At 35.2% G+C, this 72,089-nt stretch overlaps 1 protein-coding gene across 2 annotated transcripts; it reads right to left on the bottom strand.

Moving 5' to 3' along the window:
• Nucleotides 1-395: 395 nt before the first annotated feature.
• On the bottom strand, nt 396-41,692 carry Syde2 (synapse defective Rho GTPase homolog 2). 2 transcript variants are annotated; one of them, XM_078026632.1, is made up of 8 exons: nt 40,094-41,692; nt 31,786-32,481; nt 24,566-25,668; nt 20,686-20,812; nt 9,092-9,273; nt 6,502-6,733; nt 4,198-4,245; nt 3,496-3,634 (listed from the first exon to the last, which is right to left on the bottom strand). In XM_078026632.1, the coding sequence occupies exons 1-7, from the start codon at nt 41,415-41,417 to the stop codon at nt 4,208-4,210; spliced, it is 3,702 nt and encodes a 1,233-aa protein (XP_077882758.1). In that variant the 5' UTR covers nt 41,418-41,692; the 3' UTR covers nt 3,496-3,634; nt 4,198-4,207. The 2 variants fall into 2 exon arrangements, with proteins under 2 accessions (XP_077882757.1, XP_077882758.1); XM_078026631.1 differs by lacking the exon at nt 4,198-4,245 and having other exon boundaries at nt 396-3,634; nt 40,094-41,688.
• Nucleotides 41,693-72,089: the final 30,397 nt, after the last annotated feature.

Raw genomic sequence — 72,089 nt, forward strand, 5'->3', positions numbered from 1 at the left:
CCAGTAGGCTCAGAAAGGAATTATAGTTGACAGTCTGTATAGGCAGATCCCAGGAAATTACAAAAAGCAGGTATAATCACTGAAAAAAGATTTAAAGTAAAGGCAGTTAAGCTTATTCAGCACTTCTAGAAGCAAAAGAGATAACAATATAAGTCTATAAGTTATGACTCAGAAACACAGACGACAAAAAAATGTTGAGAATTCTCCATTTAAGGTGACAGAGACTAACTTTAAAACTATTCTCATCCAAAGTGAAATAATATCTTAAAGTATTTTAGATTCTAGAAAATTCAATTTTGGATAAATAAATGTCATTATATATAATTATGGATAATACCTTTAAAAATAATATTAAATAAGCTATCATTAAAATCATGATAATTAAAAGAATGATATTAGGGTTATAATCTTTTAATAAAATTTTTACATTCTGAAACTTATTCAGTTCATACAATATATCAGTTCATAAATACACATGACATAGCAAACAAAAGGAAGAAAACAGAGTCTCCCTGGAAAACATTTCAAAGTACTTTCCTCTGTTTACTCATGACATATACCTGCCACATATTATTTTGGTATTCTAAACTGTTATACAAAGCTTTAAAAAATGAAAATTTCATAAAAAAATAATTATCATTTTTAGTGGGATTTCAAAGTAAATAAAAAGGTGTTCTGTTCACCAATGTGTACTGCATAGAGATAGTTAAATACTTTTAATGTTTAGAAAAACATTAGGAAGCCAGTTTTTAATGGCTGCTAAATCTTAAAGCTGAGAATTCAAATTTTATTTATAAATCTAAAATTATACATTCTGTAGGTATAAAAGTTTAAAAAAATACATTGCAATTTAATTTTAAAAAGCCTTCTAAATCAACATTTCAAACACTACTATGATTACTATAAAACTGGTTTGTAGATACACTTAGCCAAAATAAGTTAACTTCTAAAAATCAATAACATGTCGTATAGTGGCAAGACGATTTCATTAGAAACAAAAGGGGGTAATTATAAAGTCAATATTATAAGTTTATTATTACAAATAAATACTTAAAACATTACAGAATACAGAAATGCATAGAATAGGTGAAGATTTTTCTTAATTTGTCACTAATACAGAAATCTGAGCACTTAATCCCTCAAGAAGCTGAAAGACTCAATTGAAAAGGTGACTTCACAAAGGATATTGTGACCATCTATGAATCAAAAGAGGAAAGTCTATTATTTCTATTCAGGTGCTTCAAAAATGTTTTTAATTCAAGTGTTTTTATGTAATCCCTCCTTGAAGAATTTAAATGTCCTTTCCCTGAAAGACATTTTTTAACTAATAATTTTGGCCTCACAACATATATATCTCAAAAAATACATGTGATTCTACTGTCAACCACTTCCCCCAAACTAATACCTACACATATAAGTTCTTATAGGTATATACACATTTTCAGGATTATAAAAATATTTTTGTAAGCTTAAATAATTACTGAATGTTAATACAGATAGATTAATATTTGTATAATTTTATTTATAAAAAGGTTTTATATAGCAGCATTTGCATTGCAAATGAAATGTGAACAAATGATGTTACAGTGTACAAGATTCTTACTGTAAATCAGACTGAGCAGCTGCATGTTCCTCTAAAGGAACATCTGCCCCAACTACAGAGGAGTAATTCCTATATAGTACAAAAACCTTGAGGAGCTAATAACCTACATGATTTTGTAAGTGCATTTGAAAATTACCTCCATATAACTGAAAAGGTTTATTAAAATATCCAAAAAAATCCAAGTTATCTTTATCCCCAGAAATTTTCTAAAGAGATAAAGCAAAAATATATTTCCCCCCAAAATTATACAATCATAATTACATTCAAAATTAATGGAATCTTACAATCAAGTGAAATACAGTCTATGAAATGGTATTTATGAATACAGACAATCAGATAATATTCTTAAATATAATTAAAGATATAATTAAATCTTAAATAAACTGAATGATATTGTTGGCTAAGATTTCTTTCCCTTGTAGCTTTTCAAAAAATTTAAAATGTGGTCCAAGAACATTTAATATGCCTTTTCTTAGTAGTGTAATACTCAATGGGCATCCTTTCAAAGAAAAATCAGTTAAACTGCCAAAGAAAATGCATTTCACAAATTTACCTTCAGAGCTTTACAACAATGATTATTGCTTTAAAATAAACTTCATTGATCAAAATTACTTCAGTAATTTCCTACAGGAATTGGGATATAATCAGTTTTCTTGGATTTGGTTTAATGCTGCAAATGAACTCAGTATGCATTTCATGTTAGGTCATGCCTTTTCACCTTCATGGTCTTAGATTAAATCATGAATAATATTTCCCTTATATCTTTAATTATACTTAAGAATATTATCTGATTGACCTTATTCATAAATATCATTCCATATTCTGTATCTTGCTTGACTGAAAGATTCCATCAATTTTGAATATAATTATGATTGTATAATATTTTGAGGGAAAATAAAACCTACCACATTAGTTAAAACTAAAATGAGAAAACACAGCATATAGAAATGTTGGTCCTTGAGGTTTGATTTCCTTTTTTCCTACAGTTTCATCTTTTAGAGAAATACTGAAATTATAGAATAAAGGGGTATGGTAGAAAGAGCACTAAATGTTAGTTTAGCAACTAGCTCTTATAAATAATGGGAAGATCTGACCAAAAAAAAATGTGAAGAGAGATATATTATAAATAGAGGAAACTCACTTAAAATGCCTTTCAAATTATGCTTGTATGTGTTCTTTTAAAATATTTTGGGAATCAAATAATTAGATATGTGATACATCTAGGTTGATAAAAATGAGTCATAACTACTGCAGTTGTATACAGTGTGATATGGGAGAAAAATGACTGAACTCAATGAAGAAATACTAATCTTATTTAAAATATTATTAAATTCTTACTTCTTCCCCCCCCCCAAAAAAAGATTATATTAATGAAGTATCTTTAATTGAATCACATGAACTTATTAGATATTATTTAAAGGTTTTAAGAGTAAAAAATATTTAAAAAGCAACACTGTGAGGTATAAGAACATGAAAAGAACTCATTTGAAACTTTAAGACATTATTAAAAGCCAAATCAAACCTTTCAATCTTAAACACTCATATTAAGCTTGTTTTTGTTGAGCTCACGCTCCAGATTGCCAATCAAAGTATCAATGCTTTCTTGTAGATCTTTGAGATTAACTTTTCGATCCACTGTAGACTCAATTGTCTGCATTGTCAAGTACGTCTGGAATGTGCACTCTTTGGACATAGGAAGTGGCTGTTCAATCATTATTTCTGGTCCATTCATTTTGCTATAATCTTCTCCATTTTCTCTGTCTTCTGAAGGTACATCATCATAATCCACATCATTTAAATTTTCTTTTGTATTTAAAGAGTAGTTTTCTCCACAGCTGCTCCAGACTCCTGCATAACGATTGCTAAGTGGACTGTCTAATCTGGTCTGCCTTGGTCTAAGTACTCCTGATGAATCAATACTATTCAAATTTAACATGTGAGGTCGTTCTTTCTTCCGCCTCAAATAATTCAGAGAGGACAACTGCTCTGGGAACATATTGTCTGTTGATTCTTTGACAGTTAAACGTTGCACTAGAAATGAACAATAAATTTGTTTTAGTGACAGCAATCCAACTGGTCTTAAAAAAACAGAGCTAAATAAAGATAAGCCATTTAATAATCAACTAAAAACATGCATTAAAACAAAAACATGCACACTATCAAAAGTAAGCATTCCATAATTATTTTTTTCTATCATCAGACATCATCAAGATTAGGAACAGAAGCTTGTGGAATGTTCAATGGTGCTAATTCATGCTATATCATAATGTCCTCAAATAAATTAAATTTCCAATGTTGATTAACTTTTGGTGCAAGTTAATTATTATCTAGCTATAACTCAAACAGTAGCTAAGCTGGTAGCTTCTAAATTAAAGGCTACAGCAAAAAGCAGGCAAGGCAAGTGGGTGTACAAACAAAACAAAACAAAAAGTTCCTTTGTCTGCAAACATAATGAGGCAAGGCATCTAAAGTGATTACTCTAAAAGTCCTGACTTTAGTGGGCTCTTCCGCAATTAGCAACAGTGTCATAATTTACTAAGCAGCCCAAAATTTGCTTTGATAAAATGCAGGAACTAGACTTGACCATTTGTTACCTGAGTTCGATTATACAGCATTAGCTACTAACAGTCTTCCTTTATTGCCTGGAAATAGTACAAATATTTTCATTTTTCCCATTCTGGTTAGATATTTAGCAACCCCAAATAACATTCCTCTTTCTAAGACTATTTTTTTAATATATATATATTTTAGTTGTAGATGGACACAATATCTTTATTTTATTTATTTTTATGTAGTGCTGAGGAGCAAACCCAGTGCCTCACATGCACTAGGCAAGCGCTCTACCCTGAGCCACAACCCCAGCCCCTGATTATTTTCTTTTGAGATAAGATGTATCATATCTTCTGGTATCGTACTGGCCACACAGAAGATCACTACATATACACACATTATTTAATAACAAATCAAGGCTTCGTTGCTTACTCATTTATACTACACAAAATATATGTCTAAGGCTCTTCTGTATATAAAATTGACTTAATTTATAAGACTGAGACATAGCTACTAAAGATTATCCATACTTTCTTTTTTCTGCTTGTTTATTTTATTAATATCTGCTTCTCCTTATATACTTCCTTAAGATAAAGAGCGTGTAAATCAGTGATAACATACCAATCTTACAACATATAATCATGCTTGTTTACTATTGTACAAAATAAGAAAAACTATACAAACATATATGGTTCTAATTTTCCAGACTTATAGTGATATAATATTTTTCAGATAGCACATAATATTTTATTTACATTCTATTAGGATACTTAATTGTGTGTCATGTTTTAAAAATTTCGATGTATTGCAATTTTTTTTTGGCAGAATCCAGAGACTTGCACATGCTAGACAACTACTGTACTACTGAGTTACATCCCCAGTCCTATATACTTCATTTTTATGACAATTATTATCATATATTATTTATAAATAACTAAGTTCTTGATAAAAATTTTCAAGAAAATAAAGGTGAGATATTTACTTTAAGTGATCTTTCATGTAAGTATCAATATAAAATGTTCCATGCCATTAATTGACTCAAATGCAGAAAGGCTATCTAAATTTTTCCACTGTTTAATTATTCATATTCCTTTTTCTCCTCGGGCTGCTTATCTCCACTGTCTCCTTTTTTCCCCTTTCTCTGTGTTCTACCTGTTCTTAGTGTTGAACTGCTATGACTGTTGTTTTTGCCACCAAATTAACAGAACACTGCTAACCTTGGGGTCATCTGGTCTGATCCAACCACACATCTTTTGATTCTTGTGTCTTAAGCTTTCATTATGCCTGTATTTTCTGACATTCACCCGCAAAATCCAGATTTCTTTTGTTGCCAGTCTCTTAAAGCTGTTTTTAGCCAAGATGCTATTCCAACATTATCTTTGCATACTGAATAGTATTTAGGAAACCAATTAAATCAATACTTTATATCTTTTAGACTAAAAATTCAATTTCTAAAAAATCAATGTTGCCTTTTTTAAAGTGATGATGCTAGAATGTTTTCTTTGTTGATACAAAGAAAATGGCTAATTTTAACCCTAAAAGAAAAGTTCTCACTTTCTTATTACTGTTGACTACTCACTTTCAATGGAATGAAATAAGAAATGCAGTCTAATAAGGTTGCTGAAAAAACTTCAAAATGAAATGACTAATTACTTAAGAAACTTAATTTGTTTTTATTCACCATGTTATTCAAAATGAAATGACCAAGTACTTAAGTACTGGGATTGTGGCTCAGTGGCAGAGTACATGCCTCACACATATGAGGCACTGGGTTCAATTCTCAGCACCACACAAAAATAAAAACAATTAAAATAAAGGTATTGAGTCCATCTACAACTAAAAAAATATTTAAAAAAAAAAGATCAAAGATAAATGCCATGTCAACCTGGGATAATCTGAAAAGCAATCATGAATACAGTAAAGATGTCAGGAAGACGAATGAATGGATTTAAGAAGAAAAATAAATTTTGCTTCATAACAGTTGAACTTAAAATGAGAAGAGTAAATAAATTAATATTAAGTATTATGTGCCAAAAGCTGTCCTCATATAAAGTCTATAACAAAAGATGATACTGAAGTTAAGGTCAAAGTGCTAATAAGTGGCACAACCAGGATTCAGATCCAGATCTGACCAAATCCAAAATGTGTATACTGTCCCACATGTTTACAATATTATCAGAAAAGGCACAAAATATACATAGAAAAATCTGAAGGAGAGGTATCAATTTATAAATATATTAAAAAGCAAAGCTAAAAAAAGTATCTTCAATCATACATGGGAATATTTAATGATTAGCTAATTCACCCCCATCATTGAAAAATAAGAATATTTCCATAGAATCATTTACCTGGCCAGAGTTGGAGTAAATAATGAAGAACTTCAATATGTTTTTTAAAATTCAAAGCACTTGCAAGTTCTTCTGAATCAGTAAAGACTCTGTTGTTATGGGTGGAAGTCTCTTGCCTCTGACTTAATAATACTGGTCCGAAGCACACCGCCAAATTCTGGCAGGTCATCTTATTTACTTCATGATGAGAAGCTACCAATTTCAAATGATCCAACAACATCTTTAGGGTTGCCTAAATTAAATCAAATTAAATTTCCCTTAATATATTCATATAGATAGACACAAATCCAAGGATACAATTTACGGCAAAATATAGGTATGCATCTTGTCACTTTTAAAAGTTTGTTTCAAAGGTTTATTCGTAAGTTGGATATCAGGAACCTGAACATGTTTTCTAACAGAAACATTACAAAGGGTCCAGATAATATTCTAACAACATGATTTAATCCATTAAATGATTCTAATAATACTCCATAAAATGCTTATGAATGTATTCCAAATTTCAACTGGAGTCCCTGGGATAATGCATCATCAACTCTTCCTCTCTACTGTGGGAGGCCAACCTTATGGGTGACTGAGTTACACTCAACTCTTCCTCTCCACTGTGGGAGGCCAACCTTATGGGTGACTGAGTTACACTCCCCAGCTGGGTGCTGAGGCGCTCAGTCACAGAAATGGGTGTGTCTTGCTACAGCCCCATGGGTGAAGCTATGCTCACCTGTTCCTTTGTAATATAACCCCTTGCCCTGTTTAGGATAGAATCTTCCATGGAAGTGCCTTGTGTGTGTCTCCTCCTCTTACTGTGCCCTTGGGTGTGGCCTACCCAGGTGTCAGTCAACCTGCTGACAGTGGACATCATGAAGATAGACTCAGCCCCCTGAAACCTGACCCCTTGCCTCATTTGAATAGCTTCTCCTCAATAAAAGGGGTCAGCACGTGCTTGTGCGCCTGCGTGTGCGCGCGTGAGCTCTCTCTCTCTCTCTCTCTCTCTGCAGACCCTTAAGGTTAGAGGAGCCGTCACAGCGACCCCAAAGAAAAAGGTATTTGTGTCTCTTGTGTGGTTATTTCGTGTAGCCCAGTTAGCCCAGTTTAACTAGAGTGACCCCTGAGCCTTTTAGTTGCGAGAACAGAAACCTGGCACTCTACCCTCTCTAAAAGATAACAGCAAAAGGTATAATGGAAAGGAAAGTTCATTTTTAAAGTATAGATAAATCCTATAGTTATAAATACAGGCCTACCATACTTAAGAAGCTTTACTATTTCAGAGCATAGCCAGATTCTACCATGATGCAGATTTTTTAAAGATCAATGTGTTTCTTAACTAATAAATATTAAGCAGATAAAAGATGGAAAAAGGAAAGTTAGAAGTAAAATAAAAATTTATAGGAAATAAATATTTTAATCCTTAAGGAAATGCATAAATAGAACTGGATCAAGAAGTGGAATATTTATTTGAGTTTATGTACTTAGGGAAAGTAATAATGTTTTTGAAGTATTACAAAACCAGTTGTAATTTCTTATAAATTACATTGAAAAAATGACTAGGTTCAAAACATAAACATTATATAAAGTAAATTGTGATAAATTAGGTCACAGCCACTCAATGAGATAGTATGCAGCCTCTTTAGAAAGGATGTTAATAGCATGGGTAAATTCATGCAACAGACTAAAAACAATCACTAAATTATGTAATTTTGGTCATGTGATTTAAATTCCTGACACTCATTTCTTCACTCAAAAGTGGCATTTATAATTTTACCTAACGTTAGGAGGGATTATTTCCACCTATTCAATTGTCTCCTCCTGCTACACCCCAACCTCAGCTTCTGCACTCTTTAGAGGTTCCTCTCCCTCATCCAAAGGAGGAGTGTATTGGAGAGAACACTGGACATTTCTGGGACAAATAACTAGTGAATAAAGTTACTGGGCTCAAAGTTTCTACCCACTCATCTTGCACTTTCTACCCCTATACAATAAGAAATGCAAACAAAGCTGGCCTCCTCTGGTCAAGCCCAACCACATCTTTTTTTCATTTTCCCTTTATTCTCAGTAATAGCCTCTAAAGTCAGGCTTAGGCTGGTTCTGCAGACCAGTCATCCTTCTGTGCCTCCTGCAAGTAAACCTGAAGATGCTGGTGTTGAGATTAGATGTGGGGGAAGAGTAAATGGCAAGAGGCAAGGAGAAAAGAAGCAGAGGTGTGGGCAGGGTGCATAAGTCTTAAGACTAAGCCATATACACAAAAATGGTTGTCAAATTTAAAAAATACTAAAAACACATCAAAATATCAGTTATATTTGCCTTTGGATATTGGTAATTTTACATTTTTCTATATTTTCTCAGATAAGTGTATTATTTTAATAATAAGATAACAATACATTTTAAAAGCTTAAAAGGCATATTCATGCCTAGGTTAAAGTCAAATACAGAAACTGTAAAACTGATTTCCAGATTTATGCTGTTTAAAAAGCAATAAAGACAGAGCTTAAATACTTAACTGCCACAAATATTAAAGATGTGAAAATGTAGTTCTTAGAGCTAAGCACATAATTCATTAGCTGAATTTGGGAAAAATGCATACCAATTACATTACCTTCTCAACACCTGGCAGACAATTCAACAGGTCAACAGTGAACTTAGAATCACCTGGGTCATTTTCACAACCATTTGATGACATTTTCAAAGGACTTTTTACCATTGCATCTAATACAGCCTCATAAAGCTGCTTTGTTATCAGAGGAGAGGGAAGTTCTCTTAAATAATCCTTGAGAACACCTTTAAAAAAACAAATCAGAGAAAGTTGTGATTGGTCTTCAGAGTGAAATAAAGAACTATGTTTTTGTTTTTAAATGTTAAGTATTATCATAGCCAACTTTTAATATTCCAAAAATAAAAGCAACATTAAAAAGCACTATAACAAAACTCTAGCATTTTGTATTTTTTAAGTTATCTTGGTAATTTAGTTTTGAAAACATACTAAAAACGCACACAAATTTCCAACTACCATACATATTAGGTTTATGAATCATAATAAGCTACCTGATACACATGTCCTATTGATTCTGCCCTTCTATAAAAGGCTCCTCAAAGTGAATGTAAAACAGAAGAAAGGCATATTAATTGATGTTAGTTGTAAATAATTATTCCAACTATGTAAATTTTGAGTTTCCAGACTTTTATTAATAATGAAAGAATACCAATGGTCCAAAGTCCTTGCAAATAAATATATAATTGCACTTCTTTTCTAATTCTGGAGATGGGCTTTAAACAGATATACTAGATGGTTGAATAATCTATAATGTTACACTATCATATGAAAGAAAAAAATCACTCCTGAAACCAAACAAATGAAACCAAAAGCCAAGAAAAGAAAACATCAGACATCACTATAGGAGTAAGGGAAGTCAATTTCAAACACACCTCAAGCGGTTTTGAACTACCTATAGTAGAGGAAACAGTAAAGTCATAGTTGTTACATCTAAGCAAAGTAAGACACTAGAAAAAACTGAAATGTCATCAAAAGGGAAAACAAGATATTTCTGATTGCTAAAACCTAAAAATATACAATATTGATTTAGAACATGCTCTCAAATTAGCTGAAAACTTAGTCTAAAAGATTAGCTTGAATTAAAAAGTATCATATAGGAAGCTTTCCATTTCATAATTTAAAACATTTTAATAGTAACATGGTTCATACATTTCTTATGCATCATTCAAATATTTGTTTCTCTCCCTTTATTACATAAAGATAGCATATATCTCCCATTCTGTTTCTTACTTTTTCATTTAATACCATAACCTTGAGATCTTCTCAGTACATAGACAGCTTTCTCAATCATTTTTGTAGCCACATGATAGCACTCCAATGGATGGGTGTACCAGTTTAATCTGTTCACTCCCCTATATATGGGTATTTTGATTCTTCCTAATCTTTTATTTCAAGATATACTGCAATGAAAAATCTTGCACATCACAACTTTGGGTAAATGCAAGTATGTCTATAGCATAAATTGCCTGAAGGGGGAATGTCAAATCAAAAATGCATTTGTAATTATGAGGGAAAGGGAAAAAAGAATGTTTCTTTCCTGTTTGGGGCTTGAGTATACAGCTGGATATGACTTGAAATAGAAAACAAAGGAGGAAAACTATGTTTTCGGAGGTAGAGAGAAGAGTTTTATTTTGAACATACTGAGCTTAAATTATTTATGGGACATTTGAGGTTGCTTAATAGAAAAATGTGAGGCTAAGGAAAGAGATGAATGGAGACACAGATCTGAGAAAGATCATTTTAAAGACGATAATGACTGAGATTATCAAAGAGGCATGGGTGATAAGAGGTAGTGCAGAAAATAACCCTGAAGAACATCAATTTTTCAGGGAACAAGATTTTTGAATGGTAACTAAGGAAGAATGGGAAAGAAGCATGTGTGGTGAGAAGTGGCAGTGATGGGTATGGGAGAAGAATGGGAAATACGCTGCCAAGCAAGTCAAGGAAAAAATGTTTCAAGAAAGAGTTTAAGCCATCAAATGAAACCCAAGAAAAATTAGGTAAATAAAAAACAGCATTAAATTCTGTGAAATATAGTATTCTTAGCCCTACTAAATCATAATCTCCAGGGACCAGGTCTCAAGCACCTGCATTTTTAACAATTTTATCTTATGATTCTATGCAACTAATTTTTTTTTAACTAACTACAGAAAACAATGATCTGGAGATAGGAAGTGAGGCAACCATGGCAATTGGTTTCAGGAGAATAAAGGACTCTGGAGTCAGGCAGTTGGTGAAAAAATAAATGGGCATAAAAGAAACAAATACAGATCACCAGTTTAAGAAGTCTGGCTTTGAGAGAAGGTGATAACCACAGAGGAGAGGAAAGGATAGGGAGAAGCAGGATCAAAGTAGAGATTTTCCTTGAAAGACTAACAACATTTGAATATTTCAACACTAATTGTAAAGAAGACATCAAAAAGGGAGAGAGGGAATGAAATCAATTGAGCAAAGCTCCCAAAGAGGAAAGAAAAGATTACTGACAACAGATGTAGGAATTAAAATTAGTCCAAGATGTAAGGAAGATTATGTCTACACTACTGCAAAAAGGAAACTGGGAAGTAGAAAGTATGTATGCCAAAGAATGCTCACTGATAGACTGGTTCACAAAAGTAGAGGAATTTCCCAGCAGAAGGCTTTTATTTTCTCTGTGAATCAGGAGGCAAGATCATCAACCAAGTGAGATGGGTGAAAGAGGTTTAAGGAGAGTGAGAAGACACTAAGCAGATAGTCTGGAGAATAAGAGAGAAAAGGCTGATAAGAAAACACAATTACTAGCAAGCACCACTAAGGACCAAGTTAATCTTTAAATCTATGGGTTTATTCAAGAACCAAAATATACTCTTGTATAATTCTTTTCTCCTAACAATTAGGAACCCAGATATAGGCTAAAAAAGCATGCAATGACTGAAAACACCAGACAAACATATGGGAGGAGTAGGGGAGAGGGACTATGTCCGAAACATTGGACATGAAGTAAAGAACAGTGAATCATGAGCAATGGGAACTAAATGAGGTAAGCCCTTAAATTCTCCAATTTACTTCCTGAAGGGACTTTTCAGGTTGCAGAAGGGAACAGAAATCTGGCTAAAGTTCAACAGTGAAGCTAAGCTGAGATGAAGCTAGAAATCCAAGGAGGACAACATAGCTAGAGCTTTCAGGACAGAGTACTAGAGGTCTGGAGGCTATCCAGAAAGAACTCTGGAAATTTGCAAGGATCCTTGTGAATCTTCATCTGAGTACTGATAAGCACATACACAGGAGGCAACTATACAAGGCTGGGGAGAGAACCATCCAAAAGGATTAGAGAGAACAATTCAGGGAGAGGACCATCCAAAAGGATTAGAGAGAAGCAATAGCTCCTGTTCTGAGGTGCCAGAGTGAAAAACGTCATCATTTATTGAATTTGGATACAGTACTGTTTGGGATTGAATTGTCCCTCCTCTCCCTACCCCAAATAAAGGTTTACTGAAATATGAACCCCTAGTACCTCAGAATGTGGCCTTACTTGGAATAAATTATTTATAGAAGTAATAAAGTTAAATGAGCTCATTAGACTAGGCCCTAATACAATATATATGTCCTTGTAAAAAGGGAGACAGACACACACAGAGGAAAAATGAAATGACGAAATACAGGAATAATACCATATGAAAATGGAATATTGTTTATACATCAACAAGACAAAGAATCCCAAAGATTGCTAACAAACCACCAGAAACTAAAAGAAACAAGGAAAAATTCCTTTACAGGAATCCAAGAGAGCAGGGTACTACTGATACTTTAATTTTGGATTTCTAATATCCAAAACTGTGAGAAAATAAATTTCTATTGTTTTATTTTATCATCATCATCACCACCACCATCAACATATTTTTGGCACTACTAGGGACCTGAACTCAGAGGTGCTCTACCACTGAGCCACAACCCCCCTCCTATTATTATTATTATTATTATTATTATTATTATTTTTAATCTTGTGAAGTTGCCAAAGCTGGCCGAATATTTGTAATCCCACTTGCCTCTGCCTCCTGAATAGCTGGGATTATAGGTATATGTCATCATATGTGGCAAATTTCTATTGTTTTAGCCACTTTTGTTATAGCAGCCCACAGGAAACTAATACAACCACATAGAAGATTTTTAATTTAATAATGAATCAAAGAAATAGACAAAAAGGAGACTTATTTAGAAGCTACTCTCAGTCTACCTAGAAAAACTGAGAAGATAAAACTCTATGAATAAATTAATTGCATACCAGAACACAGAGTATTTATAGGAATATAAAAATATCCAGCATCCAAGAAGGTAAAATTTGCATCTAACATCCAATAAAAAAATTATCATGCATAGAAAAGAGGCAAATATAACCTATGATTAGGAGAAAAATCAACTTAAACCAATCAGAAAAGACAAAGCTGAAAGAATTAGCAGATAAGTATAATAAAAAGTTATTAAAACTATTCCATATGTTCAAGAAGCTAGAATATTAGAATAAAGATTGAACATGTTAAGTGAAGACTTGGAAAGTTATACACACACACACACACACACACACACACACACACACGTGCATATGTACGCACATCCCAAACAAACTTTTAGTAGTAAAAATTAGATATCTGAGGTTTAAAATGCAATAACATCAGAAGACTAGTGAAAATATAGCAATAGAAACAATCCAAATTAAAATACGAGGGCATGAAAAAGTAAATCATCAGTGAGCTGTGGAATAATTTCAAGTGGCCTTATATATACATAATTGGAATCTTTAAAGAAAAGAAATGGCAGGGAGTGGTAGATAGGAAGGAAAAAATAATTTCAATAATAAACAGATAAAAATCACATTATAGTTGAAGATTTCAGTTCCACTATTAGCAACAGAAAGAAAACAAAGACATAGAAGACTGTGACAAGATTATTAGTCAACTTGACTTTATTGGTAATTACAGCACTCTTCATCCCTAACCACTAGAATACACATCCTTTAGATGAACTCAAAAAGGAACATTTACCACCAAAAAAAAAAAAGAAAAGAAACTCCTCAAAACTAAAAACAAAAAAATAAAAATAAAAATAAAACCACACCAGACTTTAAAATAAATCTCAATAAATATAAAAGCATTTGAGTCTATGAAGTATAGTCTATGATTATAATGGAATTAAATGAGAAATCAATATTAGAAAAATATCTGGAATATTCATCAAGTATTTGGAAACAAACTAACATACTTCTAAATAATCCATGGGTGGGAGGGGGAAAAAAAGGATTTTCAACTGAATGCAAATGAAAATACAACTTATCAAAATTTGTGTGGGATTGTACTAGAGGTTTGGAGGCTATCCAAAGCAACGTTTAGGGGAAAATCTATAGTTAAATGTTATATTAGAAAAGAAGAAAGGTATCAAATCAGTGGCCTTAGCTATATTCAGAAACTAGAAAAAGAGGAGTATGTTATACCCAAAGTAAGTAGAAGAAAGGAAAATACAAAGATCAGAGTAGACCTTAATGAAACAGAGACTAAGAAAACAGAAAAATCAATGGCACCAAAAGTTGATTCTCTAAAACATCAACAAAACTGACAAATCTTTCAGTAGATTAATCAAGCGAAAAAGAGAAGACACAAATTACTTAAGTCAAGAATAAAAGAGGGAATGGGCACATCTACTAACTTTAAAGAAATGAAAAGGATTTTAAGAGCATACTATAAACAACTATACCTAATAAATTAGTTCACACAAAAGTTAGAATGTACAGAACAATAGAAACTATTCATAGTTCAAGAAGAAATAGAAAATCTGATTAAACTTTTAATATTAAGAGATTAAATTAGCCATTTAAAACTTCCCACAAAGAAAATTCAAGTCTAGAGGGCTTCACTGGGGAATACTATCAAATATTTAAAGAATACCAATTCTTCACAGACTCCTCCTCAAAATAGCAAAGAGAACACTTCCTAATTAGTATTATAAAGACAGTATTAACATGATACCAAACCAGACAGAGATATCACAGGAAAATTATAAATCAGTATCTCTTAGAAATGTAGAAAGAAAATTACTCAACAAAATATTATCAGATGAAATCCAGCAATATATATATATATATATATATATATATATATATATATATACACATACACATACACACACACATGTATGTACGTATATGGGTGTATCTTTTTTAAAAATAGAGTATATACCATAACCAAGTGAGAATTGTCACAGGGATGCAAGGTTGGTCTGACATCTGAAAACCAACTGATGTAATGTATCAATCAAATAAAGGACAAAAACCCACATAATCTTCTCCACAGACTCAGAAAAGTCTAGCAAAATATATTTCATGATAAAATATAATCAACAAACTTGGAATAGAAGGGAACTTCCTCAATGTGATAAAAGGAATCTGTGAAGAATTACACTTAGGAAAAAAAGTACCAAATTTTACTTTGAAAACAAAAATTATTTTTGAAAAATATTAAAGGAGATCTAAAATGTAATTTAATCTCACTTTGTGGATCAAAAGACTCAATACTGTGACAAGGTCAACACTCACCAAATTGATTACAGATTCAATGTAAATTCTATTAGAACTCCAGCTAGCTTTGTCACAGAAATTTATCAACTAACCCTAAAATTCATATGTAAATTCAAAGAGACCCAGAATAGCCTAAAAATCCTAAAGAGGAGGAACAGGGAGTTTTAAAACTTACTACAAAACTTCAGTAATCAAAACAGTAGTACTGGCATCAGGATGAATATATACAGCAATGAACTAGTATTAAGAATCCAGAAAAAAAACCTCACATTTGTAGTCAATTGACTCTTGAAAAGGGGAAAGACAATTCAATGAGGAAAGAATACTCTTTCAAAAGAGGTGCCAGGACAAGTGAAAGTCCACTCATAAGAGTTGGAGCCTCTTCCTTACATAATGTACAAAAATTAATTACAAGTGGATAACAGATCTAAATACAAGAACTAAAACTATGAAATGCTCAGAAGAAAACATTATAAATCTTTATGATCTTGGGTTAAACAAAGCTCTAGATATTACAACAAAATTGCAAGTGAAAAATATACTAGAATCATCAAAATCAAAGGACATCATCAAGAGAATAAGTGGGGGGGAATGGCACGTTATATATCAGATTAGAGACTTGTACATAAAGAACTCTTACAAATTATCTGATTTAAAACATGGACAAAGGTTTTGAATAATTTCTCTGAAGAAAATATGCAAGTGGCTAATAAGAAGATGGCATGCCAGTATTTAGGAATAAATCTGATAAAATATGTAAGAATTACACATTGTCAATTTAAAAATATTGCTGACAAATTAAACACAACAGAAATAGATTTATAATGTTCTAAGATCTCAATTCAATATTGTTAACATGTTAATTTTTCTCATATTAATGTATAAATTTAATGCAATAATCGAGATAATGTGATTTAGGCATAAAAGAGATATCTACCCAAAAGAACTGAATAGGACTGGGGGTATAGTTCAGTGGGACCCTGGATTCAATCACCTATAGAAAGGAAGGAAGGGAGGGAGGGAGGAAGGGAAAGAAAGTAAGAAAAAAGGAAAGAAAGGAAGGAAGGGAGGAAAAAAAAGAGAAATAAAGGAAGAAATAAAAGCATATGCCCACTCAACAACTTATAAATGAATGTTCAAAGCAGCTTTATTTATAATAGCCCCAAACTTGAAAAAACCCAAATGTCTGTCAATAGATGAATAGATACACCAGTGACAGTATATCCATACAATGGAATACTATTTGGCAATAAAAAGGAAATAGACCCTCATTACAAACCAGCTAGTGGTGTGGACCTCAGGCAGGCATTTTCTTTGTGTGTGAAAAATATGCCTTACCAATGCCTTCCTAGTGGTTGGGCAGGAACTTGTATGCTAACCTATGTTATTCCCCAGGCAGATGTTGTCCCTGAGGTTCAACCTCTCTAAATATCAGTAGAAGCTCATGGTAGAATCAAAAGAGCTATATAAATTATTCCCCTATTAGTCGTCTTAGGAATTACAGCCAGGAAAGGAGCAAGAGTTAGGGAAATAGCATTTTCTGAGGCCCACTATAACCAACTGTCAACACAGTTTATGGATAACGTGGGGTGAATTCCAGGAATACTTGAAACCTTATAAGACCAAGGAGATTCCCTTGAAGAGGTAGTCCTACAAAACAGATTTAAACCTGCTGACCACTGAAAAGGGAGGACTCCTTGCATTCCTGGATGTGAAATGCTATTTTTACATGTAGGAGAAAATGGCTCATTGTAACTTTCTGTACTCTGCAGAAATGTAGCTGCATCAGTTAATTGTTAGTATGATTTATAGGTTACTATGCCAATAAACTGATGTCTGAACTATAACCTTGTAGATATGGGGGGTTTATACATATAGCTCTTAGGGATGTAAGCTTACAGTTATCTTGAGAAACTGCTGACTATGATGAAGTCCACTTTCTGATATCACTTGCAGGTGTCTCACTGCCTTTGTTCTGCATCTGTGAGCTGCTTATCATAAGAATTCCTGTGCATGGTCTATGGTCATGTGGGTCAAGAATTCAAACCCACCAATGTTGTAAATTTCCTATAAAGACCCATTTAATCTCAACTCAAGGCCCAGAATTTCAGAGTGATAGCTTTTCTGGGTCTGCCAGCATCATAAACCTGAGTTCTCAAAAAAAAAAAAAAAAAAAAAAAAGGAAACAGACCATGAATACTTGCAATAACATGGATGAATCTCAAAATAATTTGGTTAATAAAAGAAGCCAAATTCCCCACCTCTGCAAAAAATAAAACACTACATGAGTTCATTCTGTGTAACTCCATTACATAAATTCTAAAAAATGAATTATAGCAACAGCAAAAAAGATCAATGGTTGCCTCAGGACAGGGAATAAAGAGGCGAAAGGCACAGGCAGGAGAAATTACACAGAAATATGAGGGACCTTTTGGAGACAGTGCTTATATTCATTACATCTGCTGTGGTTATGGTTCTATGGAATATGAACATATGTGAAAACATGCTATTATATGCTTTTTATCATATGGAAATTATACCTCAATAAAGATGTTAAATAAGACTCATTACTGACATTGCAGATCAGAGGTTTTGTCAGATGGGTAGAGCAAAGAACAATGATGAGGTAACAGCATTTAGGACATTTGTATGAAAGTTGCTAAAATGATGAACCATGAAATCTAATATGACCAGAGTGGGAAACGAGAAGAGAACTGACTGAGCAAAAATATTAAAGGATAACTAATGAAGTGAAAAATGGGAAGGAATATAACTGAGTAAGGAAACTTGAGAATAGGAAATTTAGCTCTAGAATGAAATGAATTCAAATTTCAGAGGCAAATTCTAGATGACAAGAACCATGATCTCAGGAGTAGATCATAAAGTAGAGATGATATAAAGGTCAGAGTTGATGACAAAGAACCTAGGGTTCTGAACCATCATTTGTATGTTAAAGTCACTTGGGATGATGGCAGGACTTGAACTGAACATATAACCATTTGCTAAGATATCAAAGTCCTCAGGGAATGAAGAGGACTTCATATCTTAAATTTTGTATTTGCTTTAAAAAAAAAAAATCCTGATTTGTCTGGAGCATTCATTCTGTGCTCCAGACAAACCAACCTCTAAAAATGCATTAAACTGTGAACAACTCCATCACTTATGTCATTAATTTCTTATTTTCTAGACTTACTTATTAACTATATTCTAAAGTTTACTCAGAAGTGTGAGTTCATATGGAACAAATATTTGAGGCAACATTACTACTAGCCAGTTTCCCAAATCAACAACACACTTTGTTTTGAGCCACAATGATTAATCTATTAGAATTTTAATATTCCTCAAACAAATCTTAAATCATTTATTGACTCTATGAAGAAAGAAAATAGTTCTAAATTCTTTTGAAAATGGTCTTACCACCAAGAAACATCCAATTCATGAAATTAGAAACTCTCAATTTTAGGAAAGAATATTTTAATCCCAATATTCACTGACCTATTATCATTCATATTTTCTGCATATGCTGCAAAACTAAAATCCCTTCTTACCCATTAACTAAAAGCACTCTATTTCAACTTTTGAATCATACATGCTTAACATAATTTCCATTTTTACAACAAATCTTCACCAAAATAAAAATCCACTTTCTTTTTTTCAGTGATAGGGATCAAACCCACAACCTTATATATGTTAAGTAAGGGCTCTACAACTGAGCACTCTCCAAAAATCCACTTTTATTTATAGAATCCACTCTCCTAAAAATTGGTATTTATAAAAATTGTCTCTTAATGAATTCATAAAGTGGATATTTTACTTGTTTTGTTAATTACATGTTAACAAGGTAAGAACATTTCATATGTATTTTTTAAATTATCTCATTTTTGTAGTGATAAGCCTCTTCCTTTACAAAAAATAAGTAATCATTATTTCTGATTTGTTAAAATTCCTAAGAAATTTATAAGAAAGAAAAGGGGGGCTGGGGCTGGGGCTGAGCAGTAGAACACTTGCCTTGCATATGTGAGGCACTGGGTTCAATCCTCAGCACCATATAAAAATACAATAACTAAAATAAAGGTATTGTGTTCATTTATAAACTAAACAAAACATTTTTAGAAGGAAGGAAGGAAGGAAGGAAGGAAGGAAGGAAGGAAGGAAGGAAGGAAGGAAGGAAGGAAGGAAAGAAAGAAAGAAAAGGGTATCTTGGTCCTTTTCACAGGTTCTGGAAGTATATTCTTCTCAATGCTACTTGGTGGTTATACTGACTACTTGACTGGACAACTCAAATTCTACTACACCCTTTCTTTAGTGGCAAATGAACACTTTCAACTTCACTTAATATATCCATTTTAGATCTTACTACTACTTCAAATATAATATATCCAAAACCAAACTCATAATCATTCTCAATATTTCCCCACCAAACACAGATCTTCTTACAGCTCTTTTTTCTGCTATAATGGTTAAGTTACCAAATCAACCAGGTTTCAAAATCCTTTTTTTCTGGGGCCCTCTCTTGTAACACATCCTTTCAATTCTATGCTTTTCTATTTCTACTGCTGCAATCCCTCATTACTTCATTGCTAGAACTACTGGCAAAAATTCCTGATTTTCCTTCTTCTGGTATCTTCATTTTCAAGTACATACAGACTTGCCAGATTAATATTCCTAAAAACAAATCCTTAATGACTCTACTTCCCTACTCGAAAGACCCCTTTGCCTAGAAAATATATTAAAATTTTAAAATCAGAAAATCAATGTCCTTTTACATCAACTACGCTTCAGTCAAACTGAACTCCTGTGGAATTTTATTTATCTCTCTATGAAGGTAGATATCTACTAGCTACTACAGTTAATTTAATGTAATTCTTACTCCCCCCTCATCATCTGCTGGCTATTTAAGAGCAGGAACCATATCTTAATATCTCCCCACAAAAAAAATAACACAGTAAGTAAGTAGCGTTTATGAAGGAAGGAAACTAAGACTTAAAAAACAAACAAACCCAAAAAAAGCTCATTAAATTTAGGCTACGATAGTGTTTCAATTCTCGTTTCTACAGTCTTTCCAGAATTGGTACATACAATAAAATCTATTAATTACCTGTTATTACATTTATATCTGGGTACTGGTTTTCACATAGAACAACAGCTTTGCTATCCCTCTCAAAAGCCTCTCGAAGTTCTTTCTTGACTGCTGCTGAACCACATAATCGATACAGGCCTACTACCTAGAAATAAAATTATGGCCACATTATGTTGTATTTAATAAAAAAACAATATAATAGTACAATATAAATCACATAAACTTAGCAATCACATTTGTTCTGATCGCATGTAATTATAATACCTCCAAGACAGCTATTGAAGTCTCACCATAGACAATGTTGTTTAGTTTTAAAAAATCCTATTATTTCATTTCAAACAATATACTATGATTTCTGCATTCTCAGTAATCTTAAGAAAGAGGTGCAATCTCTTCTCTTCATACTGTCCAACCAGTATCTCAATACCAAGCATGTACCATTTCACATCTTTTGCCCTAGACTGATATAATGCAATACCACAATTAAACAATAGTTTTAGAGTTGTAAAGCTCCCCTCTGTCACTCTTTACTGGTAAACTTGGGCAGGTTATTTAATCTCTTTAAGACTCAGTTTCCTTATTCATAAAATAGTTATATAGTTCAAACGAGAAGCCAGTATGCTATTTGTATAAAGTTTTCTAAGGAAAAAAAACAAAAAGATTTTCAGGAAGAAATAAAAGCCAAACTAGGGGGAATTTTACTTATGAAATTGATTATAACGTAACAGAAGAAATTTAATCAATACAGTAAAGATAAAATAAAACCTCTAGTTTAAAATTTATGTAAGTTGCATAAGTACTATTCAATCCAATAACCTACAATAAAAGATTTGTTTTTAAAAAACAGTTCATACAGATTCTGAAATATTAAGTCTTAAGAAGTTCACTATAAATTCACTGAGAAGAAACCAAAATGGTTGCTATAAGGAAAAAAACAGCCTAAATGACCTATAAGAGTTCTTTGAAAGAATAAACTTCAAGAATATTAAGGAAAATAAGTGGTTGTCACCTATACTTCCACATCAAAGACTATTTAGAAATCTCAGTCATCTTGAATTGAAGGAAGAGTTATAGAGAAAGAAATTATTTCAAGACAGAAATAAAGCAAAGCCTCAAGAATTTGAACTAGGAATCACTATAAAATGTTATAAATGATCTACAAGAAGGTATACTCAAATGAAATTTCTGGGTTTACTTGTGACTTAACCTCTTAAGTATGGAAAAACTGATACCACTAATAAAAGCAAAAGAAAAAAGAAAAAAAAAAAAAACCCTGACAGACTATAACAGAGAAGATGGGTTTTAATGTGGGAAAGTATCAATAATGGATGCAGGGAAATGTTGTCCAAAATGTTTGAAATGATAAGCTCTAAGTATTAACTGAAAGACAGTAAAAAAACTAAAACTATTTGTACAAGACAGTAATGCAAAGTGTTGTTACATTCAAAAGGATCAACATATGGGAAACTAAGAAACATGGACTAGGAAAAATATTGAAGTTTTTCCTCTTAACTATATTCCTGATGCATTTATGTTAAGAATAGCATTTGTTAGGCTAGTTGCCTCATCTCAAGAAAGACAAGGTAAAAATTTAGATAGGCTATTAAATAGGCTCAAAGAAAATCCTTCCACAATAGAAGAAACTAACTTGATTATAGCCCTTGTGGTATAGGCACATTTAAGTGTCATAAAATCCTATAATAAGGATATGCCTCCTTGAACTTGAAAAGGAAATGAACTAGAGCAAATTTAAGGAAGTACTACTTAAAACAGTAGACAACAAATTAACATAACATTTTACCTCCCAAAACTGAACTACAACATAGCCTTTAAATGGATGAATAAAGAAATTAAGATCGAATATAGGTATTTCAAGGATAGGGCATTTTAGGATATATTCCTAAATTTAGAATGCTGACTTCTTGAATCAAATTCATGAAGTACATGCTCAATTTCTCTATCAGAGCCAGAATCTATACTGGATGAACCATAAGTATCAGTAATTTTTCCCACTGGAATCAGAAGACATAATATAGCTGCATTCAAAGTATTTAAATGATGTAAAAGCCCACGCCGCAAACTATTTTTATATGAATATAAAAACTTTATTTTCACAGTGAAAAAACAAGAATAATAACTGACAAAAAGGTAAATAAACTTTAAGAAACATGGTAGCCTGTAAAATGTAGAACAAGAAGCCTACTTGTATGTGCGAATGCACGCAAGCGAGCATACACACATATGTGGAAAAGTAGCAAGGGAAAGAAATCAAAAAATATTTTAAAAAATACAGTTTCAAGGGGCTGGGACTGTAGCTCAATGGTAGAGCACTTGCCTCGAACATGTGAGGCCCTGGATTCGATCCTCAGCACCACATAATAATAAATAAATAAAGATATTGTGTTCATCTACAATTTAAAAAAAAAATTTTAAAGTATAGTTTCAAATGCCCAACTGTAAAACATTTTAGTTTGCAGGAAATCTTTAAAATAAACCTTTTTAGAATTTTTCAGTAAAGAAATAAAAAGCATTGCTAGAAATGTTTTCTTAGTGCTCAAAAAAGTAATTAACAGTCTTCACATACCTGCTCTTTATATCTCAAAAAATAAACTGTAAAATACAATGTCACTTGAGTTACTTATTATAATATTCAATTGTAAAATTTTCTGCTTAATAACTAGCTTTAAAGTCTGCCCCATCTCTGAACTTTCTGCATACTAACTGAGGTGGGGGGGGCAGGGGGAATGGAGGAAAAAAAAGAGAAGCTTAAGAAAGAAAAGTAATTAAGAGAAAAAAAATGGACTGTAAAGTCAAGTCCTCACTCTCACATCAACAACACATACTAGAGACAGAATTATGTATAAAATTTAGATGACCTCCCTCTTATCATTAGAAATGACTGGATCCATTTTTATAAATGTAAGCAAATAAGACCCATAAGGATTAACTGATTTGCCCAACATCACACAGTTAAGTAATAACAGTAGAGAAACCAGAATCCAGGTCCTCTGGATCTTAAGACAATACTCCACAAATGTATAGTTTCCACATTAAGTTCAAGGTGAGATGTTTTAAATGAACACATAATATTTCAGATTTCATGATATTTACCCTTATTGTCTTTTGAGTCAATGTAAATTTGGGTGACTAAAGCAGAATTATCTCAGAACATTATGATTCTTATTATATCACAAGAATTTATGTGTCAAAAATTAATATAAATACTTTTTATATCTCAATAATATCCTCAGTCATATACTGTTTTTCATTGTCATACTCCATACCTATAAATGAACATAAAGAAAGACAAGGTATATTAACTGGCTAAGATTGTTACATACTTTGTTGCAAATAATGCCAGAGTTTTGTTTGTTTGTTTGTTTCTTTTAATAGGTTGCCTTTCCTTTCTTATTTAAAAGGAAATGAGAGGTGTTCTTATAAGTAAGAACTCTCCTCATCCTACATGCTATATGACTTTCTAAGAACGGGACTATTAAGAGTAGGGAAAAAGTGGATAGAGTTAATGTGAGGAGTGAACAAGTTTATAGGATTCAGTATTAGAACCTTCTGTCATAAACTGTCAAACCATGTTATCAGCTTTAGCTTTTCCTAGCATTGCACTTACAAAGCAATCGTGATGCCTAGTTATAAAACCCATGTAGTTCTGTAACACAACATAAGCTCTGATCTAGTAAGCTCTGAAATCACTGATAACATAGGTTAAGGTAATGAATTATACTCTAAACAGTGATGTAATAAAATAAACAACAGAAATAGGAAAATGTCTAAACTATTTTTTTACCTTACCTTCAATTCCTTCCCCCAAGACTCAAAATCAGACTTATAATCAATTCATCAATCAATAAAGGAGATAGTAGAAAAATGCAGTGAAATATACCTGACAGCCTCTCTTTTCAATTTCCATAATACATTTCTGTATCAGGAGTGGCACCATCAATCCTACATTTTCTTTTTCTACAACTTTTTGAATGTCAACACCAAACATTACCGATTCTCGATTTTTATCTAGTCCATGAAGAGAATTTTCCCACTGTTCCATAAGAGTCATTTTCACATAGATAAGACCTCTAGGTTCAAGTTTGACAGCCAATTGATGTGTCTTTGTCACTCTGAATAAGGTGGGAAGAACAACAGTTCCATGACAGCACACTCGATTTTTTCTTGGAGTGGGTTCCCAACTAAATACTACTAGTTTTAAATGTTGTGCATTTTCAATTTCTATATTGAAAGTGTGATCCATGTCTAAAAATGTGGTTCGACATGTGAGCAAAGCTGTTCTTGCTTTGTTTACTGAATCTACCTGAATTGCACAAAAGACATCTTTTGAATCTATTCGTGGTGGTTTTAAATCCTCAGCACCATAGAAATGCACACTCATGAGCCCAGATATGTACTGTGAACACTTGGGTTGATCAGAAAAGTTATAATGTCTAAAAGCATCTATGTCTATTTCATTTTTACTACAACTGTTTGGAATTATTTCTTTTCCTTTTCCAAATTTGCTTTCAGATCCATGTTTGTTAGATTTAGTTATAAGTTCAGGTGAGTCTCCATCACTGAGGTAACCACCTTTGCAGGAATACTTCAAACTCATGGAGGTTTTCTTCTGGTAGCTATGCTGAGAAGATACAGTGGTATCAAGATGGTACCGGCTTATGACATTCCTCTTGGCAGCTGTGGTAGTGTTTCCAGAAGGTAAAATAACAGTATGATGAATTTCTTGACAGTTATATTTAGACAAGGAAGGAGAATTATCTGGACTATTTACATAATTCAGGGTTCCCTTAACACCTAGCTTTCGGCTAAATTCTGGCAATCTTTTCATTTTCATGGAAAGTTTCCTCACAGTTCGTGGAGATTTTATTTTATCTGGTAAAGACCAATTAATTGAACTGCCTTTTTTCACAGGGCTAGGGCTTGGAGAGGATGGTTCCATAACTCCCAATTCAGTCCTACTTGTAGCAGCTAAGATTCCAGGACCTTTAAAAAAGAAAGAAAAAAAATTATTATAGAAAGATATGTTTTGATTTTTCTTACTCCTATTTTATAAACCATCAACTAAACAAGGTCTCACATGGATAGGAATACTTCCCTGTTTCATCTCAATGGGGAGATTAGTTTGAAGTTCAGATCAGTCTTCATCTTCATGTTCAAAGCAGAATATCAAGATCTCCAGATGGTATACAGTACAAAGAAGCATCTCCCTCTCCATCTGCTATTCTGAAGACTTGGAGGAAGGGTAATGCAGATTCCTTTTTAACATTTCCCACTACAATATACTCCAGTGAGCATATTATATATTAGAAACTAGGAAAGCTTCTTATTTTAAAATGTTAGAAATGCTATGCTAATAAGAACGTTTCTTCTATATTTATAATCTTATAAAGCTAAATGTTACCACTTAGTAGAGCTAGTTTTTTAAAAAGCTAAAAACAAAATAAATTTGTAATTTTGATAGCTGAGATGCTCCTTGTTCTAAAATTCTATTAGAATGTGTCACCAAAGTTTATGTAGAGCTATCTAGTCAATCAAGAATAACAGAATATTGAATATCATAAATGTAACTGAATAATTTTAAAAACTGTTAAGAAATCTTCCTTACTGTGTTATTTGTATACAATAATTCCACAACTTCAAATGTTAGTTATGGTCTTTAACTGCAACAGAGTTATAAGTTTTCTTGCAATTTTTAGTTTTCATAGACAGTAAAACCAAGAAATGCTTTTGAATTTTTCTCCATACAAAAATGGCTTTATTCTTCTTTGAATGTCAAAATTATTCAGGTTTATGGTAAAAAGTTTTTTTAAAATACTAAGAAGTATTTTACAAGTACAAATAAAGTAAATATCAGCCTAAACTACATAATTACAGATTAGCCACTACAAATATTTTGGTGGAAATAATACTAAAAGTAGTTTAATATTAATAAATTATTAATATTTCATTATGATTAAGCAATGCCAACTGACATTTATTGAGCTACTTAATATGTGTAGTCACTTATTTAATTTTCATAGTAACCCTGTGAGTTAAAACCATTAGCACCACATTCTCCAGATAAGGACTCTCAGGCACAGAGCTGAGTAATTTAAGATCACAAAGTTGGCAGGTGGTAGAACCAGGATCCAAGCCACAACATTGGTTTTCAGAGTCTATGCTTTTAAATATTATACTTTTAGCTCCTCCATTCTTCTACACACTTTTTTGTCCAGCCATACATATTAAACAGATTTTAAAGACTTTTTCTCAACTATTATTAAAATTTTCCATAACTTCCCCAGCTTAAAAAATACATTTAATTTTTAAATTTGTACTTGTTCCTAGTAAATTTTCAAACTAATAATACAGATTAAAAATATCTTCTAAAGCTGAGGTTGTGGCTCAGTGGTAGAGTGCTTTCCTTGGCATGAGTGAGGTACTGGGTTCAATTTTCAACACCACATATAAATAAATAAAGAAAGTTTTTTAAAATCTTCTAAAACCTGATACATAAATTCTAACTTTTCCTGTAAAGAAGCAATCTAATCCCAATTATATAAATTTTTTCAACTTTTTTTCATATAACCATTCTTATAGAGGAAGATCTAATAACTTCAAAATCAGAAGTTAATCTATAAAAAAAATCAACAAATTAAATGACCTTTCTTTAAAGTATTAATATAATATTCTCCCTCCACTCACTCTGTGGGTCCACACAGAGAATTAGTTTCTTTATAGACAGAGTACTATTTTAAGTATGCCTCCTGGGCCTTTCTGGTAAACAGCTATTAAGAAATAAAGTGTGTGATAAACTGGACAAAGCATCCTCTATGTTGCAAATCACAGCACAATTCTACTGGCTTACTTGTTTAAAACATTCTACAGAAATCAGGGTCCTGCTTTACAAACATTAATCTATTTTGTCACAGCCTAGGAAAACCAACCAGTATATTAAACTGTTGTAGATTTTATTAAATTGCTAAGGAATTTAACATACTGACTCCTTTTACATATTGTAAATAAATAATTCCAACTGAAGTCTTTAATTGTTAAAATGAAATACTGTACATGTTAGCAACTTCTATTATAGACAAAAGTGTATTTATTAAAACAAAGGCTTTTTGTTTTAATAAAATCCAACAGCTGAAATATTACCAAATTCCACAATCCTTTAAAATTAAACTAGAGCTACACTAATCAAATCACAGAATGGCTATATACAGCAAGCGCGCGCACACACACACACACAAAAAAAAAAAAAAAAAAAAAAAATCCTTAAACAGAAATTTATGTACCAGGCTTGAGTCAAGAGAAAATGATGCACTCCTTCAACACCTGGAACAGTAACGGCACAAAGCATGAACTCAACATTTGTTGAATAAATGAAGGCATCAATCAACCAATTATTATTTGCCCTGTAAATTTGTAAACCTTTTTGAAAATACAATACAGAAATTAACAATAGCAAATACCAGCCATAAACACCCAATAATGATACTAGTAAATAAATCCAAAAGAAGCAAAAATGATCATGATGAAAGGTTACTGCAATAGCTGTGGGCACAATCTATTAACACCAAATACCAGAAAAACAGTCAAATGAATTAGGGCCCATCAACTCAATTAAACTCAGTAAAACTTGAGAAACAATAATATTAATCTACATATAACAATGCAAGATGAATATATAAAGAAAAAAGCACAAAATCAATCAATCCATCTATACCAATCTGATTGCAATATTTACCTGGAAGTTAATAAGCATAAAACAAGTCACAGTTATGTTAGGATGATTTTTTAAATTGCTGTTCATATTTAAAATATTTACAAATTAGCTACCAACTTCTCAACATCATTCTGCCAATATTGCTAAGGAAAGCGGATCGCATTAGGTAACCTTGCTACCAAACTAAAAAAAAAAAAAAAAAAAAAAAAAGACATATACTAAACTGTATTCTTTTGATCAGTTTAGGATTGTGCTTATTAGATATGAATTACATGTTTAAAAGAATGATGGTAAGAAAGGAGACATAAATATTAGTCATTCCATACTTTTAAAAAAAAATTATGTCTATTAGTCTAAGATCATAATATGCCACAAACATTTTAAAAAATTAGTTTTAGTATAAGAAATAAAATCAAGAATTAATAAACGTGATGGACTCAAACTAAAAAGCTTCTTCTCAAAAGAAACAATGAGGTGAAGGGAGAGCCTACATTTTGGGAGCAAATTTTTGCCACATGCATGTCAGATAGAGCACTAACCTCCAAGATATAATAAAGATCTCAAAAAACTTAACAGCAAAAAAACAAATAACTGAATCAATAAATGGGCTAAGGAGCTAAACAGACACTTCTCAGAAGAAGGTATACACTCAGTCAACAAATATATGAAAAAAATGTTCAAAATCTCTAATAATTAGAGAAATGCAAATCAAAACTAAGATTTCATCTCATGCTAGTCAGAATGGCAGTTATCAAGAATACAAATAACAGCAAGTGTTGGTGAGGATGTGGGGGAAAAGGCACACTCATACACTGCTGGTGGGACTGCAAATTGGTGCAACCAATCTAGAAAGCAGTATGGAGATTTCTTAGAAAACTTGGAATGGAACTACCCTTTGACCCAGCTATCCCACTCCTTGGTCTATATCCAAAGGACTTAAAATTAGCATACTATAATAGCACACACAGCCACATCAATGTTTATAGCAGCTCAATTCACAGTAGCTAAACTGTGGAACCAACTTAGATGCCCTTCAATAGATGAATGGATAAAGAAACTAGTATACATACACAATGGAATACTATTCAGCATTAAAAGAGAATAAAATTATGGTATTTGCAGGTACATAAATGGAGTTGGAGAATATCATGCTAAGCGAAGTAAGCCAATCAGTTTACTTCACTTTAAACTGTTTTTTCCCAAAAAGCCAAAGGCCAAATGTTCTCTCTGATAAGTGGATGCTGATCCACAAGAGAGCAGGGGATGGGAAAAATGGAGGAATTTTGATTGGACAAAGAGGAGGGAGAGGAGGGTAGGCATGGAGGCAGGAAATATGGTAGAATGAGATGGACACCATTGCCCTAGGCACACGTATAACTGCACATATGATATGTCACACATTGTGTACAATCAGAGAAATGAAAAGTTGTGCTGCAATTACGTACAATGAATCAAAATGCATTCTGCTGTCTTATATACCCGATTAGAATTAATTAATTAATTGATTTTTAAAAAGGATGGCATGTAGAAGGTGGGCTGGATGTAGTTAAAAGCATAGACAAAGCATCCATAGTAATAAGAAAGAAAATATATCATAAGATTACAAATTTCAGTGAGGGCAGTCAATGTTATGGTGAGAGAAGTGGGAGTTTTCTATTTATTTGCATTTTTCTCAATGAAATATAAAGTAAGATCTTAAACTGAGAATAAGAATTGGAAAGAAGGTAATAGGAGGGGAATGCTGAAATAAAAATTAGTTTCAGGGGAATTATATTAAAGTGTATGTCACTTTATAGATGCTACCTTTCTAACTTAGCTCTTGTCCTTATTATCTTCTTGCCTTCTCAATAACATTCCACATCCATCCCTATCTGTGATACTATAGCCTTTTCTCACACTCTACCCTGATCATAATCTGTATTCCAAATTACTATTTTATTTAGTATTTATTTCTCTTTCCATCATACTACAAAAGACACATATTTACTATAGAATTGAGTCTACAATTAGAAATGCACAAAGAAGAATGTTTTTGATTACCTTCAATCACAATACCCAGAAACAAAAACTAACCACAACGAAAACTCCATTAACATTTTCAGTATGGCTTTCAATGTTTCTTTCAAAATTGTCAACATATAGTACACAGTTTCATAATTCACTTTTTCTCTTAATATAACATTTACTGGGCCTCCCCAAGTCGCTGAGAAAAGGATTCAAATTCAAACACTTAATTTGCAAAGTTCAGAAATCCCATCAAAGAAGTGAGAAAATTCAGGGGGAAATTCAAGATGAACATCAAGCTTGCTATCACTATGAGCAACTGGAGCTTAATCTCAAGAGAAAACTCTAGGAAGATTAATCTGCTCATAATTACCCACCCAAGAGAAAAGAGAGCTGGGGTAGTCCTATACCAACTTGTCAGTAACTGGTTGAGGAATACTCCAAGGCTGCCCTGCAGAGAGCTTCCTTGACTTCAAAGAAAGTCCTTAGGTAGAGATGCAAATACTGTGCAGAGTAGAAAAAGGCTTCCTTCATTCAAGTAGTAAGTAATAAAACCCAATACATATGCACCGACAGCATCTACTACACCACACATCTTCAAATACTATGCATCATTTGAAATTCTATAAATTAAAATGACTTGATATAAAACATAACTAATTTCTATCCAACACTTGATATTTGCAACCAAAGGTGACTCATGCTGTTTCTTGGGGAGTATGTCTAGAACAGAAGCATATCATAAAACTGAAGGCAAACAAGGAAGAGCAAAACCATTAAGTTCAACTATATAAAATGCTTTTTTTTAATAGATCAAAAACTGTTGAATATCAGCAATTTCTTATGGTTCAACCTAATATATATTAAACTTCAATTATTTCCTTTTGGGGTTCTATAACTATTGTAGCACCTTTTTAATCTCTCTCTTTTTTTTTCCTTCCTTTCCTTTGCTCATGAGAAATCTTAGGCATAAGAACACAATCTAATGACTACTGGTACACTGAAAAGACAACTTTTCAGCTTTGGCCAGGCCATGTATGGGAAATGAATGAATGAAGCAAAAAATTAGACTTACATAAAGAATATATCTTTTTCTTCTATTCCCCATGACTTCACTCTTTTCAACGAAGAGAAAAGCAATCATAAGTCTCAAAGGATAAATATACTAAATCATATCACATACTACATTACAAAATCAAGTCTGTGATAAAAATAATTAAAACACCATGTATATAAAGTATTTATAAACCTCTTTGATTTTCTTTATTTTTTAAATATATTCACTTTATACAGAAAGTACATGAATATAATATGCTTTCTTCTATAGTTAGCAACTGTGAAAGAATTGAAAAAGAAGAAAGAAAAGGTAGATCTATGATCATCTTTACCTGCAAAAGGAGATTTCAATATCGGACTATCCTCCACCATTAAACCTTCTTGTGTCTTGTGTCTTAACCTTTGTGTGTACTGCTGCATACATTCTGTGGAATGGATGGAATCTATAGGATTCACTTCATTTGACTGAGTGGTCTGAGTATCACCTTTGTGTTCAGAAGAGCACAACGGATCTTCAATGGGCTGCTCTGCTTTTGTAGGGTCACTCCTAGACAATATGCTCAAACTGACAGCAGGAAACTTCAGAAGAGCAGGGTTTGGCTCATGGAAACTCAAGGCACTTGATACCCCAAGGTCATCATCCTCAGGAATGGGATTGTACCATATTTCTCCTTCATCATCTGCATCATTTTCCTCATTAAAATCTGAAGAGCAGTTTCTTGATAATGAAGAGTTTGTAGCATTACACACCATATATGTACAGTATTCTTCAGATGATTTGAGGAAAGGATGTGATAGCTGATGTTTAGGAAGAGATACAGGTGAGATAGATAAATGACTCCTATCTTGGCATTTCCTATTTTCTTCTTCCAGATTAAAAGATCTCAGAGGACTTTGATATAACCAATTTCGTTTTTTTGAAACAGTGATACTGTTAAGTGACTTATGACCTCTGAATTCAATATTATCCTTCAGATCTTCAGATTCTCTTCTTTTCATTGAAGACCCATAGACATTTTCAAATAAATCTGTTTCAAAGAAGAAAAAAAAGATAGAATATAATGCCTAATATACCAGGAAATATATGTCACTTCAAACCAGTAGTTAAAATTTTTTAAAAATAGAAAAGTAATATTAATCACAAAAAAAACAAAATCAAACCAGAAAAATTTTGGATTTTCCACCAAAACATGGTTTCCATTATCTAGAAATCAGACTGCTAGTATAGGTGTCATAAAATTCTAGGAAATAGAATATGCAAATTCTGATACTGCTTTTATTAAAAAACTACAGGATTAACAAAGCCTTACCCTAAGCAAAACAAATTTTATAAAAAGCTTATATAGAATGCTTTGTACACAGTATGACTAATCAATATTTGAATAATTTCCAACTCACTATTACTAGACCAAAGTCATTAGAAAGAATAAGTAATATTCCTAAATTTTCACACAGAGATTTACTTTCACTAACCTAACAAAAAAGTATACCTTACCTATTAAAATTTCAACATAACATTGGTTCCCTAACCATACAGCTCAGTAGTATCTTACGCAAAGTTTGAGTTCTATATAGCTGGAGCAAAAATTGAAATTAAGATCTCTTAAAGAGGCTGATTACAACCAACCATGCTGTCTCACAGTAAGCACAACAGCTATTATTACTACTGGCCAGATGCAAATTTAGGCAGCAGATAAATAATGAACAAAATAATCCCTGCCCCATAAGAAATTTATAGTCTACTCAAATACTCAAGATAATATACAGGTTAATCCAATGTGAAAATACCCTAAAAATATACATATAACACTATTTTCATCTAAAAAGGAAAAATTTTATGCCTCCAAAGAGGGGTGTGAAGCAACTTCACTTACCCTTCACTGATAGTGAATAATCTAAATATAATAATAATAATTCACTACACATATGTAATAAAAACCACATCTGTATAAATCTAAGACCATGTTAGGTTTTTAAGTTATGGAATTATGGCCTTATGCTATTCTGGTTGTGTACATGGTTGATTCATCTTACTGTTACCACAAATAAAAAATGATGTGGGGGGCCACGGTTGTAGCTCAATGGTAGAGCACTTGCCTATCATGCATGAGGCACTGGGTTTGATACCTGGCACCACATGAAAATTAAAATAAAAATAAAAACAAATAAAATAAAGGTATTGTGTCCATTTACAACTAAATAAAATTTTTTTAAAAGATGTAATAACAGTGATAAGCACATTAAGCTATGAGAATCTTAATAACAAAATTAGTTTCACACATAACAAGATGTTTAGTAACCTCTCTTCGACTGAAAGAAAAATCTTTAATAATGCAAAAAAAAAAGCCCTTGTCTTTTTTAAACTCCTAAACATCTACCTAACCAAGCAGATTAATTAAAACATAACAATCTTAAACACTAATTGGGGTTCAAGTTCAATTAGTTACAGAAGGGAAAGAAGCTCCATGAACTCCTACTATGTCTGCAATTTACTCACTCATCAAATAAGTAACTATTATGTTCTAGAAATAAAGCAATAAGAAAGTCCCTAACCTCATTTTACCTCTACAACAATCTAATAAGTATAATTATCATATTATTGAAAAATATGAGGAATATGGTCAAGTCCCTAGTATTCAAAATTAAACCTAACCCTAAAACCCACGTTTACCCCTTTCTCTATATCATGCTACCCATTAAGAACAGGGAAGCAGGTGACCCTCTTTCAACATGGGATAGCATCACATTTACAATACAAAATGACTGCTGATAGAGACAGGAGGATTGCAAGTTCAAAGCCAGCCTCAGCAATTTATTGAGGCGCTAAGCAACTTGGTGAGACCCTATCTCAAAATAAAATACAAAAAGGGCTGGGGAGGTGGCTTAGTGGTTAAGTGCCCCTAAGTTCAATCCCCAGTAACAACAACAATATGGCTGCTGATAAATATTCGGAAATCTATAAAATAATAGGGAAAAAAAAGTCAAAACCACCAAATTGGTAAAAGGAAGGGGCAGTACTGAAATTCTGACTTTAAACTTCATAGAAGTATACCTGGGCTGCTATCACTAAGGGATACCCATCTCCATCCCCCAGGATTGAATAAGCAAACATAACAAATACTCAACGAACATCATGAACTGATTATTTAATTTAATTAATGAAAAGGTGAAGATTTTCTAGAGTCTTTCTTTGGTTCTATTTCCTTTACACTTTATACTTAACAACTAAAAATCAAACACATGCTCAGGAATCACTTAAGCTTCTGGATTCTCAGTTATTACATGCTTTTGCCAAGTGTACTGAATCTAGATCAATTTTACATTTAAGCCCAAATCTCAAGCTATTATTCAATAGCTTTCAGACCTATACAGGATGTTATTTATAAGTAAATGTATATATATAATTTTGACACTAAGTATAAATTTGAAGCAAAAGCTATAAAATTAAATAACTCACTGACTAAAAATAAAATAAGCAACAGTTTATTTTATCTTATTCTCAGACAGCTCTTTAGCCCTGAAAATTTTATAGAACTAGATACATTACTTTGAGTCACAGCAGAGTTTTTTGATGTATTATACATTGTGAATGATCCTTAAACATATGTCTACTTGTACTACACTTCAAAGAACTGCAATAAGAAAATAAAGCTACTAGCATCCCATATTCAAGCAAGGTGATACTTCTATTGATACAAGTATTTAACTGGAGTATAATACTAAAAGTAATAATTATAAGCCAGACATGGTGGTATATGACAGTGACTCAGGAGGCTGAGGCAGTATGTTTGCAAGTTCAAAGTCAGCCTCAGAAACTTATTGAGATCCTGTCTCACAATAAAAAATATAAAGAGATGGTGCTAGGGTTGGGGATGTGGCACAAGCCACAGCGCACTCGCATGGCATGCGTGTGGCCCGGGTTCGATCCTCAGCACCACATACAAACAAAGATGTTGTGTCTGCCGAAAACTAAAAAATAAATATTAAAAAAAATCTAAATAAAAGTATTCTTATGAACATTGTATCAGATATTTGAATCTAGGCCTAAAATTCTCTCTCTTTCAAGATAAATCTAAAAGAAAGTAAGGCATTAAATGAAAACGATTGGAGCACTTTTTCTTTTTTGTCCCTTGTAACTTGCAATAAAAAACTTTAAGCAAGTTGTGTTGCTTGCTTTTGAGACAAGAAAATAGAGAAGAAAACTGTGAGACTGTTTTTAGTTTCACTAAAGAAACTGAGAAAAGCCAGAGAAGCAAGAAAAAGATGCACAAAAGAAAAAATGAGCAGAATAAATAAGTACCCCTAAAGGGGATAATCTAGCTCAATTCCCAATGCTCAAGGCAGTCCTCCTAAACTTCCATTCTCACTCTCCATCCAGAATCCTAATGATCTGGTGCAAAAACAATATTCCACAAACCCTGCTTGCCTTCCTCTGGATAATAACAGCTAAATGCCAGGGGAAATACCAAATGGATTATCTTTATTCTTCCCCTCAACCTAAAGACTGAGACCACAGAAAATTGAATAACTTGCCCAAGGTCACAAGACTGTAAAAGGGGCAGAGTCTGACCAGAAACTCAGAATCTCTATTATGTTAACCCTCTACTATATGGCCTCCTCTTTTGCAGATTCCAAAATCTAATATTTATTAATGCAAAATGAGACCAATATGAAGGGAACTGCAAAATCACCACATACCGTAAGCAGTGTTAAGACTGAAGCAGAAAGAACTCAAGTGCTTTAGTCTAAAGAGGTTGGTGTAAGTATGAAGTACTAGAATAAGGTAGAATGCTTTTTCAAAACTTTGCGGAGGCTGGGAGCAGTGGTGCACTCCTGTAATCCCAGCAGCTGGGGAGGCTGAGGCAGGCAGGATTGTGAGTTCAAATCCAGCCTCAGCAAAAACGAGGCACTAAGCAACTCAGTAAGACTCTGTCTCTAAATAAAATACAAAAAGATAGGACTGGGATTGTGGCTCAGTAGTCAGGTGACCCTGGGTTCAATCTCCAGTACTAAAAAATAAAAATAAAAATAAAAACTTTGGAGGACATGAAAACTCTAGAATCTCACTACTAAAAAGTGTGGTCTGGGGGGTGCGCAAGTGTGAGGCACCGGGTTCAATCATCAGCACCATATAAAAATAAAGACATTGTGTCCATCTACAACTAAAAAATATTTTTTTTAAAAAAAGTGTGGCCTGCCTAACAGCGTCATATACCTACACTGGAACTTTGTAAAAATGTAAAGTATCAAGTCCCAGACTACACTTATTCAAATCAGCATTTTAACAAGATTTAGGGAATCCATATGCACTTTAAGTTTGAAAAGCACTGCTCTCAAATCGTAAACTATACTTTGAACACTAAGAGTCTAGAAAATAGCTTTGGTGGTTCCCAAAAAATAAACAGGCATCTCTTGGGAATCATGGATCTAGAAACACAGGATTTTCAAATCAACACAACACTACTTTCTGCTGAATTTGTAATTCTAAAAGTTTTCCAGCCACCAGCAACTCCAACGTTCCATGGCACACTTCCAAAAAAAGGCAACTTGCCTCTAGAGTCACAATGGCAGACTCATATAGAGATTTAAAGGTAGAAGACTGTCAAGTAATATATGTCTTTCAGAGATTATATAGCAGGAAAAGTGGAGTCAAAGTATGCTAATCATTTTTAAAAGAAAAAAAGAGTTGAAAAAACTCAACCTGATGCTTCTGAATATATTTCTGTGAACTATATGCTAATCAAAACTTATTTATAAATGTTTATATTAATAAAGAACTGTTAGCAAATAAATTAAGATACCTTCATAACTTTAAGGCTTGCAGAAACTTGACAATATTTACTATGTGTAATGACTTTAGATTTCTTAAATAACCATCTCAATTAAGAACAAATTGGCCAATCTGTGAACACAACATACTTAACTGCATCAAATCATTAGCATTATTATACCATCAAAAGTTTTAATGGTTCTTGGTAGGAGACAGAAATTAAAATAGAAAATCACTTTTGACTTCTATTTGTCATATGGTCTCAAAAATTTCAAAATAACTAATAGATTAGATATCTCTAACCCATTATATACTGTTATAAATCCCAAATATATTTATTTTGGGAGAAAAATATCCTCATGAGTAATATTACATAAAAAATATGATACAAACGTTTTAGAATACTTAACATCTTTTATATAACCAAGAATGTACTCCCTCATCTGGACTGTCCAAATTGTTTTTTTAAAAACATGATTTTTTTTAATCCCTTGTGGTGAGACTGGGGATGGAACCTAGGACTGAGCATACTAAGCACATGCTCTACCACTTAACTACATCATCAATTCAAAAACATGATTCAAAACAGAATCTAAGCAATATCAATTTGAAGTAAGCAAATATTTGAAGGTAAAGATTTAAAATGAATATAGTAATTAATTTTTCAAGAAGTCTTAAAACCTATTCTAGGATTCCCCCATCTTTGCAATTTTGAAGAAGTTATTTATCCCTCTACACCTTGTCAAAATTCCATCCATCTCCTCAATTCAAGCAATTTGATGGTAATACAACAAACCTCTAAAGAACTCTGGAGTCTTTTTTACCTTACATAAATAGGGGTTGTTCAGTCATTAGACCTGAGGTTTAACTCACATAAGAGTCTGATTCCATATGCCAGGAGAAACATCTCAGAAAAACTACTTAACCTTTATGATCCTTTTGTTGTTCTCAAGTAATAGTTGTCAAATCTCCATATTTGGGGGTGGAAAGGTTTAAAATTTATAGAAGAATCATATAAACTACCCAGAATGGCTATAGTAAAACCAACTAACCTTCATTAAAAAAAAATTTTTTTTACAAATACTCTCCAAATCTACATTAGATAAAAAAAACACTACACAAATTATTTTCATGTTTCCTAAAAGATGAATTCATGATGTGAAAGGAAGTTGTTTAAATCAAAGATTATGATAGCTTTTGCTTAGAGTTCTTATAAAATAAAATACTATCACAAAGAAATTCTAATATTTCATTTTAATTTCTTTTAAAGTTGTTAGCATTTTCATAATTACAGTCTTAATAAAAAATTCACTGCATTCATTCTTAAAGGAAATATTTTCATTTGTTAACTCCTTTATTAGTGAAGGCATTAAAAGCCTTCATTAAAATATTTTACCTCTGCAACAAAAGGGTAAAAGCATTTGACTAAAGATACAGGTTTCTGATTATGGCTGAAATTTAACTATCATACAAAGAGTTAATGAACCAAGTTCAAAAGAAGTAAAACTAATGTGGTAATAAAGTATAATAAGTGATTACAAATATTTTATTCCTGGAAATGCACATTTTAATGTGAATGTAGTATAAAGTAAACCTGTCTTCACAAAGACATTCTACTATTTATTTTATTTAAGTGAAACAGAATATTTAAACTTGAGGATAAAGTTTGACAGGCATTAGACTTAAAGATCCAAAAAACATTTAACTTTGCATATAATTTAAATGAATTATTTGATTTATCATCATTGCTTGATTAAAAGTTGTTAAATTTTTGTTTCTTCTCATTGTTGTCTGTACAATGGTTAATGTGTATTAACCCAATCCTGGGCACTTGTAATTCTTACCACAAATACTAAGACTACATTTTACATTTCAATACTTAATGTTTTTAAAAATATTACTAACACGTAGGTTTTTATGTTCACTGAGATTTTTATATTTTAAATGTAGTTCAAAAAGCCATGTTGTTTTGTTCTTTTGTAAATAACAAAAGAATATTTGTTATTTATAACATAATTAAGAGATTCCTAGAATTGATAACCTAAACCTCCAGAGATAATTGAAAACCATGCACATTCAAAATAGGGAGCATAATGATATAAGAACATTATACATTTCAAAAAACTAATTTACTTCTAATATGAATAGTTTATAAGTTTACAAATAATTTTAAGTGCCTGAAATTTTTTTTAAAGTACCTTATGGACATTTTTCTTTTGATTACTATACCACTATCCTTGATTTTCCAATTTTCCACAATAAAAACATCACTCACCTCATTGGAGTTTATTGGTGTGAAGAAGATGTGAAATGCTACCTGACTAAAAAGAAACATTACTCATACCTTTAGTTTGTTTGGGTTGTGGTTGTGTGTGTGTCTGGTGTAAGCGTCTGAGAGAGAGAAGAAAAAAGGGAGTAATGAGTAAAATGACAGTTCCTGAAGCCTGTAAAATCTACCTTGGATCAAATTCAAATTCACAAACTCCACAAAAGTCTCCGGATTTGCCTGGAGCTACAGAGAAAAAAAATCAAGGCAGCGCCGCCCCTCTCTCAACCTACGAAAAGCTTGTGGCGAACTTAACCTTTACTCATTGTACTAAGGGAGTGGGCGCACCAGTTTTAGGAGAAGAAATTAAAAAAAAAAAAATCTGCATGCCATGGTCTAAAAAAAAGAAAGCAAAAGAGTAAATGTGAATGCATCACACTAAATAACCTCGAAATCGCTCTAAATTGCCACTTACATGACACTTATTTTAGCACAGTCACGTATCTGTCTGCAAAAACACACTTTATTCTTGGCTCTAAAGACAGGCGCGGTGGGTAAACACTAAGGCTTGCGGTGCTAGCAAACAGACTGCAAAGTATCCTACCTGTCAATGTAATTCTTTGATCCGGAGGCACCGAGAGGATGGGGTTTTCATGCACTTTCAAAGTGCCCAGGTTAGGAGAAGTAGACTGCGCCACCGGGACTTTAGAAGGTGTCCCACGAACGCGACCCTTCATTCCCAGGGACAGCAGGCGACCTTTGTACATCCACTTCTGCAGCTTCTTGACTGTGACTGAGGACGGCTTCAGGGTGGGGGAGCCCTCCTGGCAGTCTTCTTGACCACTGCGGATCACAGAGGGCCCCGCAGGATGCCTGAAAGGACTTCTCGAGGAGCTGCCGAGGTCCTTGGAGCCCGGAGACGAGAGGCCAGTGGATGCTGCGGCCCGGGTGCTGCCCCCGCTCCAGCCTTCCATCCCGCCTCCACGTGGCGGGGACTCGTTTGGGTCCCAGCGCTCGCCGCACCTGATCCAGCTGTCGCTCGGCCACCGCTGTAAAGGAAGAGGCTTGGAGCCCACCCGGAGGCTCTCAAGGCTTCTGCTGCAGGACAGCCTCATTCGAGGAGTCCGAGGCCGGACTCCCTCAGGCTCCCTCGGAGGCGACCAGGGCGGGGACACCTGCTGCGGAGGGCAGTCGCCGCCTCCCAACTCCCAATCTCCGGGGCAGGCTCTGCAGTCCGCAGCGCCGCGGGGGAAAGGTAGCTGGCCAGGAGCCCCGGCTCCCGCGAGGCAACTGCGATCCGCCAACCCTCCGCCGCTCCGCCGCGTGCCTGAGTCAGGGGGTAGGTCGTGCATGGCCTGGATCAGCAGATAATAGGCCTCTCGCAACTGGGTTTGCAGCCTGCCGGTCTCCAGGCGGCCGCCCTCCGCCCCCGAGGAGGAGCCCGCCTCAGGGGGAGGCGGGGGCCGCAGCTCCGCCTCCGCCCCCTCAGGCGCTGGCGCGGCCACGGATTGTGAGCCGCCGGGCAGGTTCTCGTAGTAGTCGGCATTGTAGTCGGCGTCGTCATCCTCCTCCTCCTCTCCACTGCCTTCGAAGCTCAGCGCGGCGTGCAGAGTGGCGTGACCGAGCCCGCGACCCGGGAGAGGGACCGCCTGCCCGCTGCGCGGCCGAGGGGCGAGCGCCCCCGACCGCGCCGAGGACCCTCTAGCGCCGCGCGCTTCAGGTGACGGCGTGGGCTGCTTCCAGCTTGGCCCAGCTGCGCCGGCGTGCTCGCATGGGGGGCAGTCCTGGGCACACCAGGTGTCTCCTAGGGTTGCGGAGGAGGCCGCCACCGCAGCTGCAGCGGTTGCCCGGAATCCGAGCCCCCCGGCGCTGCGGGGACCCTTCCTCTCCCGGAGTTTGGACAGAGTCCTCCTCAGAGGGTCCGCCATCCCCTTCTCCTCAGCAACTGGGCTCGCCCGGGTCGCGGGGAGAGGTCGGAGCCCCGTTGTGGAGAAAGTAGCGCTCACAGAGGCGGCGGCGGCAGCGGCAGTTCCCCATGACCGGCGCTGGCCCTTGCCGGCTCCTCACATACTTGGCATAACTCTGCCGCGGGAAGGCGTGGGGGAGGGCGGTAGCGCCGCAGCGCGCATGCCCCGGAGGGACTGGCCGCAATGGGGCGCGGGCCCGGGGCGCAGAGCTGCGTTCCCGAGGTGGGCGCGCGGCAGGTAGATTCCGGGGGCGCGCGGAGGGCGGTGGGTTGGGGTTGAGCTAAAGACCGCGGAGGGAAGCGGGAGTTACCGCACGCGACGCTTGGAGAGCTGTGAGTGGAAGTTGGGGTAAAAAAAAGTTCCAGCCGGAAGGTGCATCTGGGCTTGGCAGCTCCAAAGTTTTAACCAAAGAAAGGGAAAGTGCTCTCCCAGCTGCTACCCCGCCACCTTCACCAGCCCCTCCCCATTGCCACCACTGCTCGAGGAGTGTCTTAGATACTGCAAGTCCTAGCTTGAGAGAAAACAAAAAGATTGTTTTGACGGACAAAGTAAGAGTGCAGGTGTATCTCACTTAGTGCAGTGTGTTCTAGAAATGATCCTATCATGTTAACCGCACAGAGGTCTTGATATTGAAAGGAAATTTGCAGCGATTCCTTTTCAATAATTCCTTTTGTTTCCGAACACGTTGGTGCACACTTGTAATCATAGCAACTTGGGAAGTTGGCAGAAGGATCGCAAATTCTAGGCCAACCTCAGCAACTTAGCTAAGCCATAAGCAGTTTAACAAAATCCTGTCTCAAGATGTGACTCAGTAGTAGAGCACCGCTGGATTTAATCCCCAGTATTTAAAAAAAAAAAAAAATTGTCCAAAAAATCACCACAGGTTTCTTAAGTCTACCTTTTTTTTTAATTAGTGCATGCTGCAGCATTAATTATTAGATAATCAAAACTGGCAAAATGGACCAACAAATTTAATGGTGTCCCCCATCAGCCCGCCTCCAAGCCTACCAAATTAAAAATACAAGTTTGCAGCTTTCAATTATTTTTTAATTACCTTTATTTTAATTCATATGTTGGGCTGAAACACAATTGAAGTGAAATCGAGAAACAATGTAATTTGGAAATACCAGCTCCCCCAAATATCAAATCCCATGATCAGTATAACACTATTAAACTAAAGAAGTTCTTGTTGCCACATATTAATTAATTGATCCATCAGTGATAGAAAAATCAGTCACCACCAAATAAGATTTCAGACCTCTTAATTTTTATGTATTGGAAAGAGCTCTTGTCTAAACTACTCATAAATGTACCTAACACCTTGCACAGTACCTGCACTTAGTAGGTACTCAAGAATAAATAAATGCTAATGTTACTGAGTGAAAGAAAATAACTTGGCCCTAATTTACCTTACTTCATAACTATTTATTTCCCTGTGTAAGTTGTATTATTGTTTGCATCAGAGGCTCTGCCCTCTAAATTTGCTTTGATTTATACTACCTTTAATACCAAGTCTGTCTGTCATCTGGAATAATTTTATCTGCATCTGTATTTACAAAAATCTTACTGATCCTTTACATTCCAGTTTCCTTCACTATGAGGTCATCTTTGATCTCCCAGATGGACATGATCTCAAGTTCTTCCAAACTCCAATAGTGTTTTATTCCTACCCAGCACCACAACCCTCTGGTATATTTATAGCAGGGGAGGAAGGATATGTGTTTGTTGTTTTATATAATTTGTGTGCATTTCTTACCTCCCTTAAAAGAAAATCCATAAATTCCCTAAGGGCAGAGACTATAGTTGATCAGTGTATTCTCCACAAACTACAACATCTTAAATACTGTATTAATAATTACTTAGTACTTAAATACTGTAAAAAAGTTTTGTTTTTCCTGTGGTGCTGGGGATCATACCCAGGGCCTCAAGCTTGATAGGCAAACACTGAACTGCATCTGTAGCCCTACCGTCTGTGATGAATAAATATTTTCAAATTACTATCAATTTTAATTTAAAGAAAACAAACGACTTTAATTTCCAGTCTATTGCCTAACTCTCCACTAGACCATACTTCATTGGTGTTGTTTTAAAAATTAGTGATGGATAAGAAACACAGTTTGTTAAATAATCTTAATTCTTATCTAGGAAAATACTATGAAATGTTACACTGTAATGTGTATACATTCATATTTATTATTCTACAATATTTTCATCTCATGGACCTAAGGTTATTTAATGAATACTCAAAGCATAAAATTGTTTCCCAGTAAAATATTCCCACAGGAAATGACTGATAACAAAGCTGCCAGTAAGGGTGTCTATAAACACAATTTGATCTCTATCTCAGAAATTGTTTCCATTCCAACTCTGTTGCAAAATCTTTTCATTCTTTGTAGTTAATAGAGTTTTTTAAAACATTATAAGCTGCATATGTATATTTACATATATAAATAGGTCTAGGTTAAACGTCATCCTTAATTCAACTTGTCAACTTGTTCAGGAGTTATAAAATATTAGTCAGTATAGTATACTATTCATTTTTCTAGGTATTACTCAAAACCAAGTCTGATGCAACACACCACACCTAAACTGGATATTACTTTAAAATTGAGAATGTTCCATCACATGAATTCACAATTTTAACATTTTGAGTCACAACAAATTAACAAGGCACTTGTGGTCATGGATACTAATTTTAAAAATATAAATCCCACTTTTCTATGTGTGCATTAATTTCAATAAAAAGTTTGTGGAAGTATAATTCTAAGGAAATAGTACCCACAGAACTTACATTATACATAATTCAGAAAGTAACAAAATATGAACATAAGCTATACTTTCAAGATCTTTCATTTTAGCAATTTATGCCCTGTTCTCTCACATATCAATTTTCTTTCTAATCATCAGATTACTATGAAAATTAGGGGATAAGTATACATCTTCCTGTGTTTATACTTGTTTTTCAATGACTTGGAAATAATTTTGATGCCCCACAAATTAACAACTGTGTGTTGGCACTGTCACAAAAGATATAACAACTATGGGATAGTAGGGATTCAGTAAGGCAGGGAGCCAAACTAGGGAGGGGGTAATACTGACTCAGTCTGGGAGAAGGGGGAAAAAAGCAGGGCAGGTTGAGGCAGAAGGCTAAGTTTAACAGCAATGGAAGGGAAGCGTCTATGTATGTTACAGTTATTTTTTAGGTCATTTAGAGTGTGTTTGTCTCACTGGTGTCAGTCTTCCATTATACTCTTACTGGAACCAAAAGCAAGTTTCACTATGGCATTTGCCCAATTCTTTCTTCCTAAACTATCTCACAAGCAGTTCCATCAGTAAGGAGTAAAAGGTACATTAGCCTAAACCATGTACTAAACTGCACTGAGAGTCATGACATATATGGCATGTTCTTCATACAGCAATTTTTACTGTTTCATAATTAACAATATGTGGCAATTTATAACTTATTACTATCTCCAGTCAAAGAGACTTTTCCTATATGTATGCATGTGAGTGCTCTAACATTTATAAATGTACACTTTTTTAGAATATTCACAGATATTTCAGATTCCCTATCATATACATGTAATATGTAGAGTAACTTGCTCAAGTTAACCATAATAAGGGAAGAAGAATTCAATCCTTTCTGTCTGATACCAAAATTACTACACCCCTGCAGCATTTCCTTAAACATAAATAGAGACAAGGCATTTGCTGTAATAGTACTTGCACTGACTTGAACCTTTGTTTTTATAAATTATTTAGTTGATCACCTTCCCAGAAGTTTAATATTTTATGAGCTTTTTGTCAAATGTATCTGAACATTGGAAAGCTGCTTGTTGAACATTTTAATTTTTTCTCAATGCAGTCCTCTTCAAGGCTATTAGAACTAAATTCTTTATTTCCACTTAATTGTAAATCTATTTTCATTGAACCACAATGTGGAATTTCATCCTGATTGTAAGATAAGCTATAACTAAATACTTCAAAGGGAATATAAAGGGATCCTTTTGACCTAAAGCTCTCAGATAAACCTTTTTCAAGACCAGAATATATGGGCTGGGTGCAGTGGCACATACCTATAATCTTAGCAACATGGGAGGCTAAGACAGGAGGATTATAAATTCAAGGCCAGCCTCAGCAATTTAGTGAGACCCTATCTCAAAATAAAAATAAAAATGACTAGGGATGTAGCTCAGTGGTAAAGTACCCTAGGTTCACTCGCCAGTACCAAAAAAAAAAAAAAAGTAAATGGAAATTCAGCTCATCTTTAACTTACATGATTAAACCACCAGGTAACCAAAGATGATGAAAGGAAGTTGTTCTGTTTCAAAGTCATTAATCTAATAAATTAAGATTTGGAATGTCATCATTTTGCACTGTAATGAAGTAATGGACCTAATAATGAATCCAGACAAAAATTGCCAGTGGCCAATGTTAAAAGAGAGAGGCAACCTGACATATGCCTCTAATCAATACCAGCTACGATTTTATTCATTTTAGTGTTATTACCAAAAATGAAACTGATCAGCTTCAAGTTCTGAAGACCAATTTCCAGGAATTGCAAGGAACAGAAGAGCATGATAACACTATGGGCATACCATCAACAAAATCCAACTGTAGGAAACTATATGAAAAATACTCATTTCTTCAACAGATTAACTAGTTGCAATTTATAGACTTTATTTAAAGCCTGATCTGAACAAAACATCTGTTAAAAAATAATCAGCCAATCAGGAAGATTTGAACACTGGCTAGCTATTTAATGATATTGAAAATTGTTACAATTTTAGATTTTTTTAAATGTCTTTTTAAAAAATGCTCTCACTTTTCTTCTCATTACACTGAGATAATAGAAAACACTCAGGAGAGAACTTTCTCATCCTCCATTACTGTACCTACTAACCATCATTACCTGTGAATTGATAATCCACTGTGACCTTCCTTCCCCATTAAAAGAGATGAGCTACCCCATCCCTGAGGCCAAATCTCAAATTGCCATCCAATCCTACCGACTCCCTTGTTCCTCTAACACACCAAATTCATTTCTGCCTCACAGTCTATGCATTTGCTGTTCCATCTGCCTGAAATGATTTCCTCATGACCATCCTCCCTCCATCCAGGTCTTACCTCAAATGTTACCTTCTCAGAGAGCCCCTCTCTGATCACCCTCACTAAAATAATACTTGTGACTCTTCTTGTTCATGTGTTTTTCTTTATTGAATTTATTTATGTTACACATTGTATTTATTTTCATAAATGTACTATTTAACATTACATTGGATGTCTGTTTGCTTGTTTATGTGACACCATTGCCTCAGCTTATAGAACACTTTTTTTTCTCATGTAGACGCTCCATATACATTAATTGAATGAAAATGTGACTCTCATGCCCAAGACAAGTTATCACATGTTTCCATTTCCCCCATAGTGAAATTGGTTTGTCATTGTTTCACAGGGTGTTCAGAGGATCAAAAGAGGGAACAGTCAATACAGTCAAATCTTGAAAACATGTGAAAGAGGTCAGACACAAAAGACCACATGCTGTATGATTTCGTTTTTATGAAGGATCCAGAACAGGCAGACACACAGAGATAGAAAGTTGATTAGTGGTTGCCAGCAGCCGTGGGAAAGGAAAATGAAGAGTGATTGCTAAAGAGCTTGTGGCTTATTTCTAGGTGATAAAAATATTCTGGAATTAGATGTGGGTGATGATTGTAAATATACTAGAATCTACTGAGTTTTATAGTATGTATATTATATCTCAATACAAAAAAAAGATGTATTTTCTTGTCCTGTTGTCTTTTGCTATACTCTCAACTAATATTAATGGAAAGTCTTGACAAATTAAGAAAACGTGTTAAGGGAACCTTTAAGGGAGTATTGGTAATGCGATTAAGAACAGCTGAAAAGCGACTTCATTGGGCATTTGCTGTTGGAAATGCTTTTGTATCCTAAATCCAAGTTTTTCCATAGAGACTTCAATTCCATCTGTTCAAGAAATAAATACAAGTGGCTTCTTAAAGTTTACCAAATGCTATGGTTTGGATCTAAAATGTCCCACTGAAAACTCATGTCTTAAAGGCTTGGTCCACAAAGCAAAAATGTTCAGAGATGTAGACTTTGGAAGGTGATTGAGTCATGACAGCTCTGGCCTCATCAATGGGTTAAACCATTGATGGGTTTATAATTTAATGGGCTATTAGGGAATGGTAGAAACTTAGGAGGTATGGTCAATTTAGAGGAAGTAGGTGCTTGGGAGGTGTGCTCTTTAAGACTATATCTTACTATAGTGGCACACGCCTATAATCCCAGCAGCTCAGGAGGCTGAGGCAGGAGGATTTCAAGTTTAAAACCAGCATCAGCAACAGCGAGGCGCTAAGCAATTTAGTGAGATCCTGTCTCTAAATAAGGTACAAAATAGGGCTGGGGATGTGGCTCAGTGAGTGTCCCTGAGTTCAATCTGCTGTACCTCCTCCACCGACCACCAAAAAAAGACTATATTCTATCCCCTGGCATATTTCTCTCTCTCTCTCTCTCTCTCTCTCTCTCTCTCTCTCTCTCTCTCTCTCTCTCTCTCTCTCTCTCTCATCCCCCTCTCCCTTCTCCTACTCCCATCTCTCCCTCCCCCATCCCAGCTTCCAGAGCTGCTATATTCCCACTGACCCTCCCCACCATGATATTTTGCCTCGGCCCAGGCCCAGGAACAGTGGAACCAATTGACATGGACTAAACAGTTAACCAAAAATAAATCTTTCCTCCTTGAAGTCATCTCAGGTATTTTGTCACAGAGGTGGAAAGCTGACTAACACACCAAAGAATTCAAATTGAGGTTTACAAAATTAGGTCAACAGTAAGACTTTTCTGACCCCTCAATCTCTCGTTTCCACCAAACAAAAACAAAAATATTTTTCAGTATTTGGATATAACAATGTTTTGCTTCCTGTTAGAAACTCTCGGTTCTTTCATATAAAAAAATGATTATGTGATCAAGAACATCACTTACCCTTATAAGCAAGAAACTACTGAGAAAACCCATAATTATCCTGAAAGAGATATGTAAGTAAACACATCTTTAGTTTTTTTTTTTTTATTATTTTACTGGAGGATTTTCTCTAAGGTGGAGGGTAAGGAGCTACATATTAAATTATCTAACATTTTAGAATAGCAAAGTATAAATTTGGAGAGAAGACACAAACCAAAAACTACCTGACAACTTCTTTCCTGATTAGAATCATCTGGTTATTCAATTATATTATATTATATTATAAGAGAGACCTATGGGTAAGCACTTATTTATTAACCATTTCAGTTATTACAGAAGGAAGCTAGATTTTGGGGGGTGGGAGAGTACCAGGAATTGAACTCAGGGGCACTCAATCACTGAGCCACACCCCAAGCCCTATTTTGTATTTCATTTAGAGATAAGATCTCACAGAGTTGCTTAACCCCTTGCTGTTGCTGAGGCTGGCTTTGAACTTTCAGTCCTCCTGCCTCAGCCTGCTGGGATTACAGATGTGTGCATCTGTGTTACACAAAATCAGTTACTTTCCTCTCAAGCTTACTTTTGCAAGAGCACCTATAACCATTAATGACTATAGTTTTACTATAGAAAAAAACTCAATTTTTCTATTTCAGTTTCTATTTTAAATTGTGCATGCATGAAATTATGCACATACAAGAAAGTGGGACACAGTATATACAGAGCCAGAAATATCAATTCAGTGTAGAAATAGTAGATTCCAAGAAATACATTACAAGTGGATTCTTTCAAAACAGGAGAATTTTATCATAACATGTTTTTAAAAGGTTATAGATAAGTAAATAAAAGTAAAACTTCTGTTTTCATGTACATGGCAGGTAAAAACACTGATAAGTCAGGCCAAGCAGATAGAGCAATTTCTTGACTGAAAAGTTCTGCCTCTAGTTACCAATCACATGACAAGGCAGTCATCACCAAAGCAATTCTTTCCTGGAATATACATTTTTGAAGGCTGAGATCATGTGTAACTCTTTGAATCATAGGGCCTAGTATTCCAATTTTCTACCCATCTTTTGTACTATGGATACCAGTCTCAAGTCGCATTCTTGTTCACAAAATACACCAACATTTTTACCATTTTAGTTCATCAAGAAACAAATGAAATTCTTTCACATATTATTAGTGAATATGAAATGAAGAATAGAACCATCTATTTTGTCATCAAGATAGACAATATCACCATCTCTATTGACTCATCAAAGATGAAGCATGATGACAGTTTTCCAGGATGTACATAGAGACACAGAGAAGAATAACTTAAATCACTGTCGGACTTGTTCTCACATACTACGTCCTAGTTTTTCAGTAGAATCCTTTATTCTACTTACTTGTTGAATTCTACATCTTCAACAAATAAATGCAGGTGACTTCTTAATTAAGAGTCAATAAGGGCCTACAGAGTCATTAGCAACACTACAATGGCCCATGAGAAAAAGACCACAACCCATGCAAAAACAGCAATTGCTCTGAAAAAAACTAAAGCTGAGTTCCTGCAAAGACAACTTGACCTTATATGTCTACAACAGGGTTCCAAGCCCAATCCCTATTGGGGCCAGACAAGTCCTGCCAATGAATGTACAAGTCCAGGTACAGCAACCAGAGAGCTTAGTAAAAGGGAACAGCTACTTCCTCAGTTTAACAATGGACAGCTACAAAGAACCACTCCCCCACCCCATCCCCTCATCCTTGTCCTCTGTTTGTTTTCCCCTTTGGATGAGGAAATACATTTCACATTCTCAAAAATGCTATATAGGGTACTCATGGGTTTGTCAACCAAACCTATGTGCTGGTTGCATTTTTGACCTCTGATCTTCAGAGACTAAGAGGCTAACACATAAAAGTTGTTTCCAAACAAAGGAACACTAAATACCATAATTTAAAATAATCTGTCAGCCTTATGACCAAATAGCTAATAATCTGTGGTGATGATCAAATTTCTTTTTTCTTGTCTTATTTTTCATTACTATAATAATTTCAATGTCAGCATGAGGTTTATGTATGTGAAGATTTTGTAATCTTAGTCTGATTTTCACCAAAATATTCTGGGAGTAATAAGTGAACAAAGTTGATCGTAACCACATTAAAATGAGAGAGATGAAACCCAGGAGGAGAAAACCTTTAAATGATGGTTATTGAGGCCTGAGGAGGATTCAACCCCAGTTTGCCAAATTTCTAGTACAAATTCTAGTACATTTTTAAGTTCATAGTATATTTTTAAAAGCACTGCTTATCTGATAAAAATGATACTTTTCATTAAAGTCATGATAACTTGTAAATATAAAAAATGAAGACAATTTTTAAAATATCACCCCCCCACCAATACACAAGTATTAAAATGGATTCAGTTTTTAACTTCTCATAAAACTAGTTACTGCTGGTAAACCATATTTTTCAATATTTCAACATCATTAGTAGCACTATAGTTTATTCTGGTAATAAACAGAACAATTAACTTAGAGCATAATGTTTATTATATCAGCATTCATATTTTCTAGTGTATTTGATGTAACTGTCTGAGCAAGGAAAAAGTAAAAAAAAAAAACCAACAACTTATTTTACAACAAGAATTTCAAATGGCCCAATAGGAATGTCATTTCTACCAAGAGCTCTGTGAAATTGCATTGGGAAATAAAAATGTGTCTCTTGGGGCTGGGGGTGGGGCTCAGCACTCCCATGTGTGAGGCCCTGGGTTCAATCCTCAGCCCCACATAAAAATAAGTAAATATAATAAAGCTATTGTGTCCAACTACAACTAAAAAATAAATATTTTTTAAAGTGTGTCTCTTTAAATGCAGAAGTTCACAAATCTGAAAATTTTTTTAACTATGTACAATAGTCAGCAACCTTATAATTACATAACCAAAGATTGTTAAAATAAAAAGGGAACAAAGCTTCTAACAAAGTTCAATGCATAAGTCAAGAGTGCCTGGAGGTATGAGAAGTTTTATGTCTCTGTTTACCCTAGAATAAATTAAATGAATGAGTATTTAGTACATGAATCATGGTTATATTTAGTCCACAGGAGAAGCAGAAGAAATTTTTTTTAGGTAAAATGTATTAATAAAAACTTAACATATACCCACAGGTCAGGATACATCCCCCTCCTTGAGAATGCAGTCATGACAAGTAAAATATTAAATAATTGTGAAGGAAAAAGGCAAATTAGGGTTTGGGTGTTCTGATTCTGGATAAAAGGCACACCCTCTCATTTATGAAATGTGGACAGACTTATAAAGCACCTATTGGAGAAATCTGAAGCAAAAAGAGCAAAAAGTGAATTGGGGAAAGATTGGAGTTCATAGAACGGATACAAGTAGTGCTTTCTTTAAGGTCATAGATAACTTGGAAATAAAAAAAAATCAAAGATAATTTTTCAAAAATCTCAATGTAATCCTCCCCTCCAACCCAGAAGTATTATAGTAGATTCAGTTTTCAGCTTCCCATGAAGCAGTTGTTACTGGGAAACCATATTCTTCAATATTTCAATAGCATCATTAGCAGCACTAAAATAATAATCTGCTAATACAAAATAATTATCTTAGAGCACTATCGAAGATAAGTTTACATTTTATTATAAACATCAGCATAGTACTTGCTAGTGTATTTGATCTAACATGTCTGAAGAAGGAAAAAGAAAAAAAAAATGATGGCAAGCTGGGCGCTGTGGCACAGCCTGTAATCCAGATGACTTGAGAGGCTGAGGCAGAAGAATTTGCAAATTTAAGGACAACTTGACCAATTTAGTGAGACCCTGTCTTGAAATAAATAAAAAGGGATGGGGATATAGCTCAAGGGTAAAACACCCCTCGGTTCTATCCTGAGTAGTTGGGGGGGGGAGGGCAATGAAAGGGAAACATCTCTCCCCCTCTTCTTTTCTTCTTCCTCTAGTAATCTTTGACCTGAATGCAATATAATCTCAAATCTGGAAATGGGCACTGGGGCCCAAAAAGAAAAATCTCCCAGAGAAGCTCTCTAGTTTTCTCTTACAGAGCTGGATGCAAGCACCGAATGCTCAGAGAAAGTACAGAAATAGAAATCACCAGGATTTTCTTCACAGAAAGCAGGTCTTTTGTGTTCCTGCTTCTAAACAGTCCTGTGGTGATAGTGGAGGCCACAGTGGGAGAATACAAGAGGCAACACTCTAAGAGGGGAGAATCTTTCTTGCTGAATGGTAGAGGTGGGGCACCAAGATAGTGGCATGAACCCTCACTGCCTCTTTCTAAGCATCTAGCTTCTTGCTGCTTGGTGTTGAATGCAAGCACAATTTTAGAAGTGTACAGCATAGCCAGGTAAAACCTCAACTTGGTGGCCAGAGAGCCAAAAATGAGAGCGCCAGGGACTTGGAAAAGATTAGAGTGGGCGCACCACTAAGCTATGCATAAATAGATCTGATCTTAATTAGCATACCAAAAACTTTAAAAACCAAGCTAACAGCTATAACATACCCCCTCCACCCTGACCCAAACTGACCACCAGATGACCCATATGTGGATTAGTTCAGAATAGTGCAGCAAAGTTTTGAAATACTGAGCTGATGTTGAGAACCACAGCTTGCACTGAATTTTGCAGCCTTAACCTGACCAGGTGGATTGCCTACTAAAACTAACAAACAGGGCTGGGAATGTGGCTCAGAGGTAGAGTGCTTAACATGCGTGAGGCCTGGGTTTGATTCTCTGTACCACAAAAACAAACAAAAATCAACATTCTGTGTAGGACTTAAAATCCAGAATTTCAGAACATAATGTCCAATATGTCCAGAAGATAATGCAAAATTACTCAAGTTACAAAGAATCAAGAAAATCTTAACTTGCATGGTAAAAGATAATCAGATACTAGTACTAACATAACACAGATGTTGAAATTATCTCACAGACTTCAAAAGAGCTATTGTACAAATGCCTCAGCAAAAATTGTAAAGACTCTTAAAAACAAGTAGAAAAATTCAGAGTTTAAGTAAAAGTAAAGATTTAAAAAAGAAAAAAAAATTAGAATTGAAAAATGCAGCAACCAGAATAAAACAACAACAACAAAAAAAAAAACCAGGAAAACAATTTGTTTTGTTTTGTTGTTGTTGTTGTTGCTGCTGTTTTGTTTTTTAGTGAACAGAACCTCTGGAACATTTGTGTTAAAGGTTTAACATCCAAGTCATCAGTTCCAGAAAGAGAAAAAATAAGGTGCTAAAAAAGAATTTAAAGATGTAATGACTGAAAACTTTCTGATTTTGGCTAAACACATAAACATAGATATTTTTAAAATTCATTGAATTCAAATAGGATAAAGACAAAGAAATCCATGCCCAGAAATCATAATTAACCTACTGAAAACTAAAGACTAAAAAAAAAAAATCTTAAAAGTAGATGAGTAAAAATGATGCATTACCTACAAGGGGGACAGTGATTCAAGTAACTGCAGATTTCTTATCAGGCCATGGAGATCAGTGCACATTTGTCAAGTATCAAAAGAAAAGAACTGTCAACTTGAAATTGTATACCCACCTAACTATACTTCAGCAATAAAGTGAAATAAAAATATTTTCAGATGAAGGGAAACATGATAATTCACTCTCAGTAGACCTTCTCTAAAAGAATCATTAAATAAAGTTCTTCAGACAGAAATGGTACCAGAAAGAATTTGACTGGAGTGTTCAATACACTTGCATTTATTTGAGGGTGTGTATTTAGGGCTACTATTTTATTATTTGCTTTCTGAATGTTCCCTCTGTCATTGTTTTCCATTTTTTCCTCTTCTTTGGGGTTTTTGAATATTTTTTATGTTACATTTTAGTTCATCTATGTCGATCTTGACTCTTTGTACAGTTTTTGTTGTTGTCTGTCTGTTCATTTAGTTCAAAGGATTGAACCCAAGGCCTCACACATGCTGGACAAGTGACCTACCACTGAGCCACCTCTCCAGCCCATTTTATATTTTATTTTGAGACAGGGTCTCATTAAATTGCCCAGGATGGACTCAAACTTGGGATTCTCCTACTTCAAATCTCCTGAATTGCTGGGATTTTAGGTATGTGCCACCACACCAGGCTTTTATCTTTTTAAATTGGTTCATCTGGAGGAATAATATATATATATATACTTTGTGTAGACCATGTAAAATCAATATTTTACCACTTCAAGTGAAATGTAGAAAGCTACCAACATAGGGGTCCTTCCACCCTCTGTGTTAGCCAGCTCTTTGTCCCTTTGACAAAAACCCCTAATAAGAACAATTTAGAGGAGGAAAAGTTTATTTTAGGCTCACAGTTTTAGAGGTGCAGTCTCTGGTGGGTGGACTCCATTGCCCTGAGCCCACGGTAAGGTAGAACATGGTGGTAGAAGGGTGTGGTGGTGAAAAACTGTTGAGCTCATGGCAATCAGGAAGCAGAGAGAGAGAGAGAGATCAAGACACTAGGACAATATATAAACCCCAAAGTCACATCCACAGTGACCTACTTTCTCAGCCAGACCCTATCTTCCTATAGCTACCACTGAGGACAGTAGTCCTTTCAAATTGTCAATCCATCAAGTGGATTAATCCACTGATTAGATTATAGCTCGTATAATCTAATCATTTCACCTCTGACATTCTTGTATTGTCTCACATATGATCTTTGAGGGGACACCTTATATCCAAACCATGACACCCTCCCTCCCCACTTTATAATTATCTACTTTTTGCTTTCAAGCATTAAATATATTTTGAAGAACTGACAAATAAAATGGACCAGTCTATTAAATGTACCTATATATTTACCATTTCTATTGTTCCTCCTTCATTCTGTTGATGAAATTATTTGGTAAAATAAAGTGCATGCTTTTTCTCCCTGCAGGATGACCTGGTCCCCAAATTCTGGGCATCTGATCTGCCATCAAGCTAGCCCACACTCAGTCTATAGTACAGCAACATTCTTATAGGTGAACTGTGCAGTACCTTGGTAGTAGTTTGATTATGATGGACTCTTTCCTCCCTGGAACAGAAACATCTTCAGTCTTCGTTTATTTTCTATTGCTATAATACTTGAGTCTGGGTAATTTATTTTAAAGTAGAGTTTATTTTGGCTCATAGTACTGGAAGTCCTAGAGCATGACACTGTCATCTTCTCAGCTTCTGATAAGAGTCTCATGGTGGAAAATGGAAGGACAAGAGAAAGAGAAGCAAGAAGAAGCCAAGGAAGCAGAATTTTATAACAACCTGCTCTTTTGAGAACTAATCCAGACCCATGAAAATGATAATTCATTCACTCCTGCAAGAGAGCTCCACCTCATGACTCAAAACACCTCTCAATATGTTCCATCTCCCAACATGGCTGTATTGAGGAATTAAGCCTTAACATGAGTTTCAGTGGACAAACCACATTCAAACCATGGTTATATTACCCTCTTTCTTTTCCTTCTTCTTCTCCCACCTCTCCCCATTCTCCATCATCTCATTGTGGGTTTTTTGTTTTTGTTTTTGTTTTGGCAGTCCTAGGGATTGAACCCAGTGCCTTGTTCATGTTAAGCAAGCACTTTTACCTCTAAGCTATATCCCAAGCTGTTTTGTTTTTCTTTTCTTTTCTTTTAATACAGGGTCTTTCTAAGTGCCCAGGCTGTCCTCAAACCTGTGTTCCTCCTACCTCAACTTCACAAGTCGCTGGGATTGTAGGTGAGCGCCACCAGTCTCAGCATAGCAATATTCTTGATATGAATTTGCCTTCCCTCCACACAACACTTCTTTCAGTGCCATGTCCATCCATGGACTTACCAAATGCTTTATCCTTGATCATAACTTTGGTTCTACACAAAGAATTTATTTTACAACAAAAGACATCTGGTGTAGAATATGTGCTCTGAGTTCATCAGCTCTATATTTATCCCACAACTCAGAAGCAATTACCTGCCAGAATGGTGGAGAGGTCACCTAAAGGCCAAATTTTGGTGCCCCTGAGGGACAACACCTTATGAAAAGAGGATGTATTGTCACAGGACACAATGTATGCTCTGTATCAGCAACCAGTATATGATATTGTTTATACAATAGCAAGATACAGAAGTCCCAGAATAAAGGAATATAATTATGAGGAAGGGCATTCCTCTCACAATTATAACTCACAACCCTCTCACAGAATTTTTACTTCTTGCCCTGAAACTTTGAACTTGATTGGATCTGAGATTTTAGTTCAAATGAGAAAAATGCATTAACCAAGAGACACAAAAATATCTCCATTGAATTGTAATTTTAAAGAAAAACACCCAACAGTTTTTGGCTTCTCCAGCCACAGATCTAACAGATAAGAAGAGAGGTGTATCAAAAAGTTGTTGCTGAAATAATGCTGCTTAACAAACAACCACAAAAATCTCAGGGGCTTGGGCTGGGGATGTGGCTCAAGCGGTAGTGCGATCGCCTGGCATGTGTGCGGCCTAGGTTCGATCCTCAGCACCACATACAAACAAAGATGTTATGTCCACCGAGAACTAAAAAATAAATATTTAAAATATTTAAAAAATCTCAGGGGCATACAACAATGAATACTTCTTATCATGGGTCTGCAGATCAGTTGGGGGAGCTCTGCCAATAAGACATGCATATACATGTCTTATTCTGCTGCTTGGCAGAAGGAGCAGTGGCTGCCTGCAGCATGCCTCTTCAGGCCTAGACTTGAATCTAGTATGTATCTCTGCTCACGTTCCATTGGCCAAAGGAAATCACAAGGCCAAGGCCAAGGATACATATATTCAACTTTTCTAATTTTTATGCTTTGATTTTTTTTATTGGTTTTTATGGGCCATCTTGGTTTTAACCTTCCTCAAACTCCATTGTTCATATTTACTATTTCCCTTAGACTACTGCCAATCCACTTTCTTCCCTGACCTATAACTTGCAAATATTCTAACGCTTTTCTAATCTGCTGATCTACCTTATTCCCAACCTTATGCACACTGGAACCTTACCTGAGTTTCTATGTTCCTGTAGGAAATCTAAACCAATCCCTCGTTTCTTTTCCAATTTAGAACATAACAGAGGAGAACTAACCTTTTTGGAGACCCTACTTTGTGCCAAGCACTAACTCATATACCATCTCATTCATCTTCATAGCTCTGAGAAACTTTCAATCCCCGTGACACAGATGAGAAACCTGAGGCTCAGAGAGGGAAAGAACTCACACAGAATTACAGAACTGGTAAGTGATTCTTAGAATTCACACCAAAAAATACAACGGATTTCAAAACCTAGTCTTTCTCTCTTTATCTGATTGTCTTCATCCCACCTGACTTTTCTCTAGTCACAGGCTTAACCCTTTGTTAATCAAATCTGGGTTCTTGCTGTTGCCTTTGGGAAACCTGAGCAAGTGACTTCATTGTCTTAGGGACAGGAACAAGTCAAAGACTGCTGAGTGCGGTGGCACATGCATGTAATCCCAGCAGCTAGGGAGAATGAGGCAGAAGATTTCAAGTGCAAGGCCTGCCTCAGCAACTTAGGGAGTTCCTAAGAAACTTGGTGAGAGGCTATCTCAAAAAAAAAAAAAAAAAAGAAAGAAAGAAAGAAATGAAGGATGAAGGAAAAAAGTAAAAAGGGCTAAAGATGTGACTCAGTGATTAAGCACCCTGGGTTCAACCCCCCAGGAGGAAAGAAAAAAAAAAAAGGTCAAAGACTTATGATTGAAGGAAATTACCTACTCTGTGCCAAGACCATGGATAAGACCTGGTGAAGGAGGCAGAAATGTTGGCTGGGTAGAGATGAGGGCACTCACTCAGTGTGAGCCTAAATGCACAGGGGTAAGAAAACACAGAACAACTACGCTTGGGAATAGCAAGAGGGTCTGCTTCCATAAGAATGGGGGATGACTGCTGGGTTCCAGGAAGAGAAAAGAGGCTTAACATCCAATTGGGAGGCATATTTGAGCTAGACAGTGTATGAAAAGAAGAGTGAGTGCTTTTTTCCTCTAATGGAAATCACAGAGAAGTAAGTAGTAATTACTGCCAAGACCTGTCAAGGCTGAAGGAAAGCAAGGATTTCATTCCATCCTCTTATATTAACAAAAGAATGAACCAAACTATAAACTAATTCTCTGTGTAAACATTCCAAAACTGAAATTGGAGAAACAAAGAGATCATGGTATGCTTAAGGACCCAAGAATATGTGTGAATGAGGTCAATTACAGGCCATAGACAGAGAGAGGTAAAGAAGAATTAGGAAGGTGAGTTATAATCAGAAATGCTACCAAAGGAAGAGTCTATCAGAAATCTCTCTGTGGGAAGAAGTGGAGCAGATATTCATCAGTATCACCAGTCAGATGATTAACACCAAGAACAATTGAAATTAAACCATAATTTAATGAAAGTTTTCAGGAATATATAATGATTTCTCTCTAAATACTTAAAAACCCTAGAAACACAAAATTTCACCTGTAGATGTAATTTTCTTACATGGAAATTAACACTTTCACTATAAATTATCTTCCTGCATTCAGTAATTTCTTAACCCATAAACATAAGCATTATTGGTGAATTCCAATTACCTGTGGCTAAAGAAAAGGAAGAGAATGATACTTTTTGTGTCATTTGAAGAACAAGCAATGGATCAAAGTTATTCACTTGGCTTATTAAATATGTCCTCCAAGTGTGATAAATCCATTCTGAAAATATGTGTTTGTTTTCATTGGCATAGAGTCATATTTCAAAGCTTTGGACTCAAGGGGCTGTCATTTAATTTTTGATTAGTGACCGAATTTTAGTGCAAAAAAAATGCTTGGATTAGTCATCATAACCATTTGCATACAAGATTCTAAACATGGGGCTCTTCTCTGAATTTTAACAATTTTACCACAATTTGATTTATACATCTTCCCATGTGGCATCACTTGATCCTGAATATCTCTCCTCTCCAAGTACCCTCTCTCCTTCCCTGCTCAACAGTCTTTCAGGGTCTTATTATTTGTAAGAATGCATTCTGCCTGTCATTTCTTCCTCACTGCTTTAATCTCTTCTGGTGCTGTTACAAAATGGCATAAACTGGTGGTTTATACACAATAAAAGTTTCTTTGTGGCAGTTTTGGAGGCTGGGAAGTCCAAGATCAAGGTGGCAGCAGATTTGGTAGCTCATGAGAGACCGCTTTCTTACTCACATATGGTGCCTTCTCCCTGTATACTCACATCCTCTCTCTCCAACCTTGCTGGCTACCATTATGTTTCTCAGACCTGCCCAAACTTTTACCACTAGGGAACTTCACACAAAAATTTCTCTTTGCAGAGCATTTAGGGTCAGCTGTTGTTTGTCCTTCAGGTTGCAGCTCTGGTGTTACTGCATCAAAGAGTTTCTGGTCATAAAACATCACAAACTGTAATTAACTTCTTTATTGATATATATTTATTTGTTTAGTGTCTGTTTCCCCCACTAAGATGTAAGCTTCTAGGCGGAAGGAACCAAGCACAGGTAGAACCCAGTTATCTTACCCAGGGCCTTGGCACTCTACCAACTGAGCTATATCCCCAACCCTAGATATGTTTTAAATAACTGTATTTATAACTTCTACTTTGTTTCAGTTCAACTATTGTTCTTTGTATCCTTAGCACATAGTCAACAGCTGATGAATGAATGAATGGAAAATAAGTGAGGCCAAAGACAATGGCCTTAACACAGAAACATAAATCAGTGTAAGACTATGAGAAACAGAGGAATTTTTTTTCTTTTTTAATTTTTTTTTTTTAGTTGTTGACAGACCTTTATTTTATTTATTTTTATGTGGTGCTGAGAAACAAACCCAATGCCTCACACATGCCAGGCAAGTGCGCTTCCGCTGAGCCCCAGCCCCAGCCCCAGGAATTTTTTTTCAATGCTGGGGATGGAACTGAAGATCTTGCACATGCTAAAAAAGTTCTCTACCACTGAGGGTCCCCAGAACCCTCCAAAGAGATTTCTGAAATGGAAGTACCCCACAAAATCCATGGTGTTGATAATATAGTATCATCTATAAACTTAACAGTTATTTGCTCTAGGATAGATAAAAGTATCAATGGATTCAGGTGTTCACAAAATAAATTGATTCAAAGTAGTTCAGTTAATATTAAAATTGTGGCAATTTTTTAAATCTCATAAGTTGGCAGTAATTGCCACCACCTTCCATCACAAAGCTAATGAGAGGAGCAAGTAAGAAGTTTTTCCAACTTGAGTACATGCCATTAATGTCTTCAAACATTATAATTATCTGTTTTAATAAAAGGAGAGGTAAGTTACTATTTAAATTTGGATATTTAACTATCATCCACTATAATAGATACATTTCTATTAAAGTATAACATTCAAGAGCTTGACATGTATATTAAATACTAGATTTTTTTTTTTTTTTTTTTTGGTGGTGCTAAGGATTGAACCCAGGGCCTTGGAACTGCAGGTCAAAGCCTGCAGGCCTTGAAAGAGAAAGCAGGAGTTCACTGGCTGGCCTCTAGCTTTCAGGCAGCTGTGTAATTCCATGGAACCTGTCTGGCAGCTCAGAGTAACCAACTGAGCTATATCCCCAGTCCTAGACACATTTTAAATAACTGGTATTTATAACTTCTACTTTGTTTTATAGAATATTAACATTGATAAATTAATTATTGAAATGCCATTAAGGAAGGTAATATTTTAATGGTTCATATCATTCACAATTTTAAGCTGTGTCTTGCTACCCGGAGACAGAATGACCAATTGTTATTCTTCTCCTTTTCAAAAGTAGAATGCTATTCTGATAAGGTTTTGTATTATTAGAAAATACTAACTGCTGGGGATGATAATATTTATCTTGTCTTAATCTCTCTTCTAATGACTTTTTTTCCCCAAAACAACCTGCCATATTGCCCTCAATATAATAACTTTTATTTAAATAGCACTTTTCATTTCTTACCCAATCTGTTTATTTTGGGGAAAAAAAAAAAAAACAGGGCAAAGCTTGCCTAGGAATTCACTTTCCAATGGTGAATGTCAAAGATTACTCCAATTTCAGGGAGTTTTTGTTTTGTTTTAAACATTTCACAAATAGGAAACAGTTCTTTGAACTATCAACAACAAACTAGAAACTGAAATCTTTGTGTGTGTGTGTGTGTGTGTGTGTGTGTGTGTGCGTGCGCGCGTGCATGCTGGGGATTGAACACAAGGCCTTGTACATTCGAGGCAAGCACTTTTTTAAAAATATTCATCTTTTGTTGTAGTTGAACACTATACCTTTATTTTATTTATTTCTATGTGGTGCCCAGGATCAAACCCAGGGCCTCGCATGATCTAGGCAAGCATTCTTACTGCTAAACCTCTACCCCAGCCCCTGAAATCTGTTTTTTAATGGAAGCATTGAGATCATATGTCATGTTAGGCAGAGGGGAGAAACGTCATCTCAAATGAGTAAAATACAATCCTTCAATAACCAGAACTCTTGAGCTCAGACCAAAAGGGTATCATCAAATGCACGTGTACATTTGTTATCTTAGAGCTGCTCTTGAAAGCTGGGGGCTAGTGGAAGGGCCTTATTTCCATTGGCTTCTATAAATAAAATTTGAATCATTATATCATGTCTTAAAAGGGTTTATAGAAATACCAGGCATAGCTTTGAGTATAGCAATTTATACAACTACCTCTCTAAATATATGTCTTGGAATCCTTATTAAGCCAAGTAATAAGGGGCATTACCACTTCTACTGAGGCATATTTGTGTGACAGATTAGACCCTGTTTAGGCACCTATTTACAGGTCAAAGCCTGCAGGCCTTGAAAGGAGAAAGCAGGGAGTTCACTGCCTGTGTAATCCCACGGAACCTGTCTGGCAGCTCACAGAGTAACTGCTGCTGCTTGCAGATAAGACCCTCTTGGAAAGCCCGATAGCCCTGGTCAATAAGGAAACTGCAGAGAGCAGCTGGAATTTTCCAAAGCATCAAAACAAAATCTCTGATTTGAAAATGTGCTCATACCAGGCATTACAGAGAAACAGCTGTTGAATATGATTTTTGTTAAGATAGATAGCAAATCTTTGCTTCTCAAAAATTAGTCATACACAAATCTGTAATCTTATCTTGATCATAAGAAACCATTGTTTGGTAATCTGTTACATCATTGAAGCAAAATAAGCCACCATAGCCGTAAAAACAGGCTAACACTGGATTTCCACAGTTCTTTCAGCCAGGGTTAGAAAGTGCTATTAAAACATGTCAAATGTTTCATGATTTCTCCAGTGGAGAGGCATAGCCAATCCCATTTTTTAATTAGCCTGAATTTTCTTGCTTCTAGAAAAGGAGAATTGGCTTGGTCAGGGAGCAAATGAGTGTCCAACCCACAACCCACCACAGAGTGAGACTTCCAACCAGAGGAGGACTGGAGTCAATCCTAGCATCCTACAGCCATATTGCCCTCAATATAATAACTTTTATTTAAATAGCACTTTTCATTATCACGCAGCTGACCTGATCCACAGTTCCACACTGACCCAACTCAGGGACCAGAGAAAGCCACTGAAATGATGCTTCTGTGTCTATATCTTTTGCTTTTAAAAAATTCTGGTCACTACAGAGAACATTTGTTAATGAAAGCCAGATACCAATAAGCCTCTCATTGTGAAAGAAATGTTATCAGAACATAATACACAAAAAGACCATGGTGATGTTTCAGTCAAAGAAGAAAGAAAAAGACTGTGTGGGTAGACAGCAGCGAGAGGGCTGGAAGGTAGAAATCCCGGGTACATTTTGTGGTTGAGCTGTTTGGAGCAGTGCCCCCTCCCTCTAGGTCTCTCTCAGCCATTGGTTATTCTGATTCTGCACCAATTGTCCTCTCCTGTTTACACCACTGTTTAGTGTAACAGGTAGAGTTTCCACCAGGATTATGACTTCACATTCTCTTCACCTGTTGGCTCAGGAGGATGAGGCAGGAGGATTGTGTGTTCAAAGTCAGCCTCAGCAATTTAATGAGGCCCTAAGCAACTCAGTGAGGCCCTGTCTTTAAATAAAATATAAAAAAGGGGCTGGGGATATGGCTCAGTGGGTTCAATCCCTGGTACCAGAAAAAAAAAAAAAAGAAAAGAAAAAGAAAAAGAAAAAAGAAACAACAACAACAACAAAACCCTCTTCTTCACCTGTTTAAAACAAGCTACATGTTCATATGAATGAGTTCACCATGAGAAAATCACCTAAAAAGCTATACATTCTGTGTTGAAGTCACAGACGAATTACTCTCATGTATTCGTTATAGCAAGTCGATAGCCATAGATGTCATTTAAAATTAAAGAAGCAGAGTGGAGGAACAAAACCACTAAGCAGCAGTTCTCTAGATAATGTGGGCCATGGAAGAAAGAGAATTAAAGATTGTTGAAAGAATGAAGAGAAAATGAATCTTTTAGCAGAATTTGTTCTTTTGTATCACAGTGAAAATTTTCCTAATAACAAAAACTCAGGCCAAAATAATTGAGATTTACTACATTTCATTATCTAGGGTGGAATACTAGATAAAACAAAATTGGATTGTGACAGGCAATATACCTGTGCTATATACCTGTAATCCCAGTGGTTCCTGAGGCTGAGGCAGGCAGATCTCCAGTTCAAAGCCAGCCTCAGCAAAAAAGCAAGGTGCTAAGCAACTCAGTGAGACCTTGTCTCTAAATAAACTACAAATTAGGGCTGGGTGACTGAGTGGCTTAGTGATCAAATGCCCCTGAGTTCAATCCCTGGTACAAAAAAAAAAAAGAAGAAGAAGAAAAAAAGAAAAATGTTGGTTTACTTTTTTCTCTTACAAGAAGGGGTTTAAAACCAGGGCTTCTTACAAGTTAGGCAAGAACTCTACTATTGAGGTACATCCCACCCCTTTTTATTTTTATTTTGAGACAGGGTCTTGCTAAGTTGCCCAGACCGGCCTGGAACTTGCAATCCTCCTGACTCAGTCTCTCCAGTAGCAGGGATTACAGATGTGAACTACCATACCTGGTGACAAAAGCAAATTTTAAAATCCTTAAATATTTTTATTGCTTTAAATCAAATTTAAATAAAGTAGGAGACTATTCAATGTTATATTTTAGGTATTTTCATGACAACATTTCAAGTTTCTCCCTAAATTAATATCTGATTTCACTAGAAGTTTATTGAAGATTTTCGCTTGTTTCCCCAAAATGAAAATAGTTTTGTATTTTTCTGATTACATAAATAAAATATTTTTTAAAAATTGAAACCAATTTTACATGTTTTATTTATATTTATTTTTAGATATGTATGTGTGCATATCTACATATGAAAGTAAAAATGACCTGATACCTTGTCATCCTGAAAGGTATCACTCTACCCTATAAACATTTTGGTAAGTGCTTTCATGCATCTCCCATATCTACATACAAATTTATATGGATAGAATAATATACATGCTGTTTTTATTATGGCACTTAATTTTTAAATAATATTGCTTGATTGGTTGTCCCCATGCTCATAGTCAGATACATACACTCTCTGTTCAAGTGTGTGTGTGCACTCTATGTTTTGCCTGTCTCATCTAAACTAAAAAAACTGGATAATGTTAACTCATTCTTTTTAATGGCTGCAAAATTTTTCCATTGGTCCACAGGAGGAACCATAATTTAATCACTTTCTACCTAATGTCTAATTTTTGTATTTTTTTCCCCAATGGTAAAGATGCAATAAACATTTTTATATGTATATCCTTTCATACATACTATTTCTTTTACTTAAGTAGGAAAATGCTTACAAACAGAATTACTAAGAAGAAGACATATATACTTAACATATGTGTGTATGTGTGTGTGTGTGTGTGTATTTAATTTTAAGTTTAGTTTCCAGAGTACTGTAACAATTCACATTCCCACTAGCATTGTGTGAGGATGCCCTTTTCCATAAGTTCCTGAAAGCAGTAGCTGTTGTCCCAGTTTTTTTTGTTTGTTTGTTTGTTTTTGCCAATCTGATATCTATAAAGGGATATCTTGTTGTTACTTTAATTTGCAATTCCCTGATTCCTCATGAAGTTAGCCATTTGGGCATCTTTTTCTTTTTTCTGGTCATCTTGGATTTGCTCTTACATGACTTGCCTATTTACATCCTTTTTCTATTTTCTATTTTTACCATTTCCTTCATTTTTTGTATTGTAAAATTCTTAGCCCTTTATTTTTCATAGGGGCTAGAAATATTTTAACTAATTTGTCATTATCTACCGAATTTGCTTGTGGTATTTTTTCCTCGATAATATTTTTTATCTTTGAATAGTTATTGACATTTGTATTTACAGCTCTTGCTTAAAAATCCCTTCCATATCTAGGACTAAACTTTTTTTTATTTTATCTTGTTAATTAACAAATAAACTTACATATTTTAATTGGATTTTATCTTATTAATTAACAAATAAACTTACATATTTTCATTGGGTACTGCATGTGGTGTTTTGAATTATGTTTACATTGGAGAGTCGCTTGATTGAGCTAACAAATGAGAAACCTCACATACTCTTTTTTTTTGTGGCTAGAATGCATAAAATCTACTATCTCAATGATTTTGAAGGATACAATGCATTGTTTCTATAGTCACCACTTTGTACAATAGATCTCTTAAACTTATTTTTTCTATCTAACTGAAATTTTATAGGCCTAAATTTCCATTGTTACACTTTTTACATTTATATCTCAAATCCATCAGAAATTTGTTGTTAGACTATTAGGCCAACAGTCTCACTTTTATTCTCCCATTTGTATGGTGTGGTATTTATCAGTGAACTAAGTCATCCTTAACCACTGAATTGACAGAACATTTTGCACATACTAAATTGCCATATGTCCTAGGATCAGGGGTGTCTTTAAAATATGTACAATTAAAATAGCACGGGCACAGACCAGCAAGAACACAGTCTGTAACCACATCCACAGGAATACTGTGCAAAACAAGTGGATAACAGCTCTGCCTTGAAGCTATTTCTAGGTTCTCTATTCTGTTTCAATGACTTGTTTGTCTATTCCTGTGCCAGGATCATATTGTTCTAATTTGCAGTATTTTAATATGTGATCAAGCATATCCTTCACAGATATTTTTTTAAAAATAACTTTCTTGACTCTTCTTGGATATTTATTCTTACATATGATAAAAGTTCTGTTTATCCAGCTCTAAAGCATAAATTATTTTTGTATAAATAAATTGTGATAAAGTTATATCAGTTTTGAGACAAATTAAAGAAACTACTATTTTTCTTTTAGTATTTATTCTCCCCTTCTTTAGTGATAAAAGTTTTGACTGGGCACATAGTTCTTCAGAACAAACACTTTATTTCCCAGCCTGCTTTGCAGCTGTGGCCATGTGACTAAATTTTAGCCAATGAGATGTTAGCAGAAGAGATATCTGCAACTTCCAGATCTTACCCTGCAGTAATGCTATATAGGGCTCTGCCTGGATGCCTCTTCAGAAGGGCTGAACTCTTTCCCTCAGCTGTTGGCTCTCAGCTGCACCCAGCTCCAAGAACTGCCATCAATCAGCTGCAGACAGCTACCTCACCTAAGATTGTTTCCTTTTCCCAAGGGCAGCTCATATCCAATCACTGGTTTGTTCATCTCTCTTGTTTTAAGAGGAAACCTATAGGACCCTCATAGCTCCAGATATTTTAGTAGAGTTGGCTGAGACTTTTATTGTAACCAAATCACAGTTCTCTCTTTGCCTGATATCTCTTCCTCCAGATATTTATCTCAACACCACTCCCCAATAAGTTTCCTGCTGTCATTTACTATCTTAGAGACTATTTCCCAGAGAACTGACCTTAGACAAGTCCTTAAAAGAAAAAGCTGGATGCAAACAGGGCAAAGTATCAAGGGGAAAAAAAGCCTGGGTCTCTGGCTTTGTGGAGCACTTTATCAGCCCTGAAAAGCCCACCCAGACTTTCACATAGAGAAAAATAAGCTTCTAGGTTGCTTAAACCACTTTTAATACTGATATGTCCCAATACCAAATTACTAACATTTTTGCCATATTAAATTCTCCCATTCAAGAACATGTCGAATTTTTATTTTGTACCCCTCAAAATGATTTATCATTTTCTTCATATAGATCTCATACCTTTCTTATTATATTTATTAACAAATAATTCATAATTATTTTACTACTGAGAATAAAATTTTTTCCCATTTCCATTTTTTTAATGGAGAAAAAATAGATTATGCTCTTTTACAAAGTTTACAGAAATTACTTTCTATCTATCTATCTATCTATATTTATGTGGTGCTGAGGATCAAACCCAGGGTCTCATACCTCCAAGGCAAGAGCTCTACCAATGAGCTACAGCCCTGGAGATGACTTTTTAATGCTTAAGAATATTGTAAATGTTGCCAAGTGGGTTGGCATACACCTGTAATCCCAACTGTTTAGGAGGCTGAGACAGTTGAATCGGGAGGTCAAAGCCAGCCTCAGCAAAAACAAGGTACTAAGCAACTCAGTGAGACCCTGTCTCTGAATAAAATCAAAATAGGGCTGAGGATGTGGCTCATGTGATTGAGTGCCCCTGAGTTCAATCCTCGGTACCAAAATAAAGAATATTGTAACGGACTGTGTGTGGTGGTGCATACCCATAATCCCAGAGATTTGGGAGGCCAAAGTAGGAGGATCCCTGGTTCAAATCCAGCCTTAGCAATTTAGCAAGGCCCTAAAGTGACTTACAGAAACACTATCTCAAAATAAAATAAAAGGGGCTAGGGATGTAGCTCAGTGGCTAAGTGTCCCTGAGTTCAATCTCTGGTACAAAAAAAAAAAAAACCTGAAAATACTGTAACTGATGATAAAGTCAGAATTAGGGTTCAATTCCTGACTTCACTTCTTACTTCCAGTATGTTACTTAATTTCTCTGGCTCCCAGTTTCCTTGCTTATGAAATTCTTTTGATGTACCATATTTATAGGATTTTTATAAGCTATGAAAGATAAACTTAGTTAGATACATCACAATTTTAAGAGGTATTTGAGCATTCCATAACTCGTAAATAGGGGAGTGTTATCCCACAAGCAGTTTGCACTCTACTATGGGGCAGAGGAGACGAAACTTTAGTTTATATTTTATAAGATTTTCAAGACAGCAAGACAAAGAAAATATATTTGATTAAAGTGGAAAGTCCCTAGTGAGAGATTAGTTGGAAGTTTCTTGTTGGTTACATTTGTGTTTTATTTTACTCTGTGTTGGGCTTTGGTTTGCATACATAGGAACCCAATCTATGGAAGTCATCTTAGCCTAAAGTGAGCACTTAGGCCTTTCAATATGACCCAAATGATTACATATTCTGAATATTATGGTAATGTGGTCATTACCCATTATAGCAGAAAAGGACAGGGAGGGGGCTGGGGATGTGGCTCAAGCGGTAGCACGCTCGTCTGGCATGCGTGCCACCCGGGTTCGATCCTCAGCACCACATACAAACAAAGATGTTGTGTCCGCCAATAACTAAAAAAATAAATGTTAAAAATTCTCTCTCTCCCCCTCAAAGAAAAGGACAGGGAGTATGATTGTATACTTAATGTCAATACAACAAGGGTTTATTTCTCATTTAACATGTCCAGTGTGCTCCATATAGTTGTTCAAAGACCCAGCTCAAGGGGGTTCCCAGAGGCTTCAGCAGGGAGGGAGATCAGGGAGATTAAAATGAACTAATGAACTCTTGAAATGTCCTGCACTGGATGCCATGTACTTTGACTGACTGTTCCTTGATGAGTTATGAGACCTGAGTTTATTGCAACAATGCTGAAAAGTATGGTTCTTTACTATTCCCAGCAGAGAGGAGAAGCAGATGCAAACAGTAGATATATCCTCATACATTCACCTCACTCTTCACAGTGATTTCAATCTGTTGTGATGCTTTTCATCCATTATTTTTTTAAATGATGCTACAAAGCGTATAATGGGAAAGTTGTCCATACAAAAAGTTATTACAGTTGGAGTTTATAATCTTGACAAAAGTCAGAACACAATAACCACATTGATTTTAAAAGAAAAACACAACTATGATTTATTGACCATTTGTTTATAATTAGCCAAGAACAACGCCTGAGATACACATAAAGACATAGGAAGAGAAGAACATCTCCTAGACTCTTTCATAGTGCAAAATAGTTTCTAGTATTTTCTGAATTTTCTAGATAAGTGAGACTCAGATAGCTTAAGTCATTGGTCCAAAGTCACAGGTAGCAAGGAACAGTGCCAGGAATTGGACTTAAGAGGGCTAAATCTCCAGTCCAGATCTTCTTCATGCTCTGTGGGACAGAGTAGGAAATGCCTCATAGCTGTGATCATTGACATGCCCTATAAACAAAGCTAACATTTGAAGTCTCCATAGTCCTTTTATAGTGGAAGAATTATTCTTGATTCACATGTCAGAACTAGAAAGCATCTTAAAGATTATCTTGTACAACTCTTTCTGCTTTCTTGAAAAGGACCATGTTTGTAGGACATAGTTAAGCCATACAGGTTTAGGAAAGAAGCGTCTTTTTTTTTTTTTTTTTTTTTTTTCACATATCACAGTCTCAATGTGAATTGTCCACATCTTCAGGATTGATTTGCTTCTCAGGTTCACTCAGGGATCCTGTTTCCTTTTAGAGAATTTCTGAATCCTCCTAGGGCTTGCCATCAAAGTAGGGTTACAACATTCCAGTTCTAGCCAGCAAGAGGGGAAGCTGCACACACAAGGTATAGCTAGACTCAGATTTCTAAAACATTAAATGAAAACAAAAGAGGGGAAGAGAAAAGGATCAAAGACTATGGGAGACCAACCTTGCACGTGACTGAGTCACACTCCCTGGCTGGGTTCTGAGGCGCTCAGTCACAGAAATGTGGCAGAGCTTTCCCCACCCTTCTTGGGTTCGAGGGTTGATATCTTGTGCATGGGTGTGTCTTGCTGCAGCCCCATGGGTGAAGCTATGCTCACCTGTTCCTTTGTAATATAACCCCCTGCCCTGTTTAGGATAGAATCTTCCATGGAAGTGCCTTGTGTGTGTGTGTGTGTGTGTGTCCCCTTCTCTTACTGTGCCCTTGGGTGTGACCTACCCAGGTGTCAGTCAACCTGCTGACAGTGGACATCATGAAGATAGACTCAGCCCCCTGAAACCTGACCCCTTGCCTCATTTGAATAGCTTCTCCTCAATAAAAGGGGTCAGTGCGTGCTCTCCCTCTCTCTCTTCCTGTGGGCCCTTAAAGTCAGAGGAGCCATCACAGTGACCCCAAAGAAAAAGGTATTTGTGTCTCTTGTGTGGTTATTTTGTACAGCCCAGTTAGCCTAGTTCAAGTGGAGTGACCCTTGAGCTTTTTAGTCACGAGAACAGAAACCCAGCAGAAGACCTGTGGAGGAAGAAAGAAAAATGACATTCTTATGCTTTTATGGTAGGAGGAGATACTATGGAGCTGAAAAGACATACATCTGTATTAGTCAGCAGTCTGTTGTTGTGACAAAATACCTGAGAAAATCAACTTTAAAAAGAAACTGTTTATTTTGGTTTATGGTTTCAGAAATTTTCATCCATGGTCACTTGTTCCCATCACTTTGGGTGTGTGGTGAGGTAGACCACGATAGCAGGGGGTGCATTGTGGAGCAAAATTGCTTTCCTGGTGGTTGCTGGGAAGCAAAAAAGAAAGGAAAAGGCCAGGGTCCCCATATTCCCTTCAATGGCTCACCCCCAATGACCTAACTTCCTCCCACTAGTCCCCACCTCCCAATAGGGCCACAGGCTAGCAACCAAATCTTCAATACCTGATTCTTTGGGGGACATTTAAGATCCAAACCATAAAACATCAGAGGGCAGAACTTCTTACCATTTCTCTCTCTCTCTCTCTCTCTCTCTCTCTCTCTTTTCCCATTATAAGTATACCTTTGAGTGAGGAAAACTGGAAGATGTCAGTGAGCTAGTACCTCATCAGTCAGGTAGAAAATGAGTTTTGAAAATGGAGCATACTCCTCTCTTGAAATAGTTAACTGGGATGCTGGGTCAGAGTTTCTCTTGTTAGTGGAATTTTCTCTTCAACTACTAATTAATTGGAAAAATCTTTTGTTTTCTATTTTTAATTAAATTTAATTTTTAAAAGTAGACATTGGGGTTGGGGGTAACTCAGAGATAGAGCATTTGCCTAGCAAAGGGAAGGGCCTAGGTGGACCCCCAGCACCACACACACACACAGACACATAGACATACACAATAGTAGTCTTATAGTCACATAGTTTGAAAATCAAAATGACATGAAAAGATATACATAGAGAAGTGAGCCTTCCCTGTTCGTATTCCTGTTGTGAAAACAGGACCCTTTTACACTGGACAATTAAGGAGATCATTTTATTCTGACTACTATAATAGGGAGAATGTTCATTAATAAGATGCTTCAAAGAAAAGGCAGGCAGCAGGGACACAGGGAGTCCAAACATTGGAGTTGAGAATCAAGGAAGGATGTAATTGGGCTTAGACAGCTGCGGGGTTCCTTGCAGTTTCCTAGTATAGATAAGAGTTGGGGATTTCTTAACTCTCACTGTTTTCTGGGAGCACAGGTGTCAGGGAAAGTTCAGCATTGTCACTGTCCACTCTAAACTTCTCCTGCCCTCTATAAATAACTACTTTTATTGGTTTCTTATAATGTTATAGTGTTTCCTTATGCAAATACAAACAAGTTTATAT

Source organism: Ictidomys tridecemlineatus, chromosome 11, assembly GCF_052094955.1.
Source record: "Ictidomys tridecemlineatus isolate mIctTri1 chromosome 11, mIctTri1.hap1, whole genome shotgun sequence".
Classification (NCBI taxonomy): domain Eukaryota; kingdom Metazoa; phylum Chordata; class Mammalia; order Rodentia; family Sciuridae; genus Ictidomys; species Ictidomys tridecemlineatus.

What these genes read in the sequence shown, in the direction of transcription:
- Syde2 (XM_078026631.1), bottom strand. Translation starts at nt 41,417, where the DNA reads ATGGCGGACCCTCTGAGGAGGACTCTGTCCAAACTCCGGGAGAGGAAG. An exon ending in TTGAAAAGAGAGGCTGTCAG is followed by an intron (nt 20,813 to 24,565) that starts GTATATTTCACT and finishes TTTTATTTCTAG; the next exon opens with GTAGTAGGCCTGTATCGATT. An exon ending in GTCTGCCAGGTGTTGAGAAG is followed by an intron (nt 6,734 to 9,091) that starts GTAATGTAATTG and finishes GATTTAATTTAG; the next exon opens with GCAACCCTAAAGATGTTGTT.